General features: G+C 26.4%; 1 protein-coding gene and 4 non-coding genes across 5 annotated transcripts; 3 read left to right on the forward strand and 2 right to left on the reverse strand.

Annotated features, from left to right (window-relative positions):
* Positions 1 to 24,165: 24,165 nt before the first annotated feature.
* Positions 24,166 to 24,237, reverse strand: Trnad-guc (transfer RNA aspartic acid (anticodon GUC)). Its single transcript has one exon. It is a non-coding gene; the product is annotated as a tRNA-Asp (tRNA).
* Positions 24,238 to 32,670: 8,433 nt separating this feature from the next.
* Trnad-guc (transfer RNA aspartic acid (anticodon GUC)) lies at positions 32,671 to 32,742 on the forward strand. Its single transcript has one exon. It is a non-coding gene; the product is annotated as a tRNA-Asp (tRNA).
* Positions 32,743 to 37,472: 4,730 nt separating this feature from the next.
* On the forward strand, positions 37,473 to 51,424 carry LOC132924123 (chitin deacetylase 1). The gene is made up of 7 exons (XM_060988231.1): positions 37,473 to 37,759; positions 42,153 to 42,328; positions 42,763 to 42,912; positions 43,796 to 43,895; positions 44,816 to 45,137; positions 48,736 to 49,002; positions 50,318 to 51,424. The coding sequence occupies exons 1-7, from the start codon at positions 37,699 to 37,701 to the stop codon at positions 50,877 to 50,879; spliced, it is 1,638 nt and encodes a 545-aa protein (XP_060844214.1). The 5' UTR covers positions 37,473 to 37,698; the 3' UTR covers positions 50,880 to 51,424.
* Positions 51,425 to 65,535: 14,111 nt separating this feature from the next.
* Positions 65,536 to 65,607, forward strand: Trnad-guc (transfer RNA aspartic acid (anticodon GUC)). Its single transcript has one exon. It is a non-coding gene; the product is annotated as a tRNA-Asp (tRNA).
* Positions 65,608 to 68,072: 2,465 nt separating this feature from the next.
* Positions 68,073 to 68,144, reverse strand: Trnad-guc (transfer RNA aspartic acid (anticodon GUC)). The gene has a single exon. It is a non-coding gene; the product is annotated as a tRNA-Asp (tRNA).
* Between the last annotated feature and the right edge of the window lie 3,945 nt (positions 68,145 to 72,089).

A 72,089-nucleotide genomic window follows, 5' to 3' on the forward strand; every position in this document is an offset into this window, starting at 1 on the left:
ATTTTAACAATATAACAATATGAACCCTCTTTCACATACTTAATATTATTTTGGGGTTTGAATGTTTTTCGTATAATACGATAGGTACACCGATCGTCCTATATACACTATACAGTATATAATAGATATACATATTATTATATAAAAGTATTCAATAATATAAATGCTTAAATTTCTGTCTTTAGCGTGTATAAGAAATATACTACATACATAATATGTAATAAGAATTACATTTAGAGACCTCACATAAATCGAACAAATTAAAATAAATAAATTCAGGTATTTAATATCTTGTTTACAACGTTGTCGCGTGGATTGTAATTTAAAATCAATTGCATCGAATTCATAGGTATAATTACAGATATATACAGTCTTTGTATTTAAATGTTATAGTATCTGCGTATATGAGTATTTTTTAGAGACATACCTATATTTTAATTTATATCATAATAGTTATAATATTTGACGTAGGTACTATAACATTTTGTTCTGTAGCACAATTTACCGAGTGTTTGTAAATTTCGCCGATTTTTCTAGACTACCTGATAATTATACATCTTTTGCGCCGATAAATTGATCACAAATTAATTTGGTATATATCGATTGCGCCAGGAAAATATAATATAATATATAGTTTATGAGTTATACGTATTTAAAGTTTAATAGCGGAGTAGTAGACAAACAATTTGTAACTAGGTAAAAAAATGTTTACAAAAACATGAATACTTTTTGAAATAATGAGTGTTTTATGATATAATAATCTCCCCTTATAATATGTATACTATAATAGGTATAATATATTACTATACTACTATATAAGATATTTTATTTTAATTAAATAATACATCATAAATTAAATTAAATACAATCAAACATATAAAATAAAGAGTGATTTCAAATCAATTAAAATATTAAAATACAATTTCTACAATAAATTGTCAAAAAGTGTTAAAATTTCTCAAAAAAGAAATTTAATTTCTTAATGATGACTTGTTTTTAAATAGATAACGTATATGCACAAATGCACGATTTTAAATCGTCTGCGTGTATTAAGAACGCAGACGAGCGCGTTCGAATCGCCTAATGTGTTTGCAATTAATGTATAAAATCTTTTTTTGACCTCAGTACCGACCGGCCCAGTTGATGTATAACCTTTTTGAATCCCGTAATTTTTTTTCCTTACTTGTGATTTTTGCATGACTCAATTTACCAATCCCGTTTTGGCCAACCTTTACCGCTGAGTAAAATATAAAATACTAATACTAGTACAAACATATCTATATAGTTATCTACCGAACTGTTCTCCTATCACCACAGTATACGATAACTATTTTTTTTTGTATTTCACTAATTATTTATAATTTTATTAGGTAACCACCAGGTTTTTCATTAAATATATCAATATAACATAATTAATAACATAAAGATAAAATAATATTCCTTATAATAGTCTTTAGACTATATTTCTAGTATACATATATATTAAATATATATTAGGTATATAATTTTTATACCTGTAAATGAATATATTCGTATATGTATGCTTCATTTGTGGAGTATAAATAATATTACGTCGTAAACGATAATAATATATACATAATTACACAAATATTATATAACCATTGAGTATATATATATTCAGCGCCCTCGGAATTTTTGGGTAAATGTATGTGCTTATAACCATATTAGTATTAACTTTATTTTTGCCTACAATATAAAAAATATATAATGTTTCATATAAACGTATAATCATTCAAGTCAGTTGTTTAAACACTAATAAAAACAATAGATATTAAACAAATTAAAAAAAATTTGCTTTAAAACATTTTTAGGAATCTTGCGCCCCTAACTTAAAAGACAAGTTACATTTATGGTTCTAGGTCACTTTGTGTGGTCCAGCAATAAAAGTGAAAAACGCGGACATTATGTACGATCGCATTAAGGTATTGTAAGGTTGTATTCGAAATCCACACACTTTTGATTTCACCCTACAAAGGTCAATAGACAAAATCTGCACACTTTATCGGTCGCATTGTATAACAAAATACCGTAAACTTACAGTGGTTAAAACCGCACACTATTTTTATTGCTAAATAGCGCATAAGATAAGATTTTTAGGAGAACTTAGGAAAAAATTTTATATTTTACAATTTTACATTTTTTTATATTAATTAACATTTTTTGAATTTTTACACATTATAAAGTATGTTTAGCCAATCAAACTTACATTTTTTTTTTAAATTTGAATACCACCTGTACATATACATTTTTTTATTTATATTATTATTATTACATCATTTTTATTTTTTATTTATTAAAATAATAATTAATAAATTATAGAATTTTAAAATACTATTTGTCTATTGACCTTTTTTTGGTCAAAATAATAAGTGTGCGGTTTTAACCTACCAAAAGTTTGCAGTTTTAGGAGTCGACGAAAATTAAGATAGCAGAACGCGGACTCTTTGTCGTTTAAACAATAGATCGTAGAAAATGACTGTTTTCCGTGTATTTTTGTTTATACTACAATATTGTGTTTCAGTGTTTGTGACATGACATCACAATGTCCTAAATACATCCTACAAACTAACAAATAAAAACTCTATATACACAGCAGAAGCCTTAGGCATAACTTCGACTACATAAAAAACTTCCCATCCAAAACTTCAATATATTCACCGACTCCCTAAGTACCATCCACAGCATACAAAATAATTTCCACCTAAACGACATTACAACAATATTCATATTAAACGCTACATATACAATATAATACAATAATATAATTCAATATGATTTAAAATTCGTAAAAAAATGTAAAACTAATGATGTTTGTTACTGAAGTTTCAAATCAATAAAAAAAAATGTTATGTACGTCGGCCTTGTTCAGGCCGTCAAAAATGTGTAACAAAAATCAATATGTTTTTACACATAATATATAGGTATACTTTTAACTCTTCTATCATACAGCTCCATCGATGAGACTAACCTAAACCTACTTTTCTATGCTGAGTACTGATTGCCGTACAATCGGTATCCTATATTTATATAAGCGGTGGAAAGAGACGTATTAATTATTGTTACCTGTATAACATTTTAGGAGCATATTATGTACAACTTAAATATTTAAGTAAATAATTCTAAACTTTGAAACGAACAACTCATAACAAAATCAAATATTTAATTTAAAAAAATATGTATATTCAATAAAATATAACTTCATTCCTTATTTTTACAACATTTATTGTATCATCAACTCGAAAGTATTTTATATCCTACCTACAGTTAAAATCTAAAGAGTGGTATTAATTATTTTACCTTATAAAATAATTAATTTTTTATTGTCAATGACAATATGATGTAGAAATGGTTTTATATTTAAACCTTTTTACTCGTGAAAACAGAGACATAATATAATATTATTTTAAATTACTCTATATTACGTTTAAATAAAAATAATAATATTCTAATTTTCTTAATAAAACGTATAGCTGAATATCCGTGTATATCTATAATCAAGCTATAATAAAACACTTATTGTAACTAACTAAGTAAAAATAAAATAAAACTAGATAATATTGTATATATATATAGTAACTTACTAATTTTATGGATAAACAAATCCTATATCGGATTGTCGGAAATCATTTAATTAATAAATAATTATTGATACTTGGCAATAATGATTATGTTGAATATTATTATAATATTATCACTAACCAATTAATGACTGTAATATTTAATTTAAACTGTTCAAATATATTATACAGTTTAAAGTGTAATTATTTTAATAATTATATTTGTTACAATATATTATAACAAAAATGATGGAGTTTATTCCATATATGACTTTTCTAAACGTATTTTCAGCGGAAAAGATCATCAGCTATTGAACTATGTACATAATATTACGAATAACTGTTTATATAATACTATACTAAGAATTAGTTATCTAACTTGACATTTTAAATGTTTATAGATCTACGTACAAATATTATGTATATACAATATATATACATATTTTTGTCTTTCGAAATACACGCATAACATTTTTTAAATGTAATCCACCTTTAAAAAAGCATATAATAATATATTTTGATGTCATTCAACATTTTTTTATTGATAAATATATAATATCCCAATCAGCTTTCTAGTTATTTTACATGGATTTGGTCATATTTTAAGCCATACAGAGATTAAGATGAACGGTCATAGACGTATAATAAATCACTCGTCATAAATTAAATATTATATATATATATATATAACGATGATATAGAAGCCGTATTATTGGTTATAAATGTATATTTACGCAGTCGGTTTTGAAAACATGTATCTATACTTTTTATATTCTGTTTTTCACATATAACTATAATAACGAAATTCGCTAATATAAAATAAAAGCAATACATTATTACAAAGATGTTATATTTGTTTATATAATTATAAATATATATAAAACTAACCTAGGTATAGTAGCTTGCAAGTGTTTATATATTATTATGCCAGGGGCGTCATTTGGGAGGATCAAGGTGCGCGGTTGCAGCACCCTTAACTACTTTTAAAAGATAGTTCCAATTGACTTGCTCCCTGACTAAATAATGCACGATTATTAATATAATTAAAATTAAATTGTATTTTAATTTTTATATCGAAGTTCATCAATATTGGTATACTGTAATTCATAATTACAATTTTAAATTACATCAGTTATAATTAGAAACAAATATCGTGCTATCAATTTTTATTTTATTTTAGTTTTTAAATTGATTTTTACAATTTATGTCGATGCAATGATTCGGTACACAATGTATGGACATAATTGAAAGCAAAATAATGTACACTGTACATCAATTTTATGTCATAAAATGTATATTTATTTTTATATTGCCCGGTGAAATTTTAAAATGGCCTGTTTGAAAACGTGCACACCAGAAAAAAAAACGTGAAATAACATCTCTGTATTATGTGCATAAGGTCTTTTCTGAGATACCTCATGTTCAGATACTGTATTGCAGTAGGTGACGTCAGCCATCGTCGTCGGTTCGTCGCTTTTATATTTTAACACAAAGCATAAGTATACACATTTTATGATATTGAATATAATAATATTCTTATCGAATATCAACTGTGTACAAAAGACTCAGCATTTCAATGACCAGCCGAGATATTCGGCCGGACGAAAGACCGACCACACACAAACATGCGTCGTGGTAGATACACGTTTTATTATAAGTATATAAAATATAACTGTTATCGTCTATCAACTTATTAAAACAAAAATCTCGGAATTTCAATGGCTTTTCATCAATGATTTATCGTTATTTGTACTAATACCACGATTAGTCCAATAATGGTCACTTTTTTTTATTTATTAATCACATCATTTTCAGTTATTTGAGTTTAAATATCAATGGAATTGGAAATTTTAATCAAAATAATAACAATTATTTTTTATGATTTCAAATTACAACATAATTTATATCTGTATCTATAAAATAAATATATAATGTGTGGAGAATCCGTTAATAAAATCAATACATAATAAAAATCGACCGAATCTCCGAATTCATTTAGATTTATATAATTATCTGACAGATAAAAAAAATGTTGTTTCGATATTAAATGAACATTTTATTTTAAATAATGAAATTTAATGGATATTACATGCGAGTTGAATGTAATTTTTTTAATATCCATGCAATATTCCAGCAATTTTATTCGGCCACCTAATATTATTGATTTGATATTGAATTTACAATCACGCGTTGATATTATTAAATAGGTACAAATTTTGTAGCAATAATAAATGGATATTGAAAATAATCTTGAATGAATATTGCTTCAATAATGTTTAATATTCCATATTATATTATATTATATTATTATCCATATTAGTTTTTTAGAGCATCATGTGTGGAAATCAGCAAAATATGTATATACAGGCATACAGCCCTATATGAAAATACAACACTCTATAATGTTCTAATGTCTACAGTTAACCAATATAGAGTTCATAATAAATTAATAAATAATAAATTGGTAATTAATAGTAAATATAGATAGTATGAATTTGTGAACTAAAATAAAATTAATCCCATTCTAATACCTACCTATTATTATATTTAAAAAAAAATTAACAAATTTCAATAATATTTCCAGTAATACACACCTAATAATATTAAACAATTACAATTACCATAAAAAATATATATTATGGTAGGTACAGCATAAAATTAATGAAAATACAATTCAAAAATGCTTTGTGATACCCATAAAGTACTTAAAATATAAAATAGGTACTATCTAGATTTTTTTTGATTTATTTTATCATAAAATAAAATGTCTAATACTATTTAGATTATATATGATGGATAATTTTTAAATAATTTAAATATTTAGCTTTTAAGTATTATATTTACTACTTATTATAATTTATAATTTATCAGAAAAAAGTATTATTTATTTTTTATGATTTAAAAAAATGTATTTCAAAAATAATTATTGTATAAATAGATATTAGGTACATTTTAACATGAGTAAAAGTAACAGTAATACCATATAGTTTCGATTTAGTTTAACTTACAAATTTATATAACTACTTGTTTTGTATTACTGTTTAAGTATTGTTATGAAGCAGTGTTTTTCAACCTTTGTATTATGGCGAAACACTATTAAAAATTTTCATACTTTGTCACACACAATAATAAAAAAATAAGAATAATACCTATTATTTTTTGTAAATAATATAGTGTCAACAAGGTTCGTGTATTTAATATTAGTACTTACCCGGCGACACACTGGTTAAGAAACACTGTTATAAAGAGTAGTACATTTTGATAATTATTGATCAATGGCAGTTCCTAGTGTTCCTACGTTTCTATATAGTACATTTTGTTCTAACTATAGGTAGAATATTTTAAACCAAATTGGAAAATATTTTTGTTCAAATAAAATTTCAAAAAATTTCCTCTTATAGTACATGTTAATCAGGTGCATCCAAAACTCATATTTTAATATTTTGGAATATTATTCCTAAATGTACAAATGTTATAATAATTATATTAATATTAGTTAGGTAGGAATTATTTTTAGAAGGTACGTTTTCTTAATAATATTAAAAATCAATAAATGCTTACTGTTAGATAAATGCAGTCAGTTGTAGTCGAAAAATATGATGGATATTGAATACAATAATTGTATTACCACAAAATGTCGTACTTAAGCAGTAAAGCTAGTATTGTCAATTTGTCAATGGTACCTATAAAAAGATAGTGTATTAAATTGTAGTATAATATTATATTGTATATAACTATAATTAAATATAATGAATTAAATACTTGAGTATTAAATAAATAAATATAATTATTTTAAAAGGTCGATTGAAGTGTTGTACACTTTGTACCAAATCTTATTTTTTTCGTATACAATTTCACAAAATAAAAAGTTCATTAGATTTTTGTATTACACATAAACATAAATATTACACATATTATATTTTATACGTACATAGCCATTAGAAATGCAATGTTTAATTTCCAATCAGATAAGTACAATTATATATTGATATAATAACATTGGATTATTATTGTATTTCCAACATTATAATATTATTGAACAGTCATTAAAAATGTAATATTTAAATTCCAATGAAAATAAATGTATGTGCAATATTGTTTAAAGAACATTGGACTTATATTACATATTAAACAATGAATAAATATTGAATCCATAGTTGGACGGTTTTCACAAGACGTCATTTTTCGTTGGTTTTCAGGAGAGGCATAAAACTTTCCAACATTTTTATTCTCTACTTAATCTAAATTATTTTTTTGTTTATATTTTATTTATAATTTTCCAGGTTTTTAGTACTTTTACTAAATAAATTATATTATTATTCAGTTATTAATGACTTGTGACCAATTGCACATTTAATAAAAAAAAGATTTTGACTAGTGACCTTTTTCATACACTTCAAAATAATTTTTAATATTTTATTTTTTTTATGTGTCAATATTATAAAATATTAATAGCTATAAGGTAGTCAACTATTATTTATTTTTAACGAATGATACATTATCGGTAAATCGATTGAAAAAATGCAACTCTAGGCGAGACAGTTATGTTAAATTGATGTCAGCGATATGATATACTCGTATACACCAAATCAGAAAACCAAAAATAGTTTTATCCTTACGCTAAATGTTAGCATTGTTATAGCCTATAGGCAACCAAACTTAACATTGGTGCATCTTATACCGGCAACGAAGTGCACACGGACAGCTATATTATATAAATTTAAAATTGAATACATGACTTGTGCCCTTTTGAATATAAAAAAAAAGTGGGCAAGTGGGTATCGCTCTGCTGTATAGTAGAGATGGAGAGTAGGTCACTGATCACCATAATGGATGTATTAAATTTGAATGCGATGACGGGTATCATTGTATACGAAAAACGATTCTGAACGGAGATGATTTGTCAGTCAATGATAATTAGTTGGATATATTATATTATTACCTATATTTAAATTGTAATATAATATCGTTATTTTACGCGATTTCGTAAAAAATTAAATTTCATACGCTCATAAAATGTTTTCTATATTGACGCTGGAATTTTTTTTTACAGTTACGTAAAGTAAAACTTATGGATAACCTTGCATTGGATTTTTGAACGTTAAGTATAAATCACAAAAATTTTATGAATTTTCAACTTCAAAATTCCTTGCAAATTTTCTCAATTTTAATATATTTCGTAAACATTTGAACTTTAAATAGTTATAAACAAAAATTGTGACTAACGATTTTTGATTTTTTTTTTACTACGATAGGTACAACTTATAATAAACCTTGTATTAAATTTTAAAGATGTTTTGGATAGCCAAATTTTTTTTATTGGCATTTTAAGAAAAAAAACTTTAAAAAGTCGAAAATTTCAATTGTCTATAAGTAGCTTAAAAAAGGTAAAAATATTTTGAAAATTTAATCGTAAATAGATAACCATAATATAAACATTTGGTGAAAATTTCAAGTATTTACAATGATTCGTTTTTGAGTTACAGCAAAATTAAAAAATCGATTTTGTCGAAAAGTGGTTATGCGTCAAAATTACCGTTTTTTCCGTTACTTTTTCGGGGGTTTTAACGACGCTTTTGAAAACTACTGGAAATTTTCCTATTCAAAGAGGGGCTGAAGTAAAAAATCGAAGTATTATTACTAATCCAAAGCGTGATGACAAACACAAAAATAAAGAAAAAAACCACACACATCATTGTAAAATCAATACATTCATCACTCCGTTCAGAATCAAAAAAACATGTTTAATACAGTTAGCAGAGTTAAATAATTAATTATAATATGTTTTTTATATTGAAAATAATAAAAAAATGTTTGCTTTTATAGGTATTAAGATTTATTAATGTTGTAAACTAAGGAATATTATCACTTTGTCAGCAATACTTAACATAAATTATTATGTCTTGTTGTCTTGGTTTAGGATTTATGTAAAGGGTTACTACTGTATTTGTTTACCTAGTTTGTTCTATAATATTTTTTAACAGTACAATATTATACGGCAGTATTCGATCGGGCGTAAAATTGTACACAAAATAATTAACGTATAAAAAAAATGTCAAGAAATGACTTATGCCCCTTCTCATAAAAACCGTCTAGTTATAATCCAACATTAAATAATCAATATGAAGACAATATTACGGGTATATATTATACATTTTCGAATTGAAAATGAAATAACGATACAATGTTTATTTAATTTTAAATTGGAAATATTAATTTATAAATGGTCGACCAATATCCGTTTAATATTAGCATTGCAGAATTGCTATATCTATATATTATATATATCGTTACTGCCTATCAGACACATTATAGTTAATTAATGTTAAGTGAATAATACATAAGTACTACAATCTTAAACAGGCTTATCTTAAATCTATCTTAAATAATATATCATTATATCAACATATTCAATATATTATCATATTAATACTTAATAGGTTATCCAAAATTTTGATCGGTTTTTTTACAAAACCGTATTTTTTAATTATTTTGAGCTCATTATAATTAAATACATAATAGTTATTGTAATTTTACTTAATTTATGATATGTATAACTGAAATGACAAATAAAATGACGACGTGGTGACACTCGAGTGAATATTTGGAACAACTTTAAAAAAAAAATTGGAAAAAAGTTAAAAATAGCGTCGTCAGAAAATTGGAACATAAAAAAGCCCTGTTCTTCTTTTATATATGTAAAAATAAATGTACCTAAATAACTTTAAAGGTATTTAAGTATTTAATAACTTAGGTAAGTGTCTAAATTTCTTTCTCTATACGACTATATCAACAAAACTGTATGTAATACTGTGTTACCGTAAATTGTAGTTGTATGAATATATTGTACATTTTAACAATGTTTAATGCGCGCAACACTTAGCACTGTACGTAGCTATATAAATCATCATGTTAAATTAGTTATTAAGCATTAAAACTAGAAGTGACAGTGATGTGGATAGGGGTAGGTAGTTGAGGAGGTTGAATCCGTTTCTGTATATCATGGTACAATTTCAGTTCTAGTTGCGCTTAAGCGTATGGACGGTCATAACAATATGAAGTTACATAAGGGGCCATGCAATATATTATACGGTTCATACTGTTCATACTGTCAATAAACAAATATAAAAGTATTGATAAATTATTTTAAATAAACGTCATAATTCATCATAGCCTTCCATAAAATATATTATTTCCTATTTCAAAAAATACGTACATGGATAATCATTGTGCCGTACCTACGTCTCTCGACCATTTAGAGCCTATACTAAGTCACGCGTAATAAATTTGCGACGAAAAAGCAAATTATTCATTCATCTGATTTATTATGGTTTTAACTAACACATTACACAATGCATGATCACGTGTAATTTACCTATAGTGTCATAATATTATCTGTATATCATTGGAAATAAGTAGATTTAAATAAAATCACTCGATCGATATAACAATTGTGTGCACATATAATTCGATTAATTGTACATTATTCCAGCGCGGAATTAAATAGAAAAATATTATAACGTTTACCGAATGCATAATTCGATGTTTTATAATGCCATATTGAGATTATTGTTCCAATCATTTAATTTGCTGTAATAACCTTAACTTTTCGTTAAAATAGATTTGTATTTTTCAATAAAACTTAAAATCATAGCTCTATTTGTATTTGTTCTATATCTTAACAATATAAAATGAGCGTATCTGTATAATATTTAATTATAATTTAAATGAATATAAACGAAAAAGTCTTTACACTTTTTAGGTTTATACTGCAAAACCATAATATTTTAATGTATATCGTGAATTTGGAATATCACAAATGTTCAAAACGGATTTATTTAACAGTGAGTTTCTTTTTTTTTCCTGGAAACCTTCGACTCAACATTTCATAATGTAATAACGTTTTATTTTATATTCTTTGTAATTCAGCAGTTGCTGTATTAAAATCACGTATTTAATATTAACAAAAAAAGCCGACTATTGAATGTACATTTGGTCCTAAACCCTTTTCAAAATACGACATATCATAAATTTAAACCCCATGTCATGTCTTAACAAAAAAAAAATAAAAATCCCTATTATATTCATCGATTCGAGTACGTCTAGAACGATTTCTCTTTTACTCGGGGTTCTTGGTTCTTTTTTCTTGTAAAACATATTGTAATCGTATTTTAACAATATAACAACATGAACCCTCTTTCACATACTTAATATTATTTTGGGGTTTGAATGTTTTTCGTATAATACGATAGGTACACCGATCGTCCTATATACACTATACAGTATATAATAGATATACATATTATTATATAAAAGTATTCAATAATATAAATGCTTAAATTTCTGTCTTTAACGTGTATAAGAAATATACTATATATATATAATATGTAATAAGAATTACATTTAGAAACCTCGCATAAATCGAACAAATTAAAATAAATAAATTCAGGTATTTAATATCTCGTTAACAACGTTGTCGAGTGGATTGTAATTTAAAATCAATTGCATCGAATACATAGGTATAATTACAGATATATACAGTCTTTGTATTTAAATGTTATAGTATCTGCGTATAAGAGTATTTTTTAGAGACATACCTATATTTTAATTTATATCATAATAGTTATAATATTTGACGTAGGTACTATAACATTTTGTTCTGGAGCACAATTTACCGAGTGTTTGTAAATTTCGCCGATTTTTCTAGACTACCTGATATTTATACATCTTTTGCGCCGATAAATTGATCACAAATTAATTTGGTATATATCGATTGCGCCAGGAAAATATAATATAATATATAGTTTATGAGTTATACGTATTTAAATTTTAGTAGCGGAGTAGTAGACAAACAATTTGTAGCTATGTAAAAAACTGTTTAAAAACATGAATACTTTTTGAAATAATGAGTGTTTTATGATATAATAATCGCCCCGTATAATATGTATACTATAATAGGTATAATATATTACTATACTACTATATTAGATATTTTATTTTAATTAAATAATACATCATAAATTAAATTAAATTAAATACCATCAAACATATAAAATAAAGAGTGATTTCAAAACAATTAAAATATTAAAATACAATTTCTAAAATAAATTGTCAAAAAGTGTTAAAATTTGTCAAAAAAGAAATTTAATTTCTTAATGATGACTAGTTTTTAAATAGATAACGTATATGCACAAATGCACGATTTTAAATCGTCTGCGTGTATTAAAAACGCAGACGAGCGCGTTCAAATAGCTTAATGTGTTTGCAATTAATGTATAAAATCTTTTTTTGACCTCATTATCGACCGGCCCAGTTGATGTGTAACCTTTTTGAATCCCGTAATTTTTTTTCCTTACCTGTGATTTCTGGCGTAATTGACATATTATGTCTAATTTACTTACTACCGTTTATTTTCCATGACTCAATTTACCAATCCCGTTTTGGCCAACCTTTACCGCTGAGTAAAATATAAAATACTAATACTATTTCACTAATTATTTATAATTTTATTAGGTAACCACCAGGTTTTTCAATAAATATATCAATATAACATAATTAATAACATAAAGATAAAATAATATTCCTTATAATAGTCTTTAGACTATATTTCTAGTATACATATATATTATATATATTAGGTATATAATTTTTATACCTGTAAATGAATATATTCGTATACGTATGCTTCATTTATGGAGTATAAATAATATTACGTCGTAAACGATAAATATATACATAATTACACAAATATTATATAACCATTGAGTATATATATATTCAGCGCCCTCGGAATTTTTGGGTAAATGTATGTGCTTATAACCATATTAGTATTAACTTTATTTTTGCCTACAATATAAAAAATATATAATGTTTCATATAAACGTATAATCATTCAAGTCAGTTGTTTAAACACTAATAAAAACAATAGATATTAAACAAATTAAAAAAAATTTGCTTTAAAACATTTTTAGGAATCTTGCGCCCCTAACTTAAAAGACAAGTTACATTTATGGTTCTAGGTCACTTTGTGTGGTCCAGCAATAAAAGTGAAAACGCGGACATTATGTACGATCGCATTGAGGTATTGTAAGGTTGTATTCGAAACCCACACACTTTTGATTTCGACCCTAAAAAGGTCAATAGACAAAATCTGCACACTTTATCGGTCGCATTGTATAACAAAATACCGTAAACTTATAGTGGTTAAAACCGCACACTATTTTTATTGCTAAATAGCGCATAAGATAAGATTTTTAGGAGAACTTCTTTTAATGTTGTGAAGAATTGTTAATTGACGAAGATCGTATTAAGTTTTTAATAAATGTCGGTATTAGATTTCAGACAATCAAACTGTAAAAAATTTATATTTTACAATTTTACATTTTTTTATATTAATTAAAATTTTTTGAATTTTTACACATTATAAAGTATGTTTAGCCAATCAAACTTACATTTTTTTTTTAAATTTGAATACCACCTATACATATACATTTTTTTATTTATATTATTATTATTACATCATTTTTATTTTTTATTTATTAAAATAATAATTAATAAATTATTGAATTTTAAAATACTATTTGTCTATTGAACTTTTTGTGGTCAAAATAATAAGTGTGCGGTTTTAACCTACCAAAAGTTTGCAGTTTTAGGAGTCGACGAAAATTAAGATAGCAGAACGCGGACTCTTTGTCGTTTAAACAATAGATCGTAGAAAATGGCTGTTTTCCGTGTATTTTTGTTTATACTATAATATTGTGTTTGTGACATGACATCACAATGTCCTAAATACATCCTACAAACTAACAAATAAAAACTCTATATACACAGCAGAAGCCTTAGGCATAACTTCGACCACATAAAAAAACTTCCCATCCAAAACTTCAATATATTCACCAACTCCCTAAGTACCATCCACAGCATACAAAATAATGTCCACCTAAACGACATGACAACAATATTCATATTAAACGCTACATATACAATATAATACAATAATATAATTCAATATGATTTAAAATTCGTAAAAAAATGTAAAACTAATGATGTTTGTTACTGAAGTTTCAAATCAATAAAAAAAAATGTTATGTACGTCGGCCTTGTTCAGGCCGTCAAAAATGTGTAACAAAAATCAATATGTTTTTACACATAATATATAGGTATACTTTTAACTCTTCTATCATACAGCTCCATCGATGAGACTAAGGAATTTACAGTTATTCTATCAAAAACCTACTTTTCTATGCTGAGTACTGATTGCCGTACAATCGGTATCCTATATTTATATAAGCGGTGGAAAGAGACGTATTAATTATTGTTACCTGTATAACATTTTAGGAGCATATTATGTACAACTTTAATATTTAAGTAAATAATTCTAAACTTTGAAACGAACAACTCATAACAAAATCAAATATTTAATTTAAAAAAATATGTATTTTCAATAAAATATAACTTCATTCCTTATTTTTACAACATTTATTGTATCATCAACACGAAAGTATTTTATATCCTACCTACAGTTAAAATCTAAAGAGTGGTATTTTATTTTACCTTATAAAATAATTAATTTTTTATTGTCAATGACAATATGATGTAGAAATGGTTTTATATTTAAACCTTTTTACTCGTGAAAACAGAGACATAATATAATATTATTTTAAATTACTCTATATTACGTTTAAATAAAAATAATAATATTCTAATTTTCTTAATAAAACGTATAGCTGAATATCCGTGTATATCTATAGTCACGCTATAATAAAACACTTATTGTAACTAACTAAGTAAAAATAAAATAAAACTAGATAATATTGTATATATATAGTAAATTACTCATTTTATGGATAAACAAATCCTATATCGGATTGTCGGAAATCATTTAATTAATAAATAATTATTGATACTTGGCAATAATGATTATGTTGAATATTATTATAATATTATCACTAACCAATTAATGACTGTAATATTTAATTTAAACTGTTCAAATATATTATACAGTTTAAAGTGTAATTATTTTAATAATTATATTTGTTACAATATATTATAACAAAAATGATGGAGTTTATTCCATTTATGACTTTTCTATACGTATTTTCAGCGGAAAAGATCATCAGCTATTGAACTATGTACATAATATTACGAATAACTGTATATATAATACTATACTAAGAATTAGTTATCTAACTTGACATTTTAAATGTTTATAGATCTACGTACAAATATTATGTATATACAATATATATACATATTTTTGTCTTTCGAAATACACGCATAACATTTTTTAAATGTAATTCACCTTTAAAAAAGCATATAATAATATATTTTGATGTCATTCAACATTTTTTTATTGATAAATATATAATATCCTAATCAGCTTTCTAGTTATTTTACATGGATTTGGTCATATTTTAAGCCATACAGAGATTAAGATGAACGGTCATAGACGTATAATAAATCACTCGTCATAAATTAAATATTATATATATAACGATGATATAGAAGCCGTATTATTGGTTATAGATGTATATTTACGCAGTCGGTTTTGAAAACATGTATCTATACTTTTTATATTCTGTTTTTCACATATTACTATAATAACGAAATTCGCTAATATAAAATAAAAGCAATACATTATTACAAAGATGTTATATTTGTTTATATAATTATAAATATATAAAACTAACCTAGGTATAGTAGCTTGCAAGTGTTTATATATTATTATGCCAGGGGCGTCATTTGGAAGGATCAAGGTGCGCGGTTGCAGCACCCTTTACTTTTAAAAGATAGTTCCAATTGACTTGCTCCCTGACTAAATAATGCACGATTATTTATATAATTAAAATTAAATTGTATTTTAATTTTTATATCGAAGTTCATCAATATTGGTATACTGTAATTCATAGTTACAATTTTAAATTACATCGGTTATAATTAGAAACAAATATCGTGCTATCAATTTTTATTTTATTTTAGTTTTTAAATTGATTTTTACAATTTATGTCGATGCAATGATTCGGTACACAATGTATGGACATAATTGAAAGCAAAATAATGTACACTGTACATCAATTTTATGTCATAAAACGTATATTTATTTTTATATTGCCCGGTGAAATTTGAAAATGGCCTGTTTGAAAACGTGCACACCAGAAAAAAAAACGTGAAATAACATCTCTGTATTATGTGCATAAGGTCTTTTCTGAGATACCTCATGTTCAGATACTGTATTGCAGTAGGTGACGTCAGCCATCGTCGTCGGTTCGTCGCTTTTATATTTTAACACAAAGCATAAGTATACACATTTTATGATATTGAATATAATAATATTCTTATCGAATATCAACTGTGTACAAAAGACTCAGCATTTCAATGACCAGCCGAGATATTCGGCCGGACGAAAGACCGACCACACACAAACATGCGTCGTGGTAGATACACGTTTTATTATAATAATTATAACTCGATATCACTCGATCGATATAAAAATTGTGTGCACATATAATTCGATTAATTGTACATTATTCCAGCGCGGAATGAAATAGAAAAATATTATAACGTTGACCAAAATAAATGCATAATTTAATATTTGATATTGAAATTTTGACATTATTGTACACATTTCATAATATAAAAACATTTTTTTTTTGTATTCTTTGAAATTCAGTATACGGTGTGCTAAAGGCGTGTATTTAATATTAAAGAAAAGATTCGACTATTGAATGCACATTTGATCCTAAACCATTTTCAAAATACGACACATCATTAATTTAAACCCCTTGTTTCGTCTTAACAAAAAAAAAAATAAAAATACATATTATTTTCTTTGATTGGAGTACATCTAAAACGATTTCACTTTTACTCGGCGTTCTTGGTTCTTTTTTCTTGTAAAACATATTGTAATCATATTAACAATATAACAACATGAGCCCTGTTTCACATACTTTATGTCATGCATTACTTAGTTGGTGTTTGAATGTTTTTTTCATATGGTATACCGATCGTCTTATATACAGTATATAATAAATACATACCATAATATTTTATATATTTCGTTGAATTTGGAATAAATGTTCAAAACAGATTTAATGGTGAGTTTCTTTTTTTTTTTTCTGGAAACCTTCGACTCAACATTTCATAATGTAACAACGTTTTATTTTATATTCTTTGTAATTCAGCAGCTGGTGTGCTAGAGGCACGTATTTAATATTAAAGAAAAGATTCGACTATTAAATGCACATTATTTGATCCTAAACCATTTTCAAAATATGACACATCATTAATTTAAACCCCATGTTTCGTCTTAACAAAAAAAAATAAAAATCCCTATTATTTTCATCGATTCGAGTACGTCTAGAGCGATTTCTCTTTTACTCGGCGTTCTTGGTTCTTTTTTCTTGTAAAACATATTGTAATCGTATTCACAATATAACAACATGAACCCTCTTTCACATACTTAATATTATTTTGGTGTTTGAATGTTTTTCGTATAATACGAAGGTACACCGATCGTCTTATATACACTATACAGTATATAATAGATATACATATTATTATATAAAAGTATTCAATAATATAAATGCTTAAATTTCTGTCTTTAACGTGTATAAGAAATATACTATATATATAATATGTAATAAGAATTACATTTAGAAACCTCGCATAAATCGAACAAATTAAAATAAATAAATTCAGGTATTTAATATCTTGTTAACAACATTGTCGCGTGGATTGTAATTTAAAATCAATTGCATCGAATATACATAGCTATAATTACAGATATATATACAGTCTTTGTATTTAAATGTTATAGTATCTGCGTATATAAGTATTTTTAAAATTGAATAATATATTACTATTTCTTGCCTTGATATTAAATCACAATTGTATATAGTTACAATGATTTGAGTCGGTATTCAGGTCTCAAGTCACCTATAAATTATAGAACTATACAATCTGTGCCCAGCCTATCATCCATACTGTATTAATATATACATGTTACAGTTGAGGTATTGAATTCGGTTATTTTATGAATTGCCTACAGAATAGATTAAAATATAAAATAATAAATGATAAATATACATTTATATTACTTATTTTATAAAATATCTAGTTATTGAAGTTATTCTATACAATTTTAGTTTGATTTCCGTTACAGATGTTAAAGTATAAATTTAAATTTGAAATATATTGTAATATTTTATTTATTTTAAATTGAATTATTTATTTATTTGTACACGCAAGGTTATAGTGGTTTGTGGCATTTAGAGTTGCACAATATTTCTTTTTTTCTACAAACACAGTGAACACGTATGACTGTTACATTGTTACTAAACAATTATCTTGTAACAACGCGATAAATGTACATGAACATTGCCTCTTGGAGCTGAGCGCTTATTTATATTTGATAAACGATTAGACTGAACCGAGACAAAAGATAAAATGTCGCTCGGGAGGCCTAGCGTTATCGTTTATCATATTTTGTACAATTTAACACACTAGCAATGTGATGTTAAAATATGTTTAAAATAATTAGGTAAACATTTTAGTTATTTCATAAACTATCTGATTCAACGCGCTTTAACTGTAACATATTTATATATATTAATTTTTACATATTATAATGGTAAAAAAATTAATTTGGAAATAATTATTGTTTTTTAAAAAGGATCGAAATAATTATCATGGTTAATTTCTTAGTACAGCAGTAATTGTCATTACTCGTATTTTGCCAATATTATCAAAGTATTCAAAATTATCGATATTATGGTGTTTTACTTTTAGATTCTGAACGAAGTGAGGATGTATTGATTTTACAATAATGTATGTTTTTTTTTATTTTTGTGTCTGTCATCACGTTTTGGAGTAGAAATAATGCTTTAATTTTTGATTTCAGCTCCTCTTTGAAAAGGAAAGTTCATCTAGTTGGTACGTTAGAGAAGGGGGTCAGGAAAAACCCTAAAAAAGTAACGAAAAAACGGACATTTTTACGCATAATTAGTTTTTGACAAAATTTATTTTTTTATTTTGCTGTCTACCAAAGACTAATTATTGTAAATACTTGAAATTTTCACCAAATGTTTATACTACAGCGATATATATTTACGATTAAATTTATTAAATTTTATTATTATTTTATTTATTATTTATATTTATTTTGACCATTATATTGCTATTTATAGACAATTGAAATTTTCAATTTTTCTGTTTTTTTTTTTTGTAAATTACTATAAAAAAAACTGGCTGTCTAAAAATCTTTAATTGAATACAAGGTTTATTATAAGTTGTACTTATCGTAGTAAAAAAAAAATCAAAAATTGCTAGTCAACATTTTTGTTCAAATGTTTACGAAATATATCAAAATCGTGAAAATTTGCAAGGATTTTTGAAATTGAAAATTCATAAAATTGTTGTGATTTATACCTAAGGTTAAACGTTAAAAAACCCAATGCAAGGTTATTCATAAGTTTTCCTCAAGTAACTGTAAAAAAAATTCCAGCGTCAATATAGAAAAAAATTTATGAGCGTATGAAATGAAAATTTTTTTCGAAATCAAGTAAAATAATGATATATTACAATTTAAATATAGGTAATAATATAATATATCCTACTAATTATCATTGACAGATAAATCATCTCCGTTCGGAATCGTTTTTCGTATACAATAATACCTGTCATTGCATTCAAATTTAACACATACGTTATAATGACCAGTGACCTATACTCTCCATCTCTACTATACAGCAGAGCGATATCCACTTGCTCACGTTTTTTTCTTTTACTATCTAATTGTATTGGTACCCAGCTGGCAGCTGGTATAAATGTATAATATTGTACCTTAGTATTTTAAATTTATTTTAATAAATTGCATGTTATAAATTTTGTTTTTTCAACAAAGTCTGATCGATTGACGTTAAAGTTATTGTTATCGTTAAATATTAAAATGCATATTATAGATCCATGAATCATAAATCATTTGTCCAATGAAATTAATTATATTTATACTGATTTAGATTTTAATTATTATTCTGTGTAAGAACTAGAACACCAGCAAAAGTTTGAATCATCGACGATTATATAGAACAAAGATTATTTAAATTGTAACAGTTTTTGGCTACATTATTATTATTAAAACTGTAAATGAATTTATTGTTAGTGTATTATACCAGCGGTGGTCTGCGAGAAAAGACTCGCGAGCCACCAAATATATTAATAAATACGGAAGAACCAAAATATATAAAAAAAAAAAAAGAAGGTCAGACATAAATATAAATATAAATATACCTACATAAATTCATATTAAAAAATGTTGCAACTATTGTGGGCCTCGCCGATAATTGACTTACAAAGAACCTCGGCAGCATGCTTACACCATAATTAATAATTATTATTCACTGATAAGTTATAAATTATAAAATTGAAAATACAACTTTTATTTTAACGTGTAGGGTATACTTGTATATATTATGATACAATTTCAGTTTTGCGCTTAAGCGTAAGGACGGTCGTAACAATATGAAGTTACATAAGTGGCCAATAAATTATAAGGTTCATAGTATTAACAATCACCAATAAACAAATGCAAAAGTCTTGATTAATTATTTTGATAAATTGGACAACGTGGTGACACTCGAGAAAGTATTTGGATTTAAACTTAATTTTTCATAAAACTGAAATATAAATTATTTTATTTTTAATATTCTTAAGCTGTCGTGGACCTCCAACATGACTATCGCGGACCCCCAAGGGGCCGTGGACCACATGTTAAGAACCGCTGTTATAAGGTTCATAGTATTAACAATCACCAATAAACAAATGCAAAAATCTCGTGATTAATTATTTTAAATAAACGTCATTACTCATCATAGCCCTACATAAAATGTATTATTTCGTATTTTAAAATATACGTATATGGATATTCATTGTGCCGTATAACGCGTCTCCCGAATATTTAAAGCCTACTGAGTCGCGCGTTATAAATTTGCGACGGAAAAGCAAATTAATGTATAATATGGTTTTAACTAACATGTTACATAATGCATGTGCAGATCTCGTGTAATTTACGCATAGTGTCATAATATTATCTATATATCATTGGAAATAAGTAGATTTAAATAATAGCTAGGGCTGGGATTTGTATGTAAATACATATTTTTTACTAAAACGTGATAAATTAAGTATTGCAAATGATAAAATCATTTCACGTGATTTGCATTAAAATAAAACATACTTTATTTTACACGTTTTTACATATTTCGTCATAAATACATATTTTAACATTATCTGTTAAATGTCTGCATTTTTTTTTTTTTAATTTCGTAAATTTTGATAATTTTGGTGGTTTAGTAGTGTTATACATTTATACTTCGATAATAGTACTCGTAAAAATTGTAAGTGTAGTGTACCGATAATGCATATAGAAAATAAGTATATGAAAGTATTAGTTAAATATGAAAAACTTGTTTATATAGTTTATCTTATTTGTTACAAATTTTCAACAGTGTCAGTACTTGCGTTTGCGTGGTTGTGAAAATATCTTTAATTTTTATATTTTTTAAATTAAATTAAATAGAAATTAAAAACAATTAATTGTACCTATATTTTCAAAAATTATTTAGAATTTACACTTAAACACAATTTTAAATTTTTCTTATTACATATTTTTTATTTTATACTACATATTTTGTCCATTTTAATTATATATTTTTGGTTTTTTTTAACATATAAATCCCAGCCCTAATAATAGCACTCGATCGATATAACAATAAATTATGTGCACATATAATTCGATTAATTGTACATTATTTCAACGCGGAATTAAATAGAAAAATATTATAATGTTGACCTATATACTATATATTTTTAACTAATATTTAGTTGAATGGTTACATATTTATAAAATATATAATGTATAATATATATTATATAATTAAAATAGTCTACATAATGTCCATATTGCATAATATTTTAAAATGACGCCACAACAGCCCTCAAAATATCTATCCATGAAAATGATTTTGACCGAAAAAAAACTATTGAAGATAGTATTTTTTCATTTAAATATTTAATAACTGAAAATCACAGAGAATTAATATGAAAAAAAAATAGTAATAATAAAAAAAACACAACCACACGGATAAAGTTCACTTTTATGTTATGATGTAAAACATAATAATTGGTTATCTAATTTAAGGCCATAAGTATTTTTTTTTATTTTTATACAAAACAAGTTATAATAAGGTATCATAGGCAATTTTCATCGAACCATTCGGCCATGGTTTGTAAATTGTAATAACTAATAATATGAGGATTTCCTAATCAATGGCAAGGTATCAATATCGATAACATATAATATAATATAATATAATATCATAACTTCACACACGAATGTATTAAAAATAATACTGCCAATTTTTATGATTTCACTATTTTAGTGACAGTACTCAACCAATACAAATTGTTAAAATTTAAAATTTAAATTTAATTGCATACATTTTTTATTTACATAATATATATAATAACTATTTTTTCTTATCTAGAAAATATATAATTGTTTAGTCAACCTTAGATTTTTAAATGTAGACAAAATACTTTCAAAATAATTGAATAAATAAAATAAAATAAATTATATGTTTATATTATACTATAATAATATTACTGTAAATATAAAAGTTTTTAAAAGTTGTTCATTCCAATAAGCCAGTATAATATTTATTGTTTAATGAAATTTTAATAGTTTATGATTTTTTTTAAAAAAAATACTCGTGACATTCCCTACTTTTTTATTAATAGTACTTAGAGAATTTTTAACATATTTATTGAAATTTGAAAATCAAAGCATTTTTAATATCACAGACTGAACAATTATTTATATTTATAAAAATTTACATGATTATTTTTTCAAAATCAAATGATGTAATAGTTACCTATTTGCTCGTTTCGAATTCGCTTTGAATGCATGATGTAATATTCGATAAAAAATACTTTCGTATTTGAATAGGTATATATCACTCTACAATCTACACAGTCTCCTTTATACATTAACATAGTCACACAGATGTATTCATAAGTAATTTTTTTTGACATACATAATATATACATAAATAAAAGTATAAAAATATTTGATTTATTATTTTATTCTTTTTAAATACTTTTATCTAAAAACATTTTAGGTTGAAAATATTATAATCACATACTCGTATACGAATATTAAATATTAATATATAATATTTAAAATTCTATGTATAATTGAGCACACAAAAAACATACTTCAATGTTTAATCTGAGTTTAACCACACCAATTCCATTAAATGAAAGTCCCAAGTCTGAATAATCTAAATTGGTAATATAATTAATTTTAACATTTTAATTGTAACGTTTATATACTATGCGTCTATGCATCTAAAAAAGTATTTGTTTTAGAACTCACACTATGTATAATATTATTTGTTTTGTACTAAAAAGTAGTATGTTATACCGTTGATTTAATTTACTACACTAGTACATTTAATAAATGATTATACAAACTATTTTCTAAAATCATAGGAAGAAATAAATGTAATAAAAAAAATTGCAAAAAGTTTTCCTCCCCGGCGGGGAATCGAACCCCGGTCTCCCGCGTGACAGGCGGGGATACTTACCACTATACTACCGAGGACTATGAAGAAATCAGTGAACTAAATGTCTTTTCGTTAGATTTTTTTATCGACATTGATGCAAAAGGTAGGCAGCAAGTAGCTTCTGCTCTGCTGTACATTAAATGTCGAGTGGATCACTATTATGGATGTGTTAACTATATTTTAATTCAATAACATCATATCATTATTTACGAAAAATTATTGTGAGCAGTCTGACAAGTATATTATAGTATTATACTATATATTTCCATACTTTTTTTTTAAATAGGTATAAAAGTAATTTAATTTACTTTTAAAATACTAAGATAAGTTGATATAATCATTTCCGAAAATATTGCATTTACTATATTATTATTATTATTAAATTGTTATAATATATATGCATACCATTTTATATCAACTTACAGTACTCAAAATGGAATAACATATTTCTGTAAATAGTAAATACCGTAAAACAATAGAAATATATTCATAGTATAAATAAAATAGATAATATCTTTAAATAAATCAAAAATATTATTACGTTTAGAAAAAATTCAGAATAATACAATATAATATGTAAAGTTTTAATTTTCCAAAACTGTTTTTAATATTATAATAATTAATATTTAAATAAATAATTAAATTTACTCAAATAAGTCATTTCGTCTAAATTTAAACATGAAATGTGTATAAAAGTAATTGCTTAGGTACATATATATTTTTTATTGTATGGTATCAATATTAACTACTTATTACGATGGATTTTTTTATAAAATGAAAAATGTTTATGAATTTATTACTATAAAATAGCTTGCAATATTTTGCAAATTTTACGAATTTCGTTGAAAATCTTAATTCAAATACACATAAAAAAAAATTTGTGCTTATGTATTTTTAATACTTTTATATAGATAAAAGAACAACTTATGTGGGATTTTGTATTAGGAATTCAAAAATTTTGACCCAGCTAATAATTTTTTATCCACCTTTATGGAAAAAAAATTGATTATTAGTGGTACTTATTAGGCTATAAATAAAATATTATAATATAAACATTTGGTGAAAATTTAATAAATAAAGTATCTAATTTTTTTTTTTTTTTTGAAATATATCAAAACTTTAAAAATTGTTCAAGAAGAAATAATTATTTTATGGGTGGATATCGATATCGTAAAAATTTGAACTTGAAATACTCATAAAAAATGACTTTCCAGTAGAATTTTTTTCATACAACAATTGAAAAACTTATAAAGAACTTTGTATTACATTTTCAAATCTTTAGTATAAGAACAAAAATGTTTATGAATCTCTAACTATAAAATAATTTTTAATAATTTTTGCAAATTTTATGAATGTTAACAAAATTATAACTTTAAGTGATAATACAAAATATTGTGACAACATACTTTTGATATTTTTTAATTGAGAAATTAAAAACTTATGAGTAGACCTGTCTTGTATTATATTTTCAAGCATTTCTACCCAACGAATAATTTTTAATCTACATTTTTAGAAAAAAAAAAGAAAATTTCTCATGCCTATAAATATAAATATAGTTGAAATATTTTTAAAATAAGAGTAAATAGAATATTCTAGTATAAATAATTGATGTAGAATTTAACGTATCTATTCATTTTCGAGTTATACCAAATAAACAAAATCAATTTTGTCAAAAATTGGATTTGCGTACAAATTCCTTAAATTTTTTTTTGTTTTTGCCAAAAATAAAATAAAATATTAAAATTTTTTTACTTTTAACTCCCCAAAGTACATACTTGATCCAATTTTCTACTAGAATCAACCTACATTTTTTTAAATTAAATAGTAGTTTTATAAAACTATATTACTGTCTCAGATGGCGGTAGAAGATAGGAAAAATTAACATTATTGTAAAATTAATATATTCATCACTCCACTTAAAATCTAAAATTACTAAAAAAATGTCGAAAATTTCAAATATTTATTTAATTTAAGTATTTAGAAAGTTATGTACATAAAATAAACGTTTGTGAAAATTGGTCAAGATCAAACAGTTTCAAATTTTTTTATAGTTAAAAATGTATGAAACTTTCAATCTTTGGCTTTAAAATGTAAATTTAAGTTTCTCATTGTGTATTAGTGTATCAGTTTCCTCATTATTACCATTAAAAAACAACAAAAATATATATTCAACATTTATGTTGAAGACAATTATAGTTTCAATTTTTTACGAAATTGGATATTTAAACGAAGGACAACTGTTTTAGGTTTTTTGTTGTATTAATTCAGATATTGTATAAATTGTTTCAGAGTTAAAAACTTTTGCTATTATGTACATTATTATTATTTCCAAAATAGTATATACAGACTAATACAGACTATATACAGACTACAGACTAATTCTAAGTTACTTTTACTATTATTACCTTATTTATACGTCATTCGTACGTCTATTATATAAAAATAACTTATAGATTTATAATAAATTTTCGCTAATAATTATTTTTATTATAATAATAATTAGTAATTAATAAAGTTAAATTAAAGACCTAAAAAAATTAGTAAAAAAATGTATTTTTTATTAATTTAAAACAAATATTTATAAATTTTTTAGGTCATTTTTTAATGTTTTTAAGGTCATCAACTTCCCTAATAATTACCTATCTACTTATTATTATTAAGGCTATGTATTTATAGCCAAGTAGCTTTCTTTGACAATTTAATTATATAACAAAGAATTCAATTTTGAAACTTTTATTTCGAATTTTTTAACTATTTAGATCGGAGATCGGAAAGTAATTTCTATTGTAGTCCCAAATAATGTATAATAATAAACAAATGAGGCCCGGACCCCGGACAAAAACATTTTTTTGTCAAATTTTTATAATAAATGAATTACACAATCTAATTGAGATATTTTGACGGTCCCATTTTCTGCCTCCCGTGGTCCGCCAGTTTCCGGCCGTTGATTTAGATTTTTAGTTTAGTATTTTTTTTCAATTTAATTGCATTTTAGGTATAGTTATATGTTTAATAGTGTATTTGTTAAACTAACTTATACAGTCAACTCTATTTACTATGTGTTATATTTTATCATTTTGCTTAATGTTTGTACCTAATTAAGCTAAGATGAACTAATATTTGTTTGGTTTATCGTTATTGTATTATCAATACTTACTTAGCCCATTTGACCTCGAGATAACCATTTTTTCTAAGAGAATCAATACAATTATTAATTAATATCCACTGAATAAACATAAAATAAACATTATATAAAATAAATCGTAAACATTGAATAAACATTCACAATGATTATTTTTTCAATTTAAATAAATATTTGGGAACAATGTACCTCCTTATACGTAGATAATATGACACTTATACAATATAAAAATAAATCGTTTAATTATGAAAAACTAGGTTTAAAATTATAAAATACATACCTAGTATGTAATTATCAATTATGTACCTAGTATTATCTGTAAAATCACACAAGAAAAAATGAAGCTATCAGTGAAACGTAGTAATGGTACTATACCTTGCACAAATCAAATAAAAAACCAAAATCAGTTGTGGAACAGATGTATATTGACAGTGAATTACAAATTGCGGTGCGGCACGTTACTTAGAATGCGTTGGCATACAATGGCACTCTATACAGAAAAACTCAATTAAATTGCGGATGTATAATATACGAATTCAGTGTATAAATGTATAATATATATAATATTACATATTATACATAATTATATTATAATTTATAATGCATCAGTACCTATGTGATATAATAATATATTATTATATGTGAAATGTATTCACCAAATGTTTATATTTGCATTTTTTATACATATTATAGTAAAATTTTCAGAATATTTTTACTGTTTTTTAGTTATTGACTTATTGTCGATAAAAGAAATGTTCCTATAATCGTCAAAGAACTTGAAAATTGATTGATACAAGTTTCTTTATAAGTTTTGATACGCCAAATAAAATATAATATATTAAAGGCACAATATATTTTATATATATTTTATTCTAACTTAAAGTTCGAATATTAACTTTAAATTCGTCAAACTCGCAATAATTTGAAAATTATATCGTAGATAAAAATGTATAAAATGTTCAATTAGCTAAGACTTAAAATTGGTAAAATTAATACACGTTTCCTCATGAGTAGCTCATACTGAAAACAAATTATTATACTATTAATTATTATAGTACCTATTTATTTCACTATTTATAATCATATTGTATTATAAGCTATAAATACGCATGTGCATTATTATAAAATTAATCTAAATGTTCTAAAAATGTTATTGTGTATATAAAATACAATAATAATACAATAATATTTATACTCGTACGTAAAAGTTTCAATTTTCCACGAATAATGATTTTTAATTATAAAACAAAACAAATAATATCGATATTTAAATATTATCTAATTTCGTAATTATCGAACTTAAAAATAAATGTCCATAAATTAGAAAAATGAAATTTAATTCAGTAATAAGAACTTATGAGGAACCTTGTGTTAAGCATTACATTTTCAAGTCTATTGATCGACCGAATATTTTTTATTCAACATTAATTAAAAAAAAAAAAAATCAAAAATGTCAAATGCTTATAAATAACTCAAAAAAAATATTGTGAAAACTTATATTATAAATAGAAAATGCTTATATAAAAATTTAATAAAAAAAATCAATTATTTACAATTATTCATTTTTGAATAAGTACCTACCTATAATAGAATAAGAAAATCATTCGATAATAAATAAATAAAAGGTAATCGTTTTTTACGCTTAAATATCTAATTTAATTAAAATGTAAAATTTAGATATTGATATTTAAGATAGATTTTAATATTTTATAATTTTCAAAAAAAATATTTGTATGATACTCTCTATGATTGAATATAATATATTTGTATTTGTTATACTGTAGTAATTCATAGAAATATCTTTATTAACTTTTAATTACACGTAAAATATGTACAAATTACAAATATTAATTGAATATTTGATATAGTATTCTAGATATCAAATTGTGCATTTGAAACAACATATTTTTATTACCTAGTGTAAAAATAATAACAATTTTACCTACAGTAAAATATTAATTATTTATTTTATTTTAGTTCCTGGACCAGGCATGAAAACTAATTGGTTTCAAATAAAGTATTAATTTTTAACATTTTATAGTTGTGCTTGTATTAGTGAGTAGTGATACAATAAGCCTTATTGAATAAGGTATGATTTTTAGATAACCGTTCTAAGTCTTAGATAGTACCTTGTTTATTATTAACAACTAATTTTATCACTTTTGTACTATTTAAAATTTTGAGATACTTGGAATATTCGCAGGATTAATAATTATTATTATGTATCGAAAAATAATATTCAAAATAAATATTTATTAATTCTTGTCAAGCATTTACAGTAGCTATGATTTTTCATGAAAATTAAAATACAGTTTCGTTTAAAAATGAAAATTCATAACACTATGAAAAAAATTTATTAAGAGGACCCACGCGTAATATAATACATTTGCGTTCCGCAGAACGCAGAACCAATTATATTATTTTAGCGTTTTTTAATATTAAAGTGAATTGAACTATTAATTATTATCAAAGTTAAAGTTATGAACGTTGGTTTTTTTTACAATATTTAATATTTTTATGTAAGTAAAACCTTGTTATGTTTTAGATCGTATTTTAAACCTACTTAAAAATAAAAAATAAATTACCTTAAAGTGGGTCAATTTGTCAATTACGTTATGTTCATATTAATATGAAGATGGTTTTTTTTTACTCCGTGATTTTAAAAGTGGGAGGAAATAATTTATCACGGCATATATGGTACAATAGTTTAAAAATATAGTTTCGTCACACTAACGCTCCCAAGAGATATGTTGTCAAACGTTGATAAATTTGTCTTTAGTGGTTTATTTTATTTTTGTTTTTACAGTTGATATTATATATTAGTCAGACGTATCATGTTTTGTCGTCAGATTTGGCTAAAATACATTTTATATGTGTACTTTAATCGTATTGTAAAGATATACATTAAGTTATATTATATAAGTTCCACTAAAAATTGTTTATTGTTATAATGAATTTATTTGATTTTATTTTTAAATGAAAATAATTTTTATGATTTTAAAATTACATAATACGATTATATGAATTAATTATGTTTATATATACATCAATTTTGTGAAATGAGTTGGAAATTTAAGTGTAATTGTATATGTATTATAATATTAGTCCTATAAATGAGTGCACGTGTGCTCTTTGTGCGTAAATAAATTTATATAATATTATAAAAGATAACATTCGTACAATACTTGTATTTTGAAACTATTATGACGGATTTAAACACGTACTATTGGTTATAATGGTTATATTATATATTATATTTTATATTCTACTATAGTAGATCGGTGTAGTCGAACTACATTGAAATCCGCTTGAAACTACGATTACAGTATTACACTTAATAGCATAATTTTACTCTCGATAACTCGAAATAAATTGCATCGTATTTCGTTATCTCGAACACACAAATAATATTACGGTAAGATCAAATAATTAAACAGTACAATCAGTAGGTATAGTGGTTGTGATTTCACGCGTTTGTAGTCAATATTGTTATCATTCATAATATACAATATAGTGAAATGGAAAATAAGCGTAAATTAAATGTCTTTACAATTAATGTTTACATGCTTACAAAAACAGAAGTAATATTAAACAAACTTCAATGACAGATTTAAAAAAAAAAATAGGAAAACATTTTTCCTGTTTTCCACGAGATTCGACATAACGAAAATCTATTGTATTATATTATTATATTAATATAATATAAAATCAATACACAATTTACAATACGTTTATTGCGCCGTCAAAATAATTTGTAGGTACGCCATATAAAATGTCTAAATATTACTCCTTAAAATGTGCTCTAGTCCTGCGTAACGCGTCGGTCGACTTCGTAAAACGAGCGAATGATTATTATATTTATTTTTACAAACAACCATTACGCCTTCCGCATAGACAATTCAATTTACTCGTGCGCTTGCTGTCTAATCGCTCGGGTTCCCTAAATCGGTGACAGTAACTTAATAAAATAATTATATTATTGTAATACTATTAATATTTACATTTTATTGTTATTGTCATCAAACATCAATTTCGGATTGTCAAATATCAAATATTTACTCTTCAACGGCGGCTACATCTTCGTCTAGTCTGCAAAAGACCAAAATAAAGCAATTATAATAAATGATTCAATGTATTTTATGTATGCTTATAAATCATAATAGAACCATCGATGAATCGAGATTAATATGAAGTGTACTTTCCGAAGGCACTCACCTTCTTGAAAAAATAATATAATCTTTTTTAATAATTTAATTTAATAAATATTAAAAATTATTTTTTAAGTAATTTAGAATTTTTTTATTTCCATCCCTCTCTTAAAATATTACTTATGAATTATAATAGAACCACTGGCTATATCTATGTGAAATAGGAAATCCAATAGTTAGGTATCGCTTTAATCGTTTTCAAGTTGCGTCAGATTCAACACAGGAATACTAATATTGTACACTTTTTCAACGATTGAGGTGTAATGTTTTTTAGTCTAATATATATTATATATTATACATATAGCAGAGTTAGACATCATTCGAATGCAATTTTACTTGGACGATTATTTAGATAATATTTTATTCGAATAATTCGAATAGTTTTCAGTAATTTTATCTTAGTTAACATATGGTTGATATTTTGGTAATAAAAACATTTACGTATTAAAAAACAATAGTTAGCATTGTATTTTAAGTTCACGATTGTAAATCTTCTTTTATTTGAAATAAATAGAAAAACACTATAAATGAAACAAATATAGAACCATCTAAAGAAGAATCTAGAGAGTAAATAATTCGAATATATTTGTATTTTATATTATCATTATTGTGTTTGAAAATTATTCAATTGCATTTTTATTCGAAAAATTATAAAAAAAAAAAAAAACCGTCTTACGACAATCGCATTCGATCCAAAACGGATGTTTAATATTGCAAGTTCAACTTTTCTACAGTATAAAATTAGTTTAGGCATAACACATTTAAATTTTTTCCAATTGGTAGTCTCAAAATTATACGGACAAGCAATTTCGAATATCGTAGTGAGATAATAAATATTAAATTTCACGAAGAATATAACGATGCTATACCTACGTCCTACGTTAAGCCTATACCGCACTTTTATATACGATTGCCATTAATATAATAAAATAAAAAAATAAAAACCATAATCCATAAAAATTACTATTTTTATATCACACAAAAGGAGTATGAGGATAAAAAGATATCAACTTATATGACAAACAAATACATTTTATGTATTTTTTTGCGTGTTATTGTTTTATGTTACAATATATAATGAACACAATCAAAAGGCAGCTATTTCGACGTGACTTTCACAATCCTCGGTAGTATAGTGGTAAGTATCCCCGCCTGTCACGCGGGAGACCGGGGTTCGATTCCCCGCCGGGGAGGAAAATTTTTTGCACTTTTTTTATAGTTTAATATTTCTTTTTTATATATTACTATTTTTAATTTTTATCTTTCTATTCATATTAATACGAATATACTAGACAGGCCAAGTACCAGCTTATCAGTTATCACCATCGTCATTCGTCTATGTATTTTTATCATTCTTTGCTATACATAGTAAAATTCAATAATACAATATTATGTCGACATGGAAATTATTAAATCGGTTATGTTATTCACTTTGTATCTATATTCGTTAATCGTAGAATGCTTCAAAATGTGCTTCATGCAGTAAAAAAAAAAAAAAATATGCAATCACTTAATAATGAATCGATTATTTATGAAAGTGGCCGAGACGAAAAAGTAATAATTTCAGTAAATTAATAAACCTGCATTATTCATAGATAAACTGAATGTAAAAATATTGGGCATTGGCATACAAAAACACGATATACTACCATATGTACTCGTTTTATTGACTCGTTTAAAAAATATACAATCCGTTTATAGCCACAGAATAGATTTTTTTTTTTAAAGTAACTTATGTAAGTTGGTATTGACAAACTATTCAAAAGTTAATTACATGAATTATATGAATATTCACTGCTGTAATAACTTATTATTAATAATTGCTATATTTCGGCAGAAAATAATTCAACCTACCATACATTACTAATAGACAATAGTAAAATAAATTACAATATTAGCAATTTAAATGTAAAATAAAATAAATTATGTAAGATGAGTTGACGACCGTCTCCATTTAGAATCGTTTTTTGTATGCAATTATTTATCATTTACCATCAAATATTGACGATTAAATAAATTCAAACGTGTAATAGCGCGATTTCTCCTCAAATAATTTTAATTATTTTTATTAATCAAAAAATATTAATAAGTAGTATCTATAAACTTAAAAAATTATTCCAATATTATTTAAATTTTAAATTCTGAGCGGATAGATAAATTTATTGTTTGTGCAATGATGTATTTTATTTTTTCTATATATTATTATACTAATAAAGAATGAACAGCTCGGACAAAAACTTAAAATTTAATATAAGGTTTCTCATTAGTTTATCTTATACTGTTCTAAAAATATCAACAATATATATTATACACAATTTGTGTGAATAGACGTTTGAAGTTTTAATTTTGACGAAATTGGATATTTAAACAAAAAATAACAATTTTAGTAAATGTTATTACATTATAATTGTATTCGAAACACATTACTTCAAAACTTTTTTCGTCGTAATGTATTGATATTTGTTATACATATTGAATTTTTAAAATATTTATATAAATTATTAAAGCTATTTACCATGGTCCTATTCACACAGTTTTAAGGTACATGCAGCATTTACAGTTAAGTCAATAACAATAAAATATGATGATATAATATTAAATTTGTCATGTTTTTGGAAAAAATTAATTCAATAAATCACTCTAAAATTTTAAATAATAATAATGTAACTAAATTAAAAACTGTTTTTAGAATATGTATATAGGTTGCGCTCAGGCTCAGATTAGTCATTCTTATAAAGTTATAAAATGATTCATTGTTGAGTTCAAATTCAACAAATCCATTACAGTTACTTTCTCAATGTCGATGTACACTCAACACTTATTGATACAGCATAGCGGTTACCAACTTTTTTTTATTTATATTTTCTAGGAGACCTTAAAATGAAAAAAAATATAGGTAACTCATTGGTTTTACTAAGTTATTTATTTAATGAATGTAAAAACCTATTACGCACATTTGGTATGAATTTTTTATCGATATGATGCCAGGAAAGCAAGAACGAATGACATATCATCAGTTGTGTACAAACTATAATATATAAAATAAAATAATAAACCTTCATTTTATACTCGGAGGAAAAAAATTAATAGCAATTACCTTAATTTATTTTGTACACATAAAAAAAAATCTTTGCTTTATCTGGGAGCCACTGAGTTTTGTAAAATGCTTTGGAAATAATGTGCTTTGCTTTATTTATCGGAAACAGTACCTACTTATATTTTATGGGATTTGGAAATCACGACCTAACACGATTTTGGTCGAAGGAAATGGTGCGATTTGCACTAAACTTTGAAAACCATTTAATACTTCTTGGAAATTTTATATTTCAAAAAAATATTATACCATTAAATTCTTTGTCGTTTTTCTTTCATCAACATTGATTTTGCCGTAGATACTGCGTTTTGCATATTCGCTGATCTCTTTAGTCTAAATAATATTATGGTAAGACACAAATTTATTTTGTAAAAATACAAACTCAAAAAGTATAAAATATCATAAATTTCAATATGTTTGTACGGTCCGTCGAACTATCTTTATGTAAAAAGTCTAAATCTATCTGTGTACACTGTACAAGATCGGTCTTTATTAATATTGCAGCTATTGTCTACAATTATCGGTAGTGAGCAATACGATTTTTACCTATTTATTTCTATTTTCCACCAAATAAAGCAATAGTAGAAACTATTAATCCGACACACATACGAAATCAGGCCGTGTTTATTTCATCGCGGATTAAAAATCTCGTATGCCTACAGTGTCGTGTTTCATATTCGTTGTATATTTTTAAATCATGTTCGTGTCGCGAGTGTTAAAATGCCGAAAACAACGAACAATAGTCGTGTGCCTACCTACCTATACATATTATTTTATATATACACCTACGACACGTATCCGAGTTTGTAGAAAACATTTTTTTTCCGCGGATACGATAACATTAATTCAATAATTTATGATCGATGTGGACAGAGGTGGCCGCTTTATCGCGTCGAGCAATGCATTGAATTAGAAAAAGGAAAAACGTCATAAATTAACGTGGCATAAACGATTTGGAACTTTTAACACGTCACGACGAATGGCTTTTACTATATTGATGGGCATCCGTGCGCGTTATCCGTATACGACCAAGCTGACTTGTACGAAACCGAAATCCCGTCGCACGCTACAGTTTGATAAAATTCTTATATCAATGAGTTTATATAGAGCGACATCGACTTGACGTTTTTCTGCTAAAACACATTGTGTTAGATACGCTGGAAATATCTATATATTGTGTGCCTGGTTTGCAAAAAGTCCAAAAGTTGTATGATAACACGTATTTTTAATGTATTAATAATTGTAATAGGTAGTTAATATTTTAATATTTATACACTCAGACACGGGCAGTATTTGGGGTAGGTATATGGAGATGAAATTTCCACGCTTATAGTATTTGATGGAGGCAGAACGATAAGCATATTCTTTGCTCCGTCGACACACACACACATATATATATATATATATATATAAGTGTGAGGGGACAAAAGAAATATCAATGGTTTATTCGGTTTAGGAGTGTATATTGCATTGCAATGTAATCGAAAAAATTCCAATTGTACCTATAAGATATATTATAATAATGTCTGATATAATATGTTACTAAACGTTATCAACTTATAATTATTTGTAGTCAATGCCAAGTTACTGACGAACGTAACGATGTGAAAAAATCATTATTCATTATTTTATTCATTCATAGCTATTGCCTATTATTAATAATTAAATAATTTTAATTAAAATCATTAGGTAGATATGTAAAGTAAATAAACGTAATGACGAATAATTGCGAAAAAATCTTCGAATAATATTTCTTGAATTTCAATAAAATAACTTGAATTGATATTTTTTATTCTAATATCCAACTACGTTAAATTTTAACTTAAATTTCTAAAAAAAAGTTTTATTTTAAGTTTTCATGCTTTTAACCAATGAACATGAAAAAATCTAAAAATATCGAAAAGTCTACAAATAGCACAAACACGTCTTAAATGTTTTGAAAATTATATATGTAAAATGTAGGTACTTATAGAAAGTACATAAAATAAATATTTTGTGAACAAATCAAATCTCAACAATATTTTATTTTTGAATGAAAAAAATCGATTTCATAAATATAACTGGTTTTAGCAAAATCGTTTTTGCTTTTCTCAGTTATTTTGAAAAATAATTGTTATATATTTTTTAATGCTCTCAATGTACCAACTACTAAATAAATAAAATTTACTTCTTGAAACCACACACGAAGATGAAAATGGAAGCATTTTTTCTACTATACATGCAGTTATACGCATAATATGACACAAAAAATAAAAATAAAATCACACATTATTGTAAAATCACTCCACTCGGAATCTAAAATGTTTACGGTGTATTAAATACATTTTAAATTTAAATATTGTAGGTACACACGCGTGTACAATTAAAATTACTAAAACAAATTATTATTATATTAAAAAAATCGTGTACAATTATTTGGGCATTCGTTTCTGCGATAAACATTTCATAATAGGTATACTATGTATTATTTTCAATTCTAATCGGAATTTTTATCCATCAGCTATACAGCAGCACGTATATAAGTATAGGTAGGTACACAATATATTATGTTTGAAAGAATCGTCTAAACGTATATAGCAAAAAATAAAAAAATATATATAAATTAATTTTTTTGTTAACAACGTCTGATACAGTAATATTGACCTTGTATATGTTATTCAGACTTACATACCATGTATTGATAAATTCGCACGTCGATATATATTATAATATTATAAGCACGCAGCAAGACTTTCACGACTGTTGCCCGTTCAGTGGCTCTACCTGTCGGTACGGCGACGAGTGTAACGCCCCGGTGAAATGCGTCCCGGCGTATATAAGACAATAAATTGACGCGCCGCAGCCAAGTGTGAAACCGAGTCTTGTTCCGTCCGTCACTGTTGCGGACAGTCGTACACGTTGATTTTCGAGAGACATATAAGAAAATATCATATTGTTATAATTCACTGATAGTACTGCAATTGAAATTCCGTTTAATTAGTATCTGTCCGGCAACGCACACGGTCGTGTGCAATTTGTTTGTTCGAAAGTGATTGTGCGCTCGCATCAGTCTGTCATGAGGACTACCATGTCAATCTCACTCAGGCTCCTGGCGATCGCATGTCTGATCACCTTTGGTAAGTAACTAAATTATCGTTATTAAATCATTTCTCACATATTAATATTATATACACTATACGTAGCAGGTATTAGCTGCGTCGTATAATACCGCCGTCATATTATATGATGGGTATTGCAGGAGGTTTTTCCGGCGAATTCGTTCGTTGGACATTATGTCGTACGTCGTATATTATAATATATATAAACAATGGTCAAATAATTTTTTAAAAAAAGGCGTCTAAGTCTCTCGGTTAACCCACTGATAGAATGTTTTGTAATGTGTTGGGTGTCATACAATATATATATATATATATATATTATGAACGTTACAATCTTTGTCGAGGGTTTTTTGCAAATAATAACATTCAGCAGTGCCGTATAAAAGGATGTACATAACTGCGTTTTTGAAAGGCATGTGCACTGCTGAAGTATAGGGTAATTTTTTTCTCACATGTTGAAACACACTTTTTCCTTGTATTTATAAAAAAGAGGATATATTTTTAATTTAATTAAATGAACTTATTTTCTTCTAAAAGATATAATATGCGCTATGTTTATAATATTACAATAGTCAATTTTTTTTACAATTATAAATCATATAGCCGTTCGGCGTTCGGAGGAGAGTTGATTTAAAAATTGTAATCTACTCGTATGTATTATTAGTCACTAATTTGCTTATTATAATTTCCAAAATAATAAATTCAGTTAGTTATGAGACAATTAACAATTTCGTAAAAGCTCTCAGTCAGTAAGCTTTATTTATGTTCTAATTTTAACTTGTATATCGTAATTTAGGTATACATATATAATATGTATGTTTTTTTGTATGTGCACACGCTATCATTGAAAACTACTCGACGTTGTATCACTTTTATGTTCACGTGGAAACAATAATAACATGTCCATATTAATAACGTGTAATTATTATGAAATTCAAACGACATAATAATATAATATGTAATGTTGTTATTACCGATATAGTACAGATACACGCACGAATACGAAGACTATAGGTTGCAAATAGTTGAATCATAATACGATGACACGAATAACGCAATGTTTGAAGTGTTACTCAACTGCTTAACGAGTAATTTACGTAGGCATACTATTATACTTAAATTTAAAAAAAAAATGACCGCCTATTTAAGTTCAAAGAACGATGATGCGTAGGTTATTCGTGACGCCCACTGAATAAATACTTATAAAAATCAACTGAAATCGTAAAAAATTAATTCGCTCAGACTAAACTCCATTGTCGTTGCAGGACACGCGATGACATGTACTTATATAAGCATAATACAGGGCCGTATAGATGTGTGTGTGTATGTGTGTGTGCACCACGTACGTCGAGTTCCTATATAGTCTAAACGTATATGTCATTGCCCCACTGGACGTACTATAAACAATTTGAGTTACGATCAAAACACTATATGTTATAATATTATTTATTACATATTATGCTCGCGCGACAGTAGATATCGGATGATAGATAATAATAATGGCCGTGGGCGACAACCGTGTCTAAAGATGATTTCACTCGAATTCCCGCAGCAAAATAGGTGCGCACATTATTTAAACTATACGCACAGGAATACGATTATCGCGACACCCGGATGTTATATCGTGTAGGTTTTCGTCGCTTTTCTTTGGACCAGCGTGCGGTTTTTCCTCGTGCGTCGTAAATATAATATATGTGCGAGCAGCAAGCCCTCGAGCTACCGATGACACGGACAATATTTAAAAAATACATTATATCGTCCCGATCGACTCTCCTGCTTCACCCCAACTCCATCATGTTCACTTCTACGCCGAAGGGCGCGTGATTAATTATCGATCGACCGGCGTGTATACCGCACGAGATCGGTTTTGATTTTTATGATTTCTAAACGGTAATACAATGTTTTCTCGACATCACACTTCCCGATTATCATTCACGAGTCGCGTCCGCCGATCGTTAATGATATCATTTCTTCTCTTTATCGGCCTGCACAACACGTATAATAGTACTATATACGTATATTGCTCGCGCAAGGAAAGGGTCCTCGCGCACGCGTCCGTCGTCAAAACTGTCACGTCGTTGCGTTAAGATCGGACACGCGCGTATATAGGTGTATATATATATATATATATCTACACGTAGAAAGTAGGACGCGCGTGTACTCGGAGCTTTCCCCCTCCCCCCACATCGCACATTCCCCGTCTACACTTCCTTCCTTCCGATATATGATTATATTTTAACAAGACCGCACGCAAAATAATATATACCTACGCCGTGTCCTGCACAGACTCTGCACGCGAGCCGTTTTTAAATTTCGTCCGACCCGGTCGCGTGAAAGTGAATACATTATCTCGTATAGCGCAACAACAACAACAACAACAGCAACAACAACAGTATATAGTAGTAATACCCATAAGTCGTAATTTGTGATCCGCACGTACGATGACAGCGATATATGTAGCAGATTGGCAGGTATACATAGGATTTGTAGCCGAACACGTGCAATGTAACAACAGTAGGTAAACCATGTCGTCGTCGTCGATGACGTGCGAGCGTAAACGAGGTCGTGCGTGCACGTTCCAAGTTCATCAACATTACGCGGCCAAACCGACACCGGAAGGTATTATACTCGTATTATTGCCGCACATATCCATCATAATATTATACGCGACACGGGTACGAAACGATAAACCATTCGCGTGCCTTATTACCTATAAGCACACATACATATTATATTCCGTGTAAAGCTCTGACCCCGCACACGCGTATCCGACCGGATCCGACGTGATGGTAATATTATACAGATGCGCTTAAAATGAGCGTTCCGACGCACCTACCGCAATGCCGGCCGCCGGGTCAAAGCATTTTGAACGCATAATATCCTACACATATTACACAGTGCACAGAGGTACACTACGCTACGAACACGAAGGACTGACCCGACTCGCAGCAATAGTTGTTGTTCTTCTCGCAGGCTCGTTATCGTCGTCGTTAATATTATAAATATTCGCGTTGGTAATATTTTCGATTCGAAGATTGAATTATAAATAAATATTAGCCTCGGCAACGAGAAAGAATAACCGTTCGGAACGAAGTAACGCGTCGACGAATATAATATTATGTAGGATACCCGACATCTCGGTTAGCGGGTTCGTCTTGTATTCTTGAATCGTGCAATAACCATATTATACGCGATGTCCAAATATTATTTATCGTTGATTTATAGTTTATGTTCGAAATGAGTTTCACCCGGCAGTTTGGTTGTGAGGCAATGCTGCATTTTTCATAACCACCGCCACAGCTTTTTATATTTTAAATACTTAATATAATATAATACCTACTGTAGTATATACACACTGTAAACGTGTACGATAAAATACTTATTAATATTCTAAAATTAAATTATGAAATTATGATCAGTAAAAACCATTAATTTACATATCATAATTTAAGCATAAATATTTTTGTAACTTCATACCTTAATCCAGCTAATATTTACATACATTTAATGTTTATGATAATTTGTAAAATAATAAAATAAAAATATTTTTTCAAATCTATTAACAAATTATTGATTATTATGAATAAGTAGGTAAAGATTTTTATTCATAACATTATAGTATTTTTTATATCTTAACATTCGATGGCAATGTCCAACTACATTACTTAAAAACATAATTTACCGATTTATAGCACATTAAGGTTATTAAATTAATAATATATTAAACTTTAAAGGTTAGATGCCATTTTCTAAATATGTGTAATAAGTGACATAAGATTAATAAAATGTAAATGTTCATAGTTAAGATATTGAAACTAATATAATATGTTTGAGGTAGGTTAGAGGTTTTATAGCAACTATTTGCTTGCCAAACGTTGGCAGTACATATAAAATATATTTACTATAACATTTTGAAATGAATTAATCAGTATTCACAAACCCCGATAAATTAAAATTTACGATAATGGGTTATCCACATATTATAATATATAATTTAATTATTGATAATATTATAAAATATTCTTCAAGTCATAGGTAATAAAATCGTTTAATAGTATGAAAAGATTTTGAAGACAATTATATACCTACTTTACAAATTGTAAATTACAATTTGTAGTATTAATACAAGTATAGATTAGTAGATATTATGATTTTAGGCAATGAACAAGAATTAGGTTAAATATAAAAAGTTTTTGTTTAATCAAACAATAAACTATTTAATATATAGCCATATAGGTAGGCAATGTAATAATACTACTTCATAATATGAGTATCTATTTAATGTAAATTAGAATACTTAACTCAGTCTGTTCTAAAAATTAAATTTGTTTTGATTTTCTGATAAGTTAGACTAGTAAGAGCTACACTATTGTTTTAACTAATTATCAAATTTGTCATTTTTTTTTCACAGGATCTTGTGATTCGCTATTGTCTCGTATTAAACGTCAACAAGCGTCAACAAGTGAACCAAAAAAAGAGGAAAGTTTTGAGATCGAAATATGTAAAGACAAAGACGCAGGAGAATGGTTTCGGTTAACTGCACAAGATGGTGACAGCTGTCGTGACGTCATTCAGTGCACATCATCAGTAAGTAAAATATTACTATTTTTTCCAATGAATATGGTATGGATATATCATATATATATATATATATAATTTTAGTAGTTTCAGTGACCCATAAATACTTATATTTAAAACGTATTGATAGTTATCATAAATTATAATATTACTCATACCGTATAAACTGCATGTATGTTAATTATATACCAATTATACCATAAATTATACAACTTGGTTTTTATTTATTCGTTTTGAAATTAAAAAAATCAACACATTTATTATATATTTATAATTTATATGTATCAATATTTTGGTCCAATGTTTGTAATTTGTATAGCCCAATCTGAATTTATTAATCAATAAATACCTCAAGTAATTAAGGATTTTACTTGCATATTATACGATTTCCGGTCAAATAATATATCAGAGACTTTAATGAGTTTAATTTGTACATTTTACAGGGACTGCAAGCCATTCGTTGTCCTGCCGGTTTGTACTTCGACATAGAAAAACAAACATGTGACTGGAAGGCCGCAGTAAAGAATTGCAAGTTGAAGAATAAAGAACGCAAAGTCAAACCTTTATTGTTCACAGACGAACCATTGTGTCAGGTATTAGATAAAGGATTATTTTTTGTATAGATTTATAGTGCATATATTATATAGTTATATTATTGTTGTACGCATGCGATTTACGATTACATATTATTATAGATAATGATAATACGTTAGATAATGATAATGCAAACTATTATTTCAGTTCTGCATTGATGTTCTGCATTGATGTTGAAGGTCTTTCAGTGATTAATCCTCGAGTTGTTTTTTAACTCGATTTTCAGAGTTAAAATTAGATTTAAACGCATTTTATAATGATACGACTAATATTAGATACGCACTGCTGTATTATATTAACAGGCATTTGTAAATATACATTTCGACAACGATTAGTGTTAGTTTGAACTCTTCTTCGAATATTATTTACATTTAACATAGATACAGGTAAACACTAAAATATCTGCATGAGAAATATGTCCAAAACACATTCACCCAAGATTCGCAAAGTTCGCATATTTTAAAAAAGATATGCCTAATAAATTATTTGTAATAATCGATTTAGGTGATCATTATCGTAAGTTTTACAGATACTTATAAGCATTAATAAGAAAATAGTGAAATTTACGGCACGTCCATTTTGATACATTTTTTTTTTATCGTCTTGATGCAATATAGAAAATAATAATCTTAGTTGTTTCAAATTTTCATCAATTGTTTATTCCCGTGGAACAATAAAGCATTTAAAAAAGAGTTATCATTTATGGTGCCGCACATAGGTTCTAAAAGCATATACCTAAATAAATCATTAAAATATTTAACTTTTAATCAAATATGATTATTTTGTTTGCATATATTTTATTTACATAGAAAATACACTCACTCGTGTTAAACACATTTATATACATATTTTAATATACCTTTATATTTCCCATTACTATAGGACGGAGAATTGTCTTGTGGTGATAAGTCTTGTATTGAACGAGGACTGTTTTGTAATGGTGAAAAGAATTGTCCCGATGGTTCAGATGAAAATTCTTGTGGTTCGTATGAATTAATAATTACTATTAAACGAAATGAGTTATCTATAAAATCATAATTATTTTCAAATTGGCAAATAATAATAAAAACAATATGTATTATAACTTATAAGATACGTATGGCACATAATCATTAGGTCTTAGTATTTATAGCTGGATACTATTTTAGGTTAAAAAAGAATCTTAAATCAGATTTAAAGTTTGACTAAATGAAAAATTTAGCAATATTTATTTCAAACTTATAAATTATACATTTCCATCATCTGATTATTAAAAATACGTTTGATTAATATAATGTATTGACGCCCAGATTGTAAAAGTAGAAAAATGTTTTGTACATAACATAAATTATCTATTTGTACTATTCGTAGTTAGAAGGACTATATATATATATATTGTATATTTGATCTTTATTTAATCTTTTCTAAGTTATTATTTAACATTCAAATGTATTTCAATTTCTATCTAAGCTATAATACATTTTTATTGGTGTAAGAACTTGATAATTGTTCTAATAACACAACGATTTATTTCACACAGCTATAATTTTAAATTTTAAATCGCACGCTAGTATATTTTTCTGATTATCATATTTCGTTTTAAATTTAATTTTTGACATCATATGAAATTATTTATCTTTGAAAAAAAAATACTGATTGCCTAGCTAAGATTATTGAAAAAAATTATAATTATTATATAGATATGAACTTTATTAAAAAAATTTTATCAAGTGCAAGCTTACAATATAGATACGGTTGTACTAGTTTTTTTTTTGTTTTACAAAAACTATAATACATGACATGCTAAAAACAATATCACATCGTAGCCTTGCCGGGAATTTGAAAATTACTTTATGGTTCAATAAGCTCTAATTACGGACGTGGTAATTATTTAATTAAATTTCATTTTTTTTTTATCTATAGATAACGATAATGATCCTAATCGCGCACCGCCTTGTGATCCAGCCGTGTGCGTTTTGCCCGACTGCTTCTGCTCCGAAGACGGCACCGGAATACCAAACGACTTGCCGGCCAAAGAAGTCCCTCAGATGATTACGATCACCTTTGACGATGCCATCAACAACAACAACATCGAACTGTACAAGGAAATATTCAACGGCAAACGCAGGAATCCCAACGGCTGTGACATCAAAGCCACGTTTTTCGTGTCGCACAAGTACACCAACTACTCGGCCGTACAGGAAACTCACAGGAAAGGTCACGAAATCGCAGTGCACTCTATAACGTACGTACTATATTATTAAATAAATGCACCTAATACCTGTACGCGTACATGTCTATGCACTTGTTCTTACGCGAGATTTTCGAAATCCATCGCTACGGCGACGTTGTACATTCGTCCGAGTCGAACGAACGTGTTTCTGTTCCGGTTAAATAATATTATTGTGAAATAGTTGCGAATAAGTCTGGATAGAAACACGACGGCACAATAATAATACATAATTATGTATTATACATTATGTTATATGAAATACCTACAACTTGGGTATATCTAAAAATCAGGTTCTCTCTCGGGACGACAGATTTTTTCAGACGTTCGTAATTCGTATTGGTCTTTTAATCAAATATTAAGATTCAAACGATAGTAGTTGTACGCGTTGTCTCGCCGTGTCCGTGTTATGTATACGATTTAAGATAAATGTATTCATTTCCCTTTCCATTTGAATGCATTATAAGCTGTCTGTACCGGACTAATATAAGATAACCAAACCGATACAATATTTTACGCGATAGAAGTAGTATGAAATTTTTGAACAGTCGTGAAAGTAAGTATACCAACAGATAAACTGGAAAGTAAAATCCATCATGTAATAATCCGGTAGGTTAGGTACCTAACCATAATTAATGCGACTAAAGAGAATGGAATCGATTCGGTGAAAAATCATTATTTATAATAATTCCAATACGGATAATAGGTAAAATTAATAAAATAATACTATACACGTGTCGGTGTAATGAAACATCATCGTTTTTATTTTTTTCAATAATATTTTAATTGGCGAGTAAAATTTCAAATTTGAATTAATGGATTTAAATACCTAATAAATAATTGGCGGCGTATGCATAGGTACTTAACACACTATATGATGATATTTCATTATGCATTTAATTGAGTAGGACGTGTTATGCCGCCGAGGACGATACCAGTCACAATATTTAAATATTTTCATAAAATTTCGATTAAAAGACCGATGAAATTCTTTTTTTTTTTTTATTATTATTATTTAATTTAATTTACGACAAATGTTCACAAGGACACCTTCTCATCGGCAGTTCGAGTTGCGTAATCCAAGTGCACGAGAAATTATATTATGTACCCATACACAATACTGATAATATGTAATAGCATTCCGATCGATGTGTCTGCCGATCACAAGAATGTCGAGAAAATGTTGTATCCGTTTGCATATTGAAATAATACTGACGGTAATGTGTTTGTGAGAAAACCGGTATGAACATGTCAGACAAGTTCTTTTTAGCGGTCTATTTTCTCATTTCTGCTAATCTAATGCTAATGGTTTGGACGTAAGTGTCAAAAAAAATATATACATGTATATATCCTATTTAATATTATATTAGGTATACTTGTATTTTTCAAACCTGTACAACTTGGGCGTGAGGAGTGTATTGCACAAGTGCACAACACATTTTTCAACAGATTCTATTCGTTCGAGATTTTAAACTACCAATATTTTTTTTTATTTTTCCCCTTTTTCCGTGAATTCAACACGATTTAATACGCACGTTTCTCGATTGTTCTATAAGTTTATAACACAAAAAGAGTAACACTCTTTATTTTTTTCCTAAAACATATGATGGGAAGGAACACCTTACCTATTACCTATTATTATTATTATTATTATTCAAAACAACACACGATAAGTCTTTGAAATTAGTTGTGTAAAATATTATAATGTGTGAAGCGTGTGTGTATCGTGAATTTAGTTGAGTTACGAAATTTTAATTCGAATGGATACCTAATTGAAACAATTTAAGCTATTAGAAATTTAATTTAAAATAAATAATTCCAAAATTGGTTCTTTACACTATAAAGAATTTAAAACTGTCACTGATAAACAATTATTAATTTCACATTATATTACTTAATGAGTTATAGTCATGTTATTTTAATCACTATCTTTAATAATAATTTTAATTTTTATACATTTTCGTCCTTGTTTAATTAAAGTACCTATATAATAGAACCTTTTGTAGGTAAAAAATTATATCTTGATTTTTTATTTAATTAAACCTTTTTCCGTAGTACATTAACTTTGTATTAACATTATAATATAATAATAGCTTATGACGTATACAATCAAATAAATAATAAACCTTGATTACTTCAGATTATTGATCGATCAATCAACTCGAAGTGAACATATAATTATAGAAGATGCAACCATTTTTTTAAGAAGATACTTTAACTAATGTTAGAACACGCACGTTGACATCAACATGTGACACCTATCAAGGTTATAACAATTCGTATAATACATTTTTCACTGTCAAAAAAAAAAAAAAAATTGCGACAAAAGTAATTTTATATTGTGTATACCTATTTCCTTTAGTACATAAATAACTATTATTAGTATCTGTTATTATTCTGTGAATTGAAATTAGTTTACTGTTTCTTGAATATTTATCGATGTAGTATTAAAATAACGATTATAGAATGAAACTTTCACAGAATTTTCAACTATAAACATTTTTATACACCTAGCTACCGAAAATTCTATATTTCTATGTTGATGAACTAATAGATTATTTTTCTTCTATTTATTGATAGTTGATATATTAGGTAGTAAACATTATCTCAAAAATCGATAATCAATGTTTAAAAATTTCATGTAAGAGACAAAATTATAATATTTTGAGGTTAATATATAACGAATTATACCATTTATAAATTCACTAAAAAGAATAAGAATACATTAGTGAAAGACGGAAGATAGAGGTTTATTAGGTCACTGACATAATAAGTAAAATTCAAAGTACCTATATATAAAAGTAACTTTTATTTTCATTGATCACGTCATAACTCGTTAATTTGTGGTTATACTGGTTTTGTGGTCGAAACGTCATAAAATTAACCACTAAAAGAAAACGTAATTTTAAATTTTAAAAACGTCTAACGTAGATAGTGGGATAAGTACCTGGTACCTACACTATTTTCTTACAAAATGTTTAAGTATTTTTTTTTATAAATTCAACAGATAATACTGAAACTAAACTTTAGCGCATTGCATTCGTAGGTTTTATTTGGCTCTAGATACTGCCTATACTATAATACTATAGTATTCATAAACAAACAATGTTGAAATTTAAAATAATTAACTTTCTTACCAATATCAATAAACTAATCGATTAGATTCGTGTTTTATGTTGGCTATTTAAAAGCAAACAAAATCGTGTTTGTATAATATATAATGCGATCACACAAGTCATACATTTCAATGATTATCAAAAACTTTTGGCAGAAACGTTTCGCGATAAAGATAATATGTAGGTGCCTAACTAAAATTCGTTATTGCTCACGACTGGTGTCGAATCATACGCATATATAGAAATAAAATGATGATGATATTATGAAGATCCCTAAAAAAAATGTCTCGGCGAATCATTTGTAATTTCTGCAGACGAACATTACACACATAGCGTAAATACAAATCAATTTTTTTGAATCACGACCACACAGTCATCATATACTCGTATAGTCGTATATATAATGCAATTTTAAACCGAATGTCTTGTGCGAAATGAGATTTTCGTCTAAAACTCTAAATGATCGTTACTTATTATTTGTGTTTGCGTGTTTACAGGCACAACGACGACGAACAGTTCTGGAGCAACGCCACCGTCGAGGACTGGGCTAAGGAAATGGCCGGTATGCGAATAATCACCGAAAAATACGCGAATCTGACAGACAACAGTGTTGTCGGTTTGAGATCGCCTTATCTGCGCGTGGGTGGCAACAATCAATTCACCATGATGGAAGAACAGGCTTTCTTGTACGATTCATCGATCACTGCACCCCTATCCAACCCACCTCTCTGGCCGTACACCATGTACTTCCGCATGCCCCACAGGTGAGAGGCGTACCTATATACAATAAAAATGTAACGCTGTTATTAATCGTCAGACGACATTTTCTTATTTTATCACCGTCGATGAAAGTTTATGTAATATTATATTAATAAATTATTAACGTTTACCGTTTATCGGACAGCGAAAAACCTACTCATTTGTCAAATGACATACCTACTATTATTATTATACGCTATTGTTTTATTACTTCCGATAATTGTGTGCTGTAAATAGTTTCAAAGCATATAATATATAGTTACGGGCAGAGTGACTTATATTGACGTTGTATAGATGTTCGGGAGATGTGCAATTTTAATTTATTCGGATTGTCTCCGTGCCCCGGGAAGGGAGGGGAAGGTTTTGTGACCAAAGCGTGATGTGGTGATTTTAAGTATTCTATCCGAGCACGCTCATTACATGTTATTTTCTTACATTTCACACACGTATTTCAGGTACACGACCTGATGTATTATATAACAATTCATAATATCTCACTACTACTAATAATCGTCATATTATTATTTTTGATTAGGTACGTATACTACTTACCTCCATATTTTCTATTCGGTAAATTCGTAAATTTTTCGATTTGATAAATTTTGAAATTTATTATAGTAATGCAATTTTATCACTCATCACTATCGCAGCACTAGAATAATTTTGTTAAATCATTATGATTAATACTTTTAGTTTTTTTTTTAGTAATATATTGCGTCAGCGTCATATAATAATATAATGTCATGTTAAATATTTAAATTTGAACTCGCCTTTTGGGTACAACATTCAACTTGTTGGAGTATCGAGATTTAGAATAATCTATATTTCGATTTGGATAGTAGGAAGTAGAATGGAATGTTAAATTTCTAGTCGACCATATAGATTATATACTGCAAGTATACAAGATGTTATTCAATCAGCGAAAGTCGTCTAGTTTCAAGGACTAGCGGGCGTATTCTGTACATGATTTTAAAACAGCTCTATAATAAAATTGTAATTTATTATTTTGTTTTTCATGAATGAATAACATATTTAAGATCAAAGTTTTTTTTTTTCATTCAAGCATTTTCAGACTATTTTCAATACGTTTTAACGGTCGATCCGTACGATCTATATTATAATATTATAACGACCAATCGCATTTAAGGTTACCGGTTTGATGACTGCAATACTAAATTACTAATAATACTATTATAGTCGTTACGGCGAGCATTCTTTACCGGCTCGACCTATAAAAATGAAAGCATATCGATTATATTATATAGTTTGTCCGCGTGGAATCAGTTTTACTCACAGCCACAATGTTTGATTCTCGTATAGATGTCACGGAAACTTGCAACACTGCCCGACTCGTAGTCACGCCGTATGGGAAATGGTGATGAACGAACTTGACAGGCGAGAGGACCCCAACTTCGACGAATACTTGCCCGGTTGCGCCATGGTTGACTCGTGTTCCAACATCTTGTCCGGCGATCAGTTCTACAACTTTTTGAACCACAACTTCGACCGGCATTACGACCAAAACCGCGCGCCCATGGGTCTGTACTTCCACGCCGCCTGGCTGAAGAACAACCCCGAATACCTGGACGCGTTCCTTTTCTGGATCGACGAAGTGCTGGCCAACCACAACGACGTGTATTTCGTCACCATGACGCAGGTGATCCAATGGATCCAAAAGCCGAGAATCATCAACGAGGTGAAGAACTTCGAACCATGGAGGGAAAAGTGTGTGGTCGAAGGACCACCGGCCTGTTGGGTACCACACTCGTGCAAGCTGACCAGCAAAGAGGTTCCCGGGGAGACCATCAACTTGCAAACGTGCGTCAGGTGCCCCAACAACTACCCGTGGCTCAACGACCCCACCGGAGACGGTTTCTTCTAAGTCACACGCACATTGTTCCCCGATCTCACACGCCCACACTCATTAATCGAAGAAGAATTTTTTTTACAATCCAATATATCATAGTATATATATATATATTTTTTTTTGAATTTTTATTATTGCTATTATTTTTGTTTTACTTATTATTCTTTTTTTTTGTTTTTTTTTTTATTATTATTATTTTATCTGCCCGCCGAGACAATGCGTCTCCGTCATTATTCTTATCCCAAACAAAATTATTTAATCAACAGATTTCTATAGGTTCATTATGTGTATCGGGTTTCTCAATTAACTGTGATTGTTGTTGTTTACGACGTCGTCGTCGTCGTTCAAACTACACGACTATACATCGTCAGCATTATGCGACGGCATAACGCGTGTTACTTATTTTATATTGTAATAATCGTCAACATCGATATTAATTAATTTTTTTTTACTTTGATTGTAAGAACTTTTTTCAAGAAAAAAAAAACAGTTAGGTACTTTTGTAAAAATTAATGAAACGTTGTATCTATAGATAGTAAATAAATTATATTAATATTTAATTGTCTCGTGATTTTCAATGCAAAGCTATATATTATGATTGTTTTGTTTTCATTCTTCCTAACTACAAGTTACATAAAATAATACAGGTAAGCCTGAGTGTCTCGGGTCTCTCATAAGTTTAGAGTCATAAATATTTCATAATATATGCAAGTGTAAAAGATAAAACCAATAACACTGCAAGTACCTATACGAAACATACGCACGAATTAGAACAGTTAAAAGTGCCTCTAAAATCTCAAAAATACATAAACATTTTAACCTAGAACCTTTATAAAGTGAAAACAATGTTAAATACGTATACCTAATGTTGAATTAAAAAAAATAAAACGTTGTACCTGTACGACTGTTTTTAAACGACTTCGGTACCCATGATGTAAATATTTTTACTTTTTCCCGTATTAAAATAATTATACGTAAGTATAAATGTCATCGATTTATGAACATGAGTCATCGTTTTGAAAATATTATATGAGATTTTTTTTCTCGAAAAGAATAATATACACATTCTCTTTTACGAAATCGATTTTGTGTTTAGTTTTTCTGAATTTATTCATCAGAATTCACGGCGAAATGTTACGAACAATTAACAATGTTATTAAATCAATTGTCTTTGGAGAATATTCTCAAACAATCGCACGCCCTCGTCACGTCGTGTGTATAAAATAAAACAATACTTACATCATAATATTAATAGTATATTTATCGCAAAGGGTAATTAATTTTACTTCTCGAGAATAGCACGAGTGACAGGTCATATACAATGCATACGTATTGCACACTATACATGTCTGATTTAGTTTGATTTTTAATCGATCGAAATCATCAATATAAAAAAAAAAAGACTACGGTTTATTATTCAACGAGTATATTGTGAGTATAATATTATCGACAAACACGGACGAGGAAGAGCGGCATAATAATTTAAATAAGTATCTGCACATATTTCTTATAATTTGTGAGGCACTAGTCTAGATAAAATATAATATATAAATCATTATATAGGTATATGCCACATTGCCACGTATATATGATATATCTATTGTTTTATTACGCGTGTACCTATAGCCTTGACGGACGAGGACTTTTTCTCGGCGGCAACCCCCCGTACATTTCCGACGAGAAAACAAAAACATTAATCTCGATTTGCAAAACAGTACATAGTTCATAATATAATACGACAATTAATTTAATATTTCGAACTCTGCTCATCGCTATAATATAATCGATAATATTTTATGGTCAGCGGAATTGTACAGACTTCCGAAAAATAATAAACACGCCCAACCATAACCGCAGTATTTCTAATTAGTAATTTCTTTTTATCGCTTATAACGTACTATTGGATTTAAAAAAAAAAAGACATCGAAGTACCTAAATATCAAGTTATAATATTAAACGATAAATAATAGTTTTTATAGATAAATTATTATTTTACGAGTGAAATAATATTAATATTAATAATTAGCTATATCTGTAATATACGCCGACGAAGACCAAACCGCAGTGTCGCTGTATATGTATATTGTATAATGTATATACTAAAAATATTGAAATGTACAATGGTAAAAAAAAACCAAACGATTATGTCGACTATGATAATACGTAATATTATACAATATATATTGAATAGTATTGAGTATTATCGCATGCATACGTGCGGTGCAGGAGTTATACTGATTACTACATTTCTTGTTATTTAGATTCTATATGAATAAAGCGTTCAATATTTTAGTCTTACAACAGTGACAGCTAAATTTTTTTCTACACTTCATGGGAAACTTTTGAATGGTCCGAACAATATTTTATACGTATTAAGGTTTTATAAAATGATGGTGATTTTCAGTGGTTTTTAAAAAAATTAAAAATGTATGTTTTTCATTTGCGTGTTTGTTATACTTTATAGTATATTTAAAAAAAAAAAAAATGCTTCAATCTTCAACTTTGATGAAGATTTCTGGCATTATACTTTTTTAATAACTGGAAATAAATAAAAAATAATATGGAAAACGAGAATATTTTTGAACACCCATTTTCAATATAATCGATATTATTATTTTGTTGTAATTCAAAAACAAATAACCATTATAGATATTTGAAACTTTCATCATCAAACATTTGTATTAGAATTTTCTAGACATGGTAAATTTTTCAAAAACTATCAGCTCTGTTTATAGATATTTGAAATATTTGACTTATTACATTTTTTCAGTACATTTTATCATTTTGATAAAAATTATTATGGTTTGCTTACACGGTTGAAATTTAATTAAATTTTTCTTATAAGTTGCCTTCATTCAAATCAGCATTTGATTTTTACGAGTTTCTAAAGTCTGAATTTTTACAAATTGTCAAAATCACGAAAAATTTTTATTATATATTTTAATGTTATAAATAAAAATGCATTCAATTTTTAATTTTTTATACCTAAAATCTAAGAGTTGAAAATTAACTATTAAGACAACAATTCTCATTAGATCTTTTTTATTAGAATTAAATAAAAGTCGATCGCAAATCTACATTATGTTTTTACGAGCACTTAAAGTTAAAATGTTGTAATAAGATTGTCAAAATAATCATTCATGAATTACTTAATAGTTAAGAATTTATAAAATGTTTAATTTGAATTGTTATTAAGGCTTGAAAATGCAATAGTGAATATAATACAAAGTTCGTCACAAATCATAATAAGATGTTTTTAATGCGATCTAAAAATATTTAAAATACAAAACAACATGCGAATTTTATTTATATATGGCTATTGACAGCACAAAGATATTTTATTATTTACATTTTAAACTGTTATGAAATTGAATATTGAAACGATGAAAAGGCCTTTATAGTTATTTTATAGTTAATTTGAAGAATATTATTTATAGAGAGTAGAAACTTGAAACTTTTTACCAATACATCTTATTATATGTTATTTTAGTTATTTATTATACACATTGCAGTTTTCTAAAATTTAGATTAATTTTAAGATATTTATACCATGAACTTATTCATGTCTTTGAACAGCGGTAGATCGATTTTGATTTCTGTAAATAAAATTATAAGTTAATAACAGCTGTAATAATATTATATAAAATAAAAAAAAGTTCAACCTACCGTAATAGTATATTACTATTATTGAAAAATAAAATACTAATATCATCATAAATATTATATAGAAATATAGGCTGACTACAGACCGTTTCCGCTTAGAATCGACACATGTGTGTATAGTATGCATAGTGCATACTAAACAGTAGCTACTTCCCTGGTTTTTTTTTGTCATTTTTATTTGCCATCTGCTAATGTCACATACCTACGTGACTCACTTATAATTAGTGAATTTTGGTAATATATTATAAATTAGACTTATTTCGTTTAAATGAAAATGTCCCATTTAATCACACGTACGCGCGAAATAAAGCAAAAATGTAATTCAATAGATGGGCGCTAAATTAATTTGTTCGTTTTTATAACAGATAACGATAAAAAAAGTAATAGTAATAATAAATATTATATAGATACACGTTTAGAAATAATTATGAAAAAAAATGTTTGAAAATGATAATTTACTTATAATATTATGGTTATGAACATAAACGTTTTAACAATTAATTAAAACCTTAATAACAATAAGATTGAGGTACTACAAATGCGTAGAATTTTTTTTTAAACATTTCTATAGTAAATTTATTTAAAAATAAATAATTAAACATGAATGTATATTTACCAGGAAAAGGGTTACTATCATTAAATTATCTTTAAACTATTGTCTTTATATTTTAATTGTATGAAATGTACAATTTCTCCGTCAAATTTCTATAAAATATTTAATTACAATGGTAAAATTAAATATAATAATGTAGTTTTAGTATCTGCCTACGTTAGTAGAACAGGAAATGTTCAATACTATTGTTCCTATTATTTTGTGTTTGGTATTTATATTTTTTTTTGGTTGACTTATGTTAAAAATTAAAAAAATGGGAAAGTTAACCACTCTGTTGTATAGTAAGTGACGAGTGTATCTTATTGTCTAGTCATTGAAGATTATATGTCAATTTAATGTAAGTTAATTTTTACAAAAAACGATTTCGAGAAAAAATGGCATGTCAAACTATGTTACTATGTAAATTATATGATATAGGTATATTGTTTATTATTTTATTTTACTATTTTTATAATTAAAATATTTTCTGAAATCACTGGGAATTACAAATATTAGCGTGAGTATAAAATAAAATAATTTATATAAATAGTTTCAAATAGGTACCCATAAATAATATTTATAAATTACAAAAAAACATTTGAACTTAAAATATCATTAACAAAATTGCGTTTCAATTATTATTAATATTTTAGATTTTTTTTGTCTTATCGACTTATTTTTTTTTTAATTTCTACAAAACAACGTATGAGGAATTTCGTACTAAATTTTTAAATTTTATATAGTTAAGAATATTAAAAATGTAGACGAATTTTAAATTACAAAATAATTTACAAATCTTCGTGATTTAAATAAATGTTGTCAAATTAAACGCCTATAAAAAAATATTGTGAACATGTATTTTTGATATTTTGTAATTACTATACGAAAAACGTAACTTTGTATTTTATCGTCATTTAGAGAAAAAATCTAAATAAAAACTCAAATTTTAAATGTCTATATAATATTATATAGATTAAAAAGCTGCAAAATACTTGAAATTTGATCACGTATGGAAAATGCTAGTATAAATAATATTTGGTGAAAATTACAAGTATCCATAGTTATTTGTTTTTCAGCTACACAAAAAACAAAATCGAATTTGTCGAATGCTGATTTTTATATATATATTATATAATTCAATTGTTACAATCGCATTGATATTTGCAACTAGATTTTGCAAAGGACATAAGTCTAACATCACTTACCTAAACGGATATACCACTCATGCGTTTTTATTTTAATTACAATGTTTATATAACCGTACAAGTGTTTGTCCTCGATGGCTCAATAGCCATTTTTAATATTATAAAGTATAATAAAAGTTTGAATAGTACTTTATTTATTTAATTACCACTACAGAATTTATTTTATATATAGTCGGTTCATTGACTTCGGTCAAAATAAAGCTTGAGATGACTACAAATTATTATGGCCAGCAAGTGGATCAAGGGAAAATATCTACAGGTCAATATCACCCAAGTGCGCGTGCTGTAAGGAATAGCAATAAATTCTTTATAGTACAATAACGTCACGAAGGCGATGTAGAACACAATATATCATATTCATTTTTAAATGAACATACAATATTTGCTAATTGCAATAATTGTATTTTATGATACTTTGATAGTTTGATACTCGAAAACACTTTAAATAAATATTTTTTTTATGTAAATATATTATGTTTATTGTATAATATATTGATTTTTATTTTCAATACTTATTATTAAATACATGTGCTTTCTATATTATTTTTAAACCATCAATAATTATTATACTTGTAAACAATGTTATCTGAATTTTTATCGGTAAATCTAAATGTATTTTACACAAACCACTAGTGTTAATATAATTTTTTTGATTTGATGATAAAACAAATACGTCTGATTTTTCTTTTAAAAAAAAATTTGTATTCAAAATATGTGATTAAGCTACATCGCCGTTGTCATATTTTTGTATTAAATAATTACTATTCTAAACCATACTTGCACCTATTGATATTTATTTATTATTTATTTCCTATTGATCCACTTGCTGACCACCTATTTGTATAGTCGTCACGAGTTATATTCTTACCAAAGTCAATGAACCGACCAAAATACAGTATCAACGACATTTTATTATTGTCTTATTAAAAACTGATATTTTCACATTCGCCAATACAATTCAACAATAAACGAAAACAATTAATAAAACGTGTTACGTTTGTCAAGCTATATTTGCTCAAAATATTCGAAATATAATATAATAGATATACCCATGTGTTTATAAGTGATTATATAATTGTACAAAAATGTTGGCGCTTAAAACTTTTGTGTTATATATTACACCGGTACAAAATGCGTATAAATATCTGTTTAATCTTCAGTTATTGGTGATGATGTTAATACAAATTTATATTATATGTTGAATATTTTCGATTTTACATACTTACACGGAAAATTCAGAAAAAACCATCTCTTAGAGTCAAAATATACTAACTTCCAGTGTCCTCTGTTTAACATAATATAAACTATTAAGTACACCAATGTTTATGTATATTGAATATTGCCATATAATATCTGGCATTTAAATAACACGTGCGAAGTAAAATTGGCAGCAAGTAAATGTTATGTTCATTACGATAGTTGTATTATCTCATAAGTTGTAATAAATTTATGAATAATTAATGGAATTCGAATAACCCGTTTATGCTGATAGTTTATTAATTATTCGTTTCCAATGTTAACAATTAAATAAATTAGTTAATAAAAATAATAATAAGTTCACAGGTTTGCTGCGACTTACGTGCGTGCGTGTATGTGTGTGTTTTATTTTTTGAACGATTGGTGAATTGTTGGTAATTATACTAATTATAAAAATAATACATAAGTTTCAAAAAAAAAAAAACCAAACATTCTGACTAAGAATTAACTTTAGGATTAAAAAAAATACATAGATGGTACTTCAAACTTTAATAAGCATTAAGTTATAGGTTTATAGCTAAACGAAACGAGCGTCCAACCCATATACTCTTTACCGGTACTTGCCAGGCTGTTTCTATAATGTTAAAAATAACAAATAACTTCTATTAGTTGTCTTTGAACTAATTTGATAATAAATGGATTTTATGGAAATATATTTTTGGTTCGACTGTACAATAACTAATAAGATTAATATACTACAGGTATGTATAATACATGAAGGTAGGTATGTGCACAATGCAGTACATATACAAGTAAACCGCAAGGTAGTATAAAAATTTGAAAACCATAATATGTATTGTATAAATTCTGTTCTTGTAATTGATAAAATTAACTGTATATTAATTATTAACATTGTCAACATATGAAATATGAAAACAGTTGAAAATAAAAATTTTTTTTTTTAAAAAAAGCTCATTATATTTTTTATTATATTATATTATTATTTTTTGTAATAAAATAAAAATCTATAATTGAACTTAAAACTTTACGGTAATAATCATTAGGTATTTTTAAATATAAGTAATAATGTACCAATTTAATGCTCTGTATAATATACTTGCTGGATTTTAACAACATAAAAAAACAATAACGAGTATAATATACATGTCTATTTATAATTCTGAACGAAGGGATTAATGTTTTACCGTTGTTTTTTTTTATTTTCTTTATTATTATCTGAGATTTGTACCTACTCCGTTAACACTTTATTTGGTACTGAACTATAATTTTATTTAGCACATTTGATAATGAAAATTCTAGTCTAAACGATATTTATTTTTAAATACGTCATTTTTTAATATTCTCAAATCCCGAGGTTGATTTAAGTGTAAGTGAAAACTACAGACACCGATCGATTTTCTTTTAGATACCTATTACCTACATAAGAAAACGTGATTTTCATAATATTATTAAAGTTTTGTTATTACAGAGAATGAAAACAATTTGATAGAAATCGTATACTTTTATATTCGAATCGTATTTAAATTGTTATTTAATAGCTATATTATACATGTAATAATAATATAATATGACAAATTTTTTGGCATATGTATAGAGTTACGAATCGAACGCTGTTATATGGACTACGCATAAATTATTCGACGTATAAAATTAAGTGATTTATATATAATATATAATAAAATAGTGCTATAACTTGTATTAAAAAAAAAAATCTCTAAATCTTCCGTAAAATATTTTCATTGGCTATTACACATAAATATGATTACTGAAAGAGCACATTTATTTAAATGTATAGTCACTTTTATTATGTAATACATTTTGAAGGTTATGGCAGATCCTACAACCAGAAGTTAACGTGTATGGTAATAATAATAATATAATATATGTAGGTAACATATTACATATTGTATTTTTATGGCTCGTATGCGATTATGTCATGTACCTATATATGTGTGTGTGATACGGTGCATATTATACAATATTTATTGTCTTAAGAGTTAAGGTTGGGTTCTCGTCGATTATGCGGTTGCACTAAATCGAAGAATAGACAGTTTATTATTATTGAACGATTCGTTGGATTCCTATAGTCCAGGGGTGGCTAACTTTAATAGACTTGCGATCGACCTCCGAGTTTTTCTAGGTTGTCGCGATCGACCAAAAAAAAAAAGATCTAATTTTTATATTCGTGGGATATACAAAGATACATAAATTTACAAATAAAAAATATTTTAGTTTTAGTTTTTTAGTTTTCTAGAAAAAACTCAAGAAAATGCGAAAGGGTGTCGCGATCGACCGGTTGGCCACCCCTGCTAAATAGTGCTATAGTTCGTATACGTCAACCCTCAAAACGTCTAAATAATATATAATATCGCGTCATCGTTTGTTTTATTATATAATATATTGAATTCAAACGGTTCTGTACACGCTAAGCGATATGTTACACGCGTTTGAAAACGAATAACAATAATAATCATCGCGTTCCGACAGCAGTGTTCGGTCGAAACGTCGTCGTCATTCTTTGCGATGGAATATCTGCAGCGCCGCCGCCGCAGAAGTCGTCGAGAAGTTTTTTAAAGATAAAAATAAAAAATGTCCGTCTTACACTCTTACACGCGCGTCCGGGCTCAACTCGGCGGAATGCGGTTTGACTCGGAGCCGACGGGCTCGCCAATGGCGACGGCGACGTATACGTATATATACCTTTATAGATATATAGATATAATATAATATATACACGCGCACTTTCGGTTGTATGGCCCGCGGACCCCGCATATACCTAAATCATATAATATACGCGTTGCGCCTCTTGGCCGGAGAAATAGAAATCCGCGTCTGCACCGGATAGGTTTTCGCTTCCATCCGATCATAAATATATTATAATATACCCGACGATAATAATAATAATAATAATAATATTGTTATTATTATAATATGTATAATGTGTATAATATAATATAATATAGGTGCGTATTATAATTAGAAAGCCTGCAAACGGCGGCGGTCAAACGGGTCGGACGAGTCGCGCGTGTCGTGGGCGGCCGGGTGCACGCGGATGGCGACGGCGGCCGAATGCCAAGTTCACGTGGCGCCCAGGACAAGATAATACGAGACACTTATACGTATATAATATATATATGTATAATGTATATGTATATAGGTACGAGTATATGCGTAATATGCTGCTCGTTTATATATAGGTACGGGACAGGTATTATACGCATGTGTAGGTATATAGGTGTATATGAATATACATATATATAGTACGTATACCTTATACTCGCCAGTTATTATATACCTATATATTATTGTAAATAGTTCTCCGGACGCATTTGCACACGCAATTGATCGTGAATATACTTACTGTACCTATATATAGAGCGTATTATTATTATTATTATTATTATTATAGTGACCTACCATTTTTTCTCTCGTAAAATGTAAGCATATTACACATTTAATATGCCTATCGTATATTGTTTATGCATTTATAGTGTTTGTTACTCTAGAGGCTTGTTGCCGCATATGTATAGATACAGAATGATTCACCAAGCACGATCACCCTCCCCCCTATTTTCTTCTTCAGAAATGCATTTTTATTCAAATTCTAAATTTTGGAATTTTAAATATACTTAAAGTGCATATTTTTACGTTCCTTAGGACATACAAACTTCTGTTTTTCAAACGATTATCCCCATTTTCTATATGATAAATTATTTAACGGATAATTTTTCTGAAAACTTTAGCATATTAAAATCAAAATTCGAATAAATAGTTTTTTATCTTTGTGTATACTAACTAATAAGGATCAGAGAAGATCTAGAAAGATCTGGGTAGAATAGTGATTTAAAAATTGTAATAATTTATACTAATCTAACAATATTTGTAATTTCAAGTATTATTATAAATATATTAAATTCGATTTTTATATAAGTTTTAATTTTTTGTAAAACGTTTTAAGGACTATTATCCTATTAATTTAAATAGTTTTATAACTGGAAACTACTTGATGCAATTTTGAATTTGGTATATCGACAATTTCAAAAAAAAATGATCCACTAAATAATTCACAGTAAAAAAAGGTAGGTTCTCATTTGAAAAACAGACATTTGTATCGCTGCAGGAGTACAGAATACTCCTTAAGTAGTAGAAAAAAATCTTAAAATTTTTAAAGTATATGGTTTTAAAGTAGGTATGTTTAAGAATCCCAGTAATTAATATTACTAGTAAATTTATTATTAAATTAAAAAATGACGATGAACATACTTAGTGAATCATGCTATACAGTACAAAGGTATATCAATCTACAGTGACATATAGTAGATAGTATACATATAGTATATATAGTATATTATATAGTGTAGAAGATATTATTATATTAATATTATGTAAAATTATTTCATTTTTAAACTATATTTTAATATTTTATCATGAGAGACGTGTTTATAATATGCAACTATATTGACGAACCTTATATTTTAACATAATATTAAATTATTTATATACTATTAAATTTGAATTGCGAGATTTGAAATATTTAAGTACACAGTATACAATGTTTTATGTAAATAGGTATGCTTATTATTGAGATGAGCTAACTACTGTACGTGTAAAATATTAAAATAATATTTTTTTACGTATTTTGTTTAAATCGCATAATATCATTTTAAACGTTTAATGCAATATTAATAAAATTATATAGCTTATATTTGTAATAGTCGCCATATACACAAGTACAAATCATGGACTCGCAGCGTATTTATCCGCACAACCAAACTTTCACGCATACATTATTTATTTTGGTTTGACCACCTCACATCGATACATCGCGTTATTACTGACTATTATATAGATGTGTCTGCACCAGACGAATAAGTTTCGACGTTCCACGATAATAAAACATTTTTACCACGATACCTAATTATAATTATACAAGTTCTATTGCGTGCATTGTTCGATCGTTGTAATACACGTCACGCCACGCGATGAGATGAACACTGACCCCGAGATTATATAATACGACCGTGGAAAATCCATTAGATGCAACAAGGAGGAGTTTTGTTGAGTAATTTTTCTCTAACCCTCGCTCAGAAACACAGTTTTCGTAATAGGTAGACCGAAAAGTTAGTCTATAGCATATTATAACGCGTGATTATAAAAAATATATTATATATTATACGTTAATATATGTATAGGCTTAGCTATTGGTTTATTTAGATTATTATTCATCTAAATTCGTGTAGATACTTATATATTATAATATTATGTCTGATATTATATATAGGCGAGTTAAATTTGTTTTGGCGTAGGTACTTGGGTTTCGAATACAATTATTAAAACCTATTTTAGACGGAAATTATATTTTATAGTCATCTACATTTGGATTTCATCATATCATGATAATAATATACAAGTCACAATATATAATATATGCTGCATGCAGTATATTATACCAAATCAAAAGAAAAACAGTGGGTCTTTTATTTTCTTTTGTTGGAATATTTTTTTTAACAGATTTATCCAATATAATTTTACAATTTAATATTACAAAAGACACACCCACAACATAACATAGTTCTATATTCTATCTAGTACAATTATTTAAAATGCAATAGTTACTCAATCGTTGCAATGACGTGAGGTCATGCAATTGCTCCAGGGAGTAAATTAAACTTGTGATTCTCACGAGAAAGTATAAGACAATATTGTACAATAAAAAATAGATAAGAAGTTAATAATATTAGTCACCTTAAAATTATTGCTACCCATATTAAAATAATATTATATATATATTATATTGTATCGTGTATGTATAAATAGTAAAGGAATGTTATTGTTACGATAGAATATAATTAATATACAGCAATAAATTAGCATTAACATTTTATTTAGTCTTGTGAATACAATTATTATTATATTTGAATTGGAATACATTATGTATATAATATATATTGATTAAATAATGTATTTTATAATTATTTAAATTATTACATAGATAACCTAACATTTTGTTATACAACTAACTACCATAAGTACATACCTACTAATTACTAACAATCTTAGTATATTATTTTATAAGTTTCACTAGTGTTAAAACCAAATCTTTTCATATAATTTATCTTATCCTACCTAATATACATTGTAAGTATAGTTAAATTACATTCTACTGATTAAAAACAATATTTTCTCATTAAACACAAATATTATATCTTCTTAGAAAATACTGTCAGTATATATGTTTTTATAAAATCACATTACCATTCTTGTATTGAATGTATGAACCAGCCTTGAATAACTTCCGTGATACTCGTGATAGTATTCATATAACTGTATGACATGAAAATACATGGTATAGAAATGATTAAATAACCACATCACGTACTAATCATAAGTATATTGAAAAAAACCAAAAACGAGTCCGAACAGAGAAAGTTTGTCAGTACTTTTTGGTATTTTCATTTATTTTATTTTAACTTATAACGAAGTAGTCAAAAAATAATTCTTTAGTGTATCTTTAAATTCACTAGGCATCCTCATCACCAACTTATTCTAATAATTCTAATTTATTTTAATTTTGAAGTACCTACCTGTACTAGAAGACCATATTTTCTGATATTTACATTATTTATGTAATTTAAGAAGTGTCATAACTCATAATGCATTACAAACTTCTTTATAAAAATTTTAAATTCTGAGAAGAAGAATGTATAGCTTAAAACCTTAAAATGATGCGTGTTTGTATCTATGTGTATGCGTGACATTAGTACGACCATTTTTATAGACATTTGAAGTTCTAGTTTTGATGAAATTTGATAAGTATCTATATTTGAAAAAAATAATAATATAATATTAATTGTAAGGACTTGAGAAAATATTTTAATTGCTCGTCATTATATCAGTTGTCAGTACCTATAATATTATACATATATTATTATTATTATTTTGTATATATTTTTAAATTAAAAAATATATAGATTAATTTTGAAAGCTATTTATATTTGATACAATCAGTGCCGGATGTCCGGATTAACTATTAAGTGCTTCGCGAGCCTTAAGCAGATAAGACAAATAAGCCTAATTGATCATAAAGAGCAAAAAAAAAATTAGGTACACCTGTTCATATCTCAGTCGTGCTGCTGAACTACAAATTAAAAAGAATATCATGTTTTATAATTTTATTTGTGAGTATAAAATATAAATAATAATATAATATAAGATATTTGATTCATAGTTCTGTCAAGTTGAAAACATTTAATTTGACTAATACATTTTTAAATTATAGGTTCCTTAATATTAAAAAATATTTATATTTAACAGAGAATTTAGTATTTTTTCAGTCAAAAATATGTAATATATAATATTCTATTCTAAGAACTGATATTTTTCAGGGGCCTTATGCAGTGTTTAATTTGTAATTTACTTGTAGTTTCATCCGGCACTGATTAAAACTATTAACTATTTAATATTACAAACCTATTCACATTGTAGACTATAGTACCAATCTAAGCGCTAAGCGGTAATTAATATTTAATAACAGTGAATACCAAACTTATTATATCAAATGCAATATGCGATGTTTTGGACCAAAATTAGTTTAACATACCATAATACTATTAGAAAAATAATTATTAATTATTAATAACTAATCGTAAGGTACCTACGATTTGTAATCAAAATATATTTTATACGTAATTAAATAATTCCCTTAGAAATATAATCTGGCAGTATCTCTTTAATCAAAATGGTTTTTGATATTATGCAAATACGCAATGTTTAAGGTATCATTATGACATTTTACCTATAGAATAATATTGCTTAGGAAAGACAAATGTGTATAGTAAAAAACATAGTTCAGCAATTCATTATGACGAATGTAACAGTAGAATTAAAAAAGTAAGCAACAAATTATTAAAATATATTATCACACTAGCAATGTAATATAAAATATTCTTATACATATAATGAAAAGACATTTAATTCAAAGGCCTAAGCACAGTCCTCGGTAGTATAGTGGTAAGTATCCCCGCCTGTCACGCGGGAGACCGGGGTTCGATTCCCCGCCGGGGAGGAAAATTTTTTTGCACTTTTTTTCTTATAATTTTTAATTTTTTTTTTCATATTTTTACTTTCAAATTTAATTTTTCTATCTGCTAAAACCGGATATACCAAACAAACGTCAGTACCGATATCACCATCGTCATACGTCTGTCTGTTTTTACTAATCATCATAACGGGCAGAGAATATGGTATCGAAAACAATCACAAAATATTCAGGCTCTTAATAATGAACAGATATAATTTAATATATAATTATAATATAAAAAGATATTTTATGAAAGGATTAACTATTAAGTCCAAAACAAACATTTTGGCAACTAAGAAAACTGTACCAGCATTATTCAAGCACAAACTAAATATGAATACCCACGATATTTATACAATGAACGTAATTGACTTTTTTTAAAGTATCAATACGTTCAGTCTTTGTAAATATAGAAAACTGATCATATTAAAATATTATAACATATATTATAAAGATATATATATATATTTTTTTTTAGTTGTAATTAGTTGTTAACAACAAAATAAATGTATTAATAAAAGTTAATAAAATAAGAATGACTATTTTATAATAAATATCATCGGTATTCGACTATTAGATGTACGCCCAATTCTGCAGGCCGTAGCTAACATACAACTGCAGTTCGTAAAGCCTTTCAAAAAATCAAAAATTCTTTAAGAACTGATCTTCATTTTGATAACGGTTATGAAAATATGTAAAATTGGAATCTTAATATTAAAAATTTAACTTTGTCGTAACAAGAAACAATTTTGAAGAAGCACAGAGTACCGATCCAGAAAGAATCAAAATAATTTTTAAATTATCAAAATAATCATGTACACTGTACATTACTGTAATTCATTTATATTCTGAACGGAGCGACGTAAGTATATTAATTTTACAATGATTTGAATTGATTTTTACACGCGATAAGTTATTGATAAAATGCTACAATTTTCAAATTTGAAGGTTGTTTTGCATAGAAAATTGGTTATAGTTTATATTTTGCAGAGGTTAAAATTAAATTCCTAGTATTTTTTTTTATTATTATCAGGAAAACTAACAAAAATTAATAAAAAACGGAAATTTTTACACCAGTTGTTGACTTTATTTATTTCTTTATTTTGTTATAATTCAAAAACGAATAACTAAAGTATTTATATTATTATTTTCTATAAATATTATAATTATAATTAAGACATTTTTTGAACTATTAAATGACAATAGAAATGTTTTATTTATTTTTATAATTATATAAGAATGTATGAATAGGTTAAAATGGTTGTTAATTTAATACTAAGTTCCTGATAAATGGTTTATTTCCCAATTAAAAAATAAAGAAAATAATATGTAATAGGTAGTCACAATATTTTTTTTTTAAAAATTTACATTTTGAATTTTAAAAATATTTGTGAAATTCAAAAAATACAAGTTATTTTGGGTAAACATTTTTAGGCGTTTTTTATACCTAAGATTTGAAAATTTAATTTTGGGTTATTATAAGTTTTACAACATTTGTAAAAAGAAAATATCTACCAGAAGTCCAAATTAATTTTTTATGAGCATTTGAAAGTTCAAATTTTTACAACATTGGATAATAACTCGTTTACAAATAACTTACTAATAGCCATTTCTTTCTAATCGATTTTTGTTTTTTGTTGAAATTCAAAAAAAAAATAACCGAAGATGCTTAAAATGTTCACAAAATGTTTGTATTATATAATTTTCATTACATCTAATTTTTGAAATTTTTAACTACATTTTTATAATATGGTTTATTATAAATGTATATTATTATATTAGTAAAATATTACAATATCAAAAAAAAAAAATTATAATAGGTACTAAAAAGTAAAATAAATAGCTAATTAAAAAAAAAACGTATTCCGAAATACACTTAGATTGTGATATTATAGGCTGACAAACCGATTCTGCTCAGAATCATTTTTCGTTTATAATGATGTATATTATCATTGAATTCAAATTTAACACACTTATAATAGTGACTCTCTCCACAACTAATGTACAGCAGAGCGGTACCCAATAGTCTAACTTTTTTTTTGTGTTCATAAGTAAAATATAATATTACATACGTATACGTTTACATCATGAACTTCCAAAAGCTAATAATTGTTGTCGTCGTGGCACCAACTGAAAAATAAACAAATATTTTAACTGGCCTTGTACAAAAAAAATATATTGTAAATGTTACTCGACACTACTTATAGTGGACACCTATATTATTGTACCTAATAAAGCCATTAGCTACACAAAACAGTTTCAAAGATAAACTTAAAAACGTAACACAATAATTAATGACATGTAATTATTATGAAGTATATGTGTAATGTATTGTGCAAATAAAATTAATCTAATCAAACAATCAACCATTGTTCTAAAATCACATCAAGTTTTATTATCTGTGTATATAAATACAATAAATAGAAATGAAAAAAATGCAAAAAATTTTCCTCCCCGGCGGGGAATCGAACCCCGGTCTCCCGCGTGACAGGCGGGGATACTTACCACTATACTACCGAGGATTATGAATGATTGGTAAAAATAAGTAGCTTTTCATATAGTTTTTGTGATTTGTACTTTTGGTATTAATATATTTGTAAATACCACAGGTAATTTATCTGAAAAGATTTTTTTCAATATAACATATAGAATCAACATTTGAACAATTTTAGTTTTGAGTTATTAAATTTTACAGTTTATCATAATCTGTATACCTATATTATGTATAATGTATTATGGATTATTGCCCACGAAAATGGCTTGGTTTGAAGATAAGTGGCTATGATGATTTGAAAGTAGGTACGAGGTCGTAAGTACATGCATTAAATATAATATTTAATATAAGCAATTAGTATTTTATAATTTTTTTGCTTTGGTGAAAATTGATAATAATTTGTAGTTAAATCATATAAGTACTAAACTAAATATTACCTACATTCATATTTTTATAATTGATGTACCTATAACTATTCATTATTACAAGGATTATTATCTTTATAGAAGGTACCAAACTAACTACCTATATGGCTAATGGCTATGTTATATTTTGAATAAGAATAAAAATCAATAAAATAAACATGATTAGCCAATTACAATACATAAGGAATAAGGATGGTACAATATAATGCTTAAATAAATAATAATCAATTATATCACAACAGATTAAGTATTGATTAACCAACAGTTATTTTGATACATTCATCGCAATTTTAGGCAGTAAAATGTTTCCCTTATACCGGCTAAGGCTAAGGCTTAGCCTCACCTATAGAAAAATGTTTAGTAAATCATTATAATTAAACTTTTTCAAAAATAAATAATATTATAATATTTTAGATTCTTAACATAAATAAAAAATAACGTAGGAAATACAAAAATACATTCTTTGCTTCGCTTAAAGCAACTATAAAATAAAAATAAATATTGAGGATTACAGAAAATGTCTCTTATAGTAAATTTTATATACAATTTCAACATTATGATAGTAGTATAAATACGCAATAAATAGTAAAAATTAATTTTTTCAAATTTAAAACTGACTTGTGTTTGAAAATTTTAATAATTTTATTTAAAATGTTTACATTATTTGTATTTTTATTTTTTGTATTGGACAGGATACATTTACCTTTTAAATCTAATTCATATATATTAACTATTATATTTTAAACACGAGGAAGTCATTTTTATTTAAGTATAATAAAAATTGAATTCAAGGGTAAAGGGCGTTGTCTGATTCACTCTTGTTGTACTTACCTTATATATATTGTTTTCCAAAAGAAAAAAAATCATAAACGCCTAAAGATAAAATAATATTGTGACTCAGGAAGCTTATATAGTATATCAAGGTCTGGAATACTTTAAAAAATGTCCACGTCATAAGAAGTTTTAAAAATCATATAGTCAATTATTTCCCTTACATAATTTATACATTATTAAGTAATTTATAGTGTACCGAAATGAAAATTCAAGACGTGTATAATTATTTTTAATGAATTCTCATAAATGATAGAAATAATAGGAAATCAAATTATTAATTTAATAATAATGATGATAAATTATATAATTTACATAAATTTCATAGCAGATTAGCCCGGGTAGGCACTTATTTTACTCATTATCTATTTAACGTTGTTTTTATTTTATTATAGATAATTTTAGTTGAGACTGCATAAAATAACACAATATTAAATATTAAATGGAATAGAATAATCAATATTAAATGTAGGTAGGTACCTACTTGACCACTTCTCATATTTTTCGGTAAAATATACCACTTAACTTTACATTATATTATTAAGTTGTAGTATATTGCACTGCGATTAAATATATATTAAAATATGATGTAGTGTAATAAATTATTTTAATACCATACTATAGGTAAGTGTTAGACATAATATTATCATGATACAAAACGCAGACGCTATAATATTATATAAACATTATAAACGACTAATGATTCACAACTCACAGCCATATTGCTGGAAAATGGTAATATATTTCACTGTAATTACATTAATAATTATATTATTACTCTTAAAATACGTATCAAAATAACTATTACATTACCTCAAGTATTCAAATGAAGGGCAACATTTTTAAAGATATTCATAATGTAAACATGAATTCAATAATTCATCACGATCTCAGAATCTACCAAGGTAACCACCAACAAATAATTTTTTTTTTCTCTAAATACCGAGAATTTAATTATTCTAATTTTAACCCGAAATGAAAATATGATACATTCGTTTCAGAGAAAAACTGTAGGTCACTCTCACCTATATTGCCGTTTAAGTTTCAACATAAGACACTGCAATAGGTACTTACTTAATACAAATTTACCTACATAATACATTATAAGTAATAATATACAAACTTTTTTTGTGCTTATATGAAAATAGAACAGGTATATTGCTAATACAAGTTTTATCGGTATTAGACATAATTTTGGTTAAATATTATACAAAGATATAGGCATAGGTACGGTAAAATTATTTTTTTTAAAGTAATACTTTTTATAAATAAGTAGGTATCTACAATCTATCAATTTTCACCTCACAAAAGCTATTAAATATATACATTATAAAATATCGAAAGTTCAATGCAAAGTACATTATTTTTTGGGTCACTCATTTTATATAACAGCTATGCTTCAAAAGTGAAACATATAAAGAACTTAATTTTGTATTTTTTGCTTTGTCAGATCATTTTATTAGTAGCATAATAATATATTAATATATTGTATGAAATGTTAGTGTAAATTAAAATTAAAAATATTTGCTTTAATAGTTTTTAGATATTTTTCATCCATACCAAATGTCAATCGTTCTTTATATGGACGTGATAACGTCTTTATCTATCTCCAGCGATGTGATTGGATGATTTGGATGTGATTTATTACAAAAAAAAGGCAATCAAACAAATAATAATAACCTGCAATTGATAAATATATATATATATATATATATATATATATTAGAGATATCTTTCTATATCGCGATAATCTCTAACGTATTTATTCCCGGTATATGTTTATTTATTATGAGTGTTTTAAGTTATAATATAGTTTTATAAGTAGCCTATATTATGTATATTATACCATCAGTATAAAGTTTGTTCATAGTTTTAATAGATATAGGTACTTTAGCTATATTGTATCAATTAATACTCAATACATAATCTTATATTTTTATGGAAATGTTACAAGTTATAACCAAATTATGTATATCTTTAAATAAAACCTTATCTATTTTGTTTATTATGTATTTAAGTATTTAGAATTTATAAATGCAATCTAAAAAGGTTATATCTAAAACTAAAAATTAGCAGTCTAAATAACTATTTATTGAAATTATGTATATCTATAATGAATAATGATACTGGTACTATTTTCAACTATATACAGATTATTATTTTGTAAAAGTTTTTATTCTATTTAATATCAAATTAAACTACCTATAATAACCATCCATCTTTACCAAACTTCTGTAATAATTGGATTATAATGAACATAAATAAATCAATTTGTAAAATCTCAATCAGAACATGTAAAAACCAGACCAGCCAAACAGGATGCAGAAACAAGAAGTTGAGCCTTGATCTCAATTTGCTCATCTCGGTGCAAAATACTAATATATATTATTATTTATGATTCTGTTATTATTAACTTTTTATTCACCCAAATTAGTAAGAATGACAAAAGCCCGTGTAGGTATGACGACTCCGTATTAGCAATCGTTATTTTATAATATATTTGATGTTATGGAAAATACGTTGACGTAATTTTGTATAGGTAATATTTCATTTTAAACACGACCATGAATACAATTATTCTCAATAAAACTACATCATATTAATGATAGAAGGATTGTGTTTGTGTATTAATATTATGTTATTACATTATGCGTATGCATCATAATATGCATGGACGAAGTGTTATTAGTTATTACGTATAAAATTGAAATTATGTT

Source organism: Rhopalosiphum padi, chromosome 3, assembly GCF_020882245.1.
Source record: "Rhopalosiphum padi isolate XX-2018 chromosome 3, ASM2088224v1, whole genome shotgun sequence".
NCBI lineage: Eukaryota > Metazoa > Arthropoda > Insecta > Hemiptera > Aphididae > Rhopalosiphum > Rhopalosiphum padi.

Coding starts and splice junctions, on each gene's coding strand:
- LOC132924123 (XM_060988231.1), top strand. CDS start 37,699: ATGAGGACTACCATGTCAATCTCACTCAGGCTCCTGGCGATCGCATGT. Junction 45,138..48,735: donor ATCGCAGTGCACTCTATAAC/GTACGTACTATA, acceptor GCGTGTTTACAG/GCACAACGACGACGAACAGT. Junction 49,003..50,317: donor TACTTCCGCATGCCCCACAG/GTGAGAGGCGTA, acceptor ATTCTCGTATAG/ATGTCACGGAAACTTGCAAC.